At 48.3% G+C, this 72,089-nt stretch overlaps 1 pseudogene; it reads left to right on the forward strand.

Moving 5' to 3' along the window:
* The first annotated feature begins 48,086 nt into the window (after positions 1 to 48,086).
* Positions 48,087 to 54,789, forward strand: LOC148004184 (large ribosomal subunit protein eL8 pseudogene; annotated as a pseudogene).
* Positions 54,790 to 72,089: the final 17,300 nt, after the last annotated feature.

The following is a 72,089-nucleotide window of genomic DNA, read 5'->3' on the forward strand; positions in this document are numbered from 1 at the left end:
ACCCCCACCCCATCCCGGAAGATCTTCACAGACCACCCTCGTTGATGATCTAGACTGTGTCAGACTTGTGATGTGCCTATGCCATTTTAACTCTCAGCTGCGACGTGAAGTATGCTTTACAAGTTCTGGTGTTTCAGAGAAGGCGTTTGAATCATGGACCATGGACCTGTTCAGAGTTCAAGTTCATGCCTTACCTTTCTCATCTGACACCTACACCAACCCCGAAATCCTGACATCTTCCACCCCATTCCATAGATGCTGGAAACAGGGCTCAGCAAGACCCAAGGAGCTTTGCTTGGCAAGAGGGGCCTGGCTGGGAGCCAGTGCCGGTCTTCACATTCTAACTGGAACTAGCCTGTCTTTTGTCAGCCTGTCTTCAGGTTTACACAGCTTATAGGCTTCCTGAAGGGTTTGCTCACACAACCCAAATGGAAGGCCCGGATGTAGCATGATCTGCCTGTTGTTGACTCTATCCATGAGAAATCAGTTTCTCTCTCTGGGCAATCTTCAGAGTAACACCAAGCACTAGAATTCTGCTCTTCATAGTCTGTGTGTGTCTGTGTGTGGAGAATCCAAATACCTCAAGAATAGAAAACAAGTCCCCAACCTCAGCATCAACTTTTATCTGTTACTTCTAGAGGTGACGACTGTTAACTGTCAACCAAGTTATTTTCTCTAGATACTTAGATATGAAATGAGCATATATGGGGCTGGGGAGATGGCTTGGTCTGTAACTTGTTTGCCTTGCAAGCACAAGAACTTGAGGTCAGCCCCCAAGAAGTCATATAAAAAAGACCAGGTGTGGTGGCTCACACTTGTAAGCTCAGCACTGGGGAGAAAGATCTCTGGGGCTCACTGGCCAATCAGCGCAGCCCTCTTGGTATGTTTCAGACTGGAAAGAGACACATCTCCAAAGGACAAGCTGGACAATGACCAAGGAATGACGCCCAAGGTTGCAATCTAGTCTAGGTTATTCATACATGCGCATGTGGATTCCAACAAATGTCTACCCTTCAGTGAACACAAAATACACCCACAGAAGAACATGAAGGTCACACAGGAGTTACAATCAGCTGGAATGGAAAACCCCTAAAAGATTCTGCAGCCCCGCAGTGATGGACCTTGTGGAAAGAACATTGACTTTGCATTTTATTTAAAAGTCTAAGTTTAAAAATTTGCATCTCTCTCTCTCTCTCTCTCTCTCTCTCTCTCTCTCTCTCTCTCTGTGTGTGTGTGTGTGTGTGTGTGTGTGTGTGTGTGTGTGATGAGAGAGCTATATGCATGTGCCACAGTATATGTATGGGATTAGAGGACAATTTTCAGTAATCAGATTTTTCCTTCTGCCATCTAAGCTCTGAGGGATGGAAATCAGTTTGTCAGCTTGGTGGCAAGAATCTTTACCCACAAAGTCATCTCATCAGCCTGAACACCTGAGTTTTAATTATTGCTCTGCGATCAAGATCCTCCCCATCCCAGCCTCTTTCTCCGTGGAGCAGAGAAGACACAATGGAGGGATGGGTATTCACTACTGGACTCTGGTCCCCGGAAGGCAGTTCTTAAGATCTCATCCATTTTGGGGTCCTAAGGGGGCAGAGGATGGTACTCAGGAGCTTTTCTGCTTTCATCCAAGAAGGTAACGGGAGATCTTTGCCCAGCCATGCACAACTAACACACACAGATGCTGATGGCTGTGGAGAAGCCTTGTGATTCATTTAGTAGAAAAAAAAATTCTGATTCAGCAAGAGCTGGGAGTGAAGGGCTGGATGCTGGAAGACTTGCTCACTCCTGATGCAATTATGAAAGTGATTTTGGCAGAGGCCAAGAGGACTCTTGGCTCAGGAGAGAAGCCACTCCCCTCCGGGTTCAGCAGAGAAACATTGTATCATTTGTGGTCCATGGTGCATGGACGCGGCAGGATAAACTGGAAAAGAACTTTTTTAAAGATGACTGCAGTCACCTCTCTTACCTGTCCGCTGGGTCCTTCTACAGTGACCCAAGGCTCTTTCATTTGAATTAAAAATATGTCACAGACCTAAGGAAAGAAGCTCTGAGGGCTGGCTCAGTGGCTCAGCGTTTAAAGGTGCTTGCTACCAAACCTGATGACCGAGTTCCACCTGGGAAGAGAGCACTGATCCCTACAAATTGGGGAAACAGGCTGAGTACATGTGCATTCACACATATACATACACAATGCACATACAGACTCAGTAAATAAAAAGGCCATCCACAGTTTTGTTTTTAAAGGAAAGAACTTGTTGACTTACTTTCTCTTGGATGAGTTAATTTTCTGTTGCTGTGATAAAACTCTGTGACCAAGGCCACTTTGGTTTATTTGGGCTTACAGTTCTAGAGGGATATGAGTCCATCATGACAGGGAAGTGGCTGGCACGACGGCTGAAGCAGAAGTTGAGGTGCTCACATCTTAAACAGTAAGCAGAAACAGAGAGAGGGTTGGGAGTGGCATGAGGTTTTGAAATCTCAAAGCCCACCCCCCCACACACACACAGCGGCATACTTCCTTGTACAGAGCCTCATTCTCGAAACCTCTCAAACGGCACTGTCAATTCCATACCAAGTGTTCAAATGCCTGAGACTTTGGGGGACATCTTATTCAGGTTACCACATCTCAAAAGCCTAGAGTCTCATGTCTTGTACCCAAATGAATCAAGCTAATGTGCTGGATGGACTACAGGGATGGTTGACTACACTGCTGTAGACAATGGGCTGTCAGTCACCAGGTTTAGGAGTGAGGCTCTATTAGACCATCCAGGTCAAGTCAGAGCATGAGCTGACCACATATGTCTGTGCAGAAAATGATATGGACATCTCGCAGAGCTATAAGAAATAATAAAACTCAAGATGCTAAGTGTTAAGCCACTGTATAGTCATAACTATCTACTAAAATATTTATTGAATGAATAACAGGATAGCCTGTCCCCTAGAACAGCAGAAGACATTTCAGAACCATGGACAGAGGCAGAGGCCCTGTAGTCAGGGCGGTGAGACAGGGGTGTGAAGGAAAATGGTTCCCCTGTGGAACCTGGGGGGAGCTTGCTTGGTATCTGTAAGCTCAGGAAGTCCTTAGTCCAAGGCAAGCGATGAGCACCCAGAAGGACAATAGAAGAGTGGAGCTGGATGCCAGGTCCTGCTTCCCAGCCCGGTTGCTTCTCTCATGTTAGGAATTACAGCCAGTGCAGCAAACATATGGGGGGAGGCTCATGCCCTGGCAATGGAGGACAGTTGAGCCTTGCTGGATTTCTCAGGTGGGGGCAGCTGGAAGCCTGTGGGGAGAGACAAGATTCTGAATTGTTACTGGACAACATTCACCGGGAGACTGCTGTGCCTCAGTTTCCTTTTTCTTCTTCCTCTTTTTCTTTATCCTTCTTTTTCCCTCCCCTTCTCCCCCCCTTCCTATCCCCTTCACTTCCTTTCTCTTCCTTTCCCTCTGTGTGTGTGGGGAATCTCAAATCCATAATTCCACAATAACGATAATCTTTTGGTTTCAGACAGTCGACTCTGGACCTGTCTTACCTGCATATTACAACATCCTTTTATCTTCACTACTTCCTGAAAGACAAGAGAACAAACCTGTTCCCATTAGCATCAGCTTCAGTTGCTTCCCTCTTACTCTAAAGCATGAAAGCCAGAGTCAGGAGATGGCTCAGTGATTAGGAACTCTGGCAGACGCAAGCAGCTGAGTTCCGATTCCCCAGCACTCAGCTAAAATGGTCACACTTGTCTGTAGCTCCAGTGCAGTGGGGGACAGAGAAAAGAGGGTAGCCCAGGCCCGGGTTCAGTAAGAGACTCCATCTCAGAGGAATAAGGAGGTAGAGATGGAGAGATGGCTCTGTAGTTAAGAGTGCTTACCGCTCTTTCAGAGGACTCCACTCCAGCTCCCAACACCCACAGTGGGAGGCTGACAAAACCACCTCTAACTGCAGTTCCAGGAGATCCAAAGCTCTCTTCTGACCCTCTCAGGTACCTGCATTCCCCCAGCCCCCACAGATCTTTTTTTCTGAAACAAGGAGGAGAATACCAAAACAGAACACCCAACATTCTCCACTGGCCTCCCCACGCACGGGTGTGTGCCCCCATGTACACAAGCAGGAGGAGCACAGGGTACAGAGCATCAGTTTAGGAACCAGGGCCCCTGAGCTCTGTGTCCCCACTCTTCCTAACAAGGGACAAGCATTTAGAATTCCCAATTCTACCCTACCCTTATGCCCAAATGGGAGATCTAGACTTTAGTCTTTCTCCCTTGTTGAGCCCTGAGTTTCTTGGAGTCCATGAAAGTCTTTCCTCTCTACTTGAGTGCTGTTCGGAGTGTCCCTTGGGTCACCCCCTGTTTTTGTGGAACCCTCAAAGTGATCAACAGGGGTGATAATTCCCATTCAGTCTGCATTCAAGAAAGCCTAAGCCCTAAGATGTGTCTCTAGGAACCATCGGACAATTTAAAGGCTCTGTGACCAACCCCCAGGAAGGTGTCCCTCCCAGGGTGGCCTGGTCCCCAGAACCCTTGGCTGCTTCTTCTTTCTGTACATCAGCTCCCATACCTCAGACCACACCTTGTGTTCATGAGGGTAGAATAGAGGCTCATCTTCACTCCCACCAGGAAAGATCTTTCATCTCAGGGTCTCAGGAAGGTCCCTGACCAATCTGGTGGGCTCCCACGTCTGGTCTGTTCTAGGTCGTGAAGTCATGGGAAATTTTTATGCATAGCCCCATGGTAGAGCTGGTGGAAGGACAGTTCTCAAAAGATGAAGCATCCTTCCCAAGAAGATGAGGGGCCATGGGGTTGTCATTCCCTTCATGGGTGAAGATCTGGCACAGAGGACCAACCACATTGTCTGAGGTAACCTCAGACATCCTGGTAACCAGGAAGCTGAAGCTGAATTTGAAGTTGGGAAATCTGACTGTGAAGGTCATAATTCATCACATCTATGTCTGTCTTCATTTCTGTCTACATCCTATTTTCACACAGGGCCATGACTTCTTCAGGCCAGGCACAGCCCTGAGCTTTGGCACTGCAGCAAAGGGGTACATTTCTGAGACTCGGTGCATTCTTCTAAGGGTACTGTACGTATGCGACAGTCCTGGGCCGGGTGTCAGGGAAACTGTGTGTATCTGGCTTTCTGCATGACCTTGAGACAGTCACTTTCTTTCTCTGCATCTCAGCATCCTATCTGCTAAATGGCAATGATTGTCCCCGAGTCCCTGCCCTAGGCATCGAGTAAGACTAATGAGATAATGCCATGAATGAGCTTTCAAAAGCTGAAAAGCCCACACAGATGTGAGGATTATTCTTATGATCCCCGGCCCCACAGGATTACCTTAAATTATGGAGCCAGGAGGGATGGGGGCTCCCCCAAAAGGTCCAGATGTCCAGCAGCCTTGTTCAAATAACCTGCTTTGCAGGGTCACCTCTAATTTATTCATTTTTTAGGAAGTGGTTCACACTGGGCTTCCCAGATCTCCCTAGAACCACAGCTCACCTCTGTCCTAGCTGCACATGTCAGGGACCCATGGGCTCTTTCCCCCTCAGCCAACAAATGGAGGTGAGAAGCCATTTCCTAGGATGGCTGCTGGGTGTGTTTCTTGGTGCTTGGAAACAGGGCATCAGAGGCTCACTTCCAGCATGGTAAGAAGCCAGAAAGAGGGTCCTGTGGCAAAAGGGCTGTGTCACTAGAACTCCTGGTGAGCCTCATCGCCCAGCTGAGGGACTTCTCAGGGCCTTTCACACATGGGTGAATGTCACTCACCAGCAATCCCACAGCAACAACCATCTTCCCTAATGGTTTTCATCCAGTCCTCTCCCACACAATAGCTTTTTGGGGACCAATGTTCTGCAAATGAATGGGTGACTTAACACCATGTCCTAGTTTAGGGGGTGGGAAGGGCAGGTGAGCCAGGTGGCACTTGGCACCCTGGACTCTTTAAAAAAAAAACCAACAACAACAACCTGCCTATATTTGCCAAAGATTCTTTCTGCCTCCTGGGCTGTCCAGGGGTGCCAAAGGGTTTTAAGAAAGAAAAAAATTGTATTTTATCTGCAAACGTCCCGGAAAGATCAGGTGCGTGAGTGTGTCGGGCAGGGTGGCTATGGGGCATCCATCACTGATAGTCAGCTGATCAGGAAGAGCTCAGTGTGGAAGGGAGTGGTTCATCAGCCCACACCTCCTTCTGGAATGCCTGGTGTGGGTCTGAGAACACAGCCAAGCACAAGCAAGAGGTGCAAGCCAGGAGCTATCCAAGGTATGCGCCCGTAGGCACAGTGAGTCATGTGGGTGGGTGGCTTGTGGCTAGCAGTCAAGGAGTGAGATCACAGGCTGCAGGGGTGGAGGAGTCACCCCTGCCAGGTGCTGGGTTACCGTGTTGGCACACACTCACCCATTCTGTTCTCAAGTCGGCTCTGTGAGGTGCATGCCGTCATCATCATCCCAGCACTGAAGAGGAGGACACGGGATGAGGAATAGTGAGGCTCTAGGGCTCATGAGGCTGTAGGGCTCCTGGGCAGTACAGGAGGGGTGGGTTCTTGCCACCAGGCTGACTGGGGAACTTACACTGGAAATCCACGAGACATTCTCCTGAGGAGATGAGAGAGTTCAGGTTAACACTGTTTTCATCCGTCAGGGTGTTGATGGACGCGTCCTTAAAAGCAGGGCTGTACAGACAGAATAGAAGTGAGGTAGGATCAAGTGGGTAACGGACCAGTCAAGATACATGCCTGACACTAAGCCTGGATCTGCAATTAAACCTCCTGGCAACAGGGACGATCCACTGGAGGTTTCTTTCCCCGAGAGCCAAATTCCACTGACACTTTCTTCTTCCCTGAGGTGCCCAGGAGTCCAGGCTGGACTATCTGGCCCCTTGGCATCCAGGACTCATGTTATTCCTTGAGTCCACAGAGTTAGACTGCCTCTCAGGATGAAGGATGGAACTGATTCTCCTGCTACATCTCTCTCCACTGATTCTCCTCATCTGCTGGTAGAGCAAGAAGGAGGAGGAGGAGGAAGAGGAGGAGGAGGAAGAAGAGGAAGAAGAGGAGGAGGAGGAAGAAGAGGAAGATGAGGAGGAGGAGGAAGAGGAAGAGGAGGAGGAGGAGGAGGGGAGAGGGAGGAGAAAAAGAAGAAGAAATAAAATAAAATAGACAGTAGATGGTGACTCAGTTGCTAAAGTGCTTGGAACACAAAAATGAAGATCTGTGTTCAAATCTCTAACACTGCATAAAAATGTTGTTGTGTGGCTGAAATTCCAGTGTTGGGGAGGCAGAGGTAAAAGGATCCTTAGGGCTAGTGTGCTTGTCTGCTTTCTCCTTCTCTCTTTGTCTCTGTCTCTGTCTCTGTCTCTGTCTCTCTCTCTCTCTCTCTCTCTCTCTCTCTCTCTCTGTCTATCTGTCTCTCTTTCTCTGTCACTCTGTCTCTGTCTCTCACACGCACAATAACAATAACAACAACAGCCATCACAACGGAAATAACTTACAACGATTTGTTGTGATCAAAATTCCTCCCCCTTGGAATGTCAGAAAGCACCAGGAACCCCACTTCAAACCCTTCTCCATTAAGAGATCCTCTTTTTGGATTCAATAAGCAGGATTTCAGGCTCCCCCCCATCCCTCCCGCTTCCCCTCCCTCTTGTGGGGGCATGAGCCACTTCCAAAAAAAGCCCGTGCTAAGCCTCGCTGTTGATAGAACTTTAATCTTGCCGAGCACATGTTGAGAAGAATAAAACCAATTTTGTTTAGGAAACCAGAGGCGGCGGCACTCAGCTGGAAGTGAGCTCTGTGTGCATTCTAGCTCTCCTTTGGACCAGTGGTGTTCAGGCTGCTGGGTGGTGTTTAGAGGCCCAGGAGACTTAGGTCCAAGGCAGCAGGAAGGAAGGGGTCCTCGCCAGGGATCCCTGCCCTAAATCCTTTGATTCTCTCTGTTCTGGGTAGAAAGCAGCTCCCATCCAGGCTGCTTACAGATCAAGGCTAATCTGAGTGTAATTCCCTGCCCAGCTCGCTGCATCCTTAGCAACACATAAATACAGATTAAGGGGTTATATAAATGCAATTTTCTAATTAATCAGTGCAAATCCAGCTACTGCCTGGGACACAGATTTCATTTTTTAATGTGAGAGGTTTTCTTCTTTGAGTTTGGTTTACAAAAAAAAAAAAAAAAAAAAAAAAAAACCACAGTTTCTCTTCCGGTCCTTTCTAATGCCCAGTAGCCAGGGGGTGTTGGTAGAGAGGTTTGATAATTACTGGGAAGCCCATGTGTTGTGACCCCAAATCCTGAAGTTCATGATCAATGAATGAGCCTGGGTTTGGGGCCAGTCAGGTCAAATTTCATCTTGGCTGTGTGGCCAAGGACGTATAACCCAGCCTCTCTGAGCCCCTGAGTGTCTGCAGTCTTGGGAAGATGATGAGAAAATACCTCAAGTTGTTGCTCTAAGAATTAGACATCATGTTTGAAAGTGTAATAGCACGGTACAAATGGCTCCTCTTACTGTTTACAACTGAGGGGGAGATTGTCCTAGACACAGTGCAGGACATAGCTTCTGTGTGCTCTGCCTCTCCTGGTCTCTTTCAGGATTTGGTGACTCAGTCTTTCCCTTGTACTCAGAGTACAGATATGAGGTGTACTCTCCCAGGGCTCTCCAGAGCTCCTTCCCATCTCACGGATCTGGGTAAGGATAGCTGGAGGGTTGACTGGGTGCCCAAGGGTTAGTGAGAAAGAGCCCACCACAGGGTTAGTTACATGAGGGTGACGGGTGGGCAGCCAGGCTGTCTACTGTCTCACTCTCATGATGGATTTTCAAGGAGGTGGAGGGAGGTTTTGGGGTGTGAGGGCATGAAGACTTCAAAGAGACTGACTAACTCGTCTGCAATTTCCAAGCTCGATTTAGATGAACTGCTCCTCTCCTCTTCCTCCTCATCTCAGCCTTCTTTTCCTCCTCCTCCACCTCCAGCCCCCTATCCGAAGGCCAGTCTGTCCTCAACTAGTCTAACCTCCTGCTGTGCTGGGATTGCAAGTGTGTACCAACACACCCACAGATCTCTGTTTCCTTAAAGCTCTTCCTGACGATGAGTATGTATACACACGTGAATCTATTCAAATCCATGTGCATGCAAACCCCCACACGTCGGATGTGTGTCCTGGCCCACCAATGACCACCTGGCTGCAGAGGTGGAAAGGGGTGAGGAAGAGAAAATGGAAAAAGCTGACTAGAGAGAACCCTTCTCCTGATGATGACACTGGGGATCGAACCCAGAGCGAGCCACCCAAGCACTCTCCATGGAGCTACACTCCCAGCTGAAAATCTTTCCTGAGCTGAGGGGTTTTCTATGTTTCAGGCTCATCATGTAACTTGTGTCACTGACCAAGGTTTCAGGTTGGGTCTGAGGACCCTACTTCATTCATGAGCAACCCCCTGCAGGAACCAGAATACTGCTCCCCCCCCCCCTTGAGTTATCTGTCCCTTGGCATTTCTTAGACGCAAGCCGTCACAGCTGACCTCATTTGTGACTCTTTACCCTACATATAACCTCTGATTTCATCTGTGACCTTGGACGCTCTAGGCATCTCTGACCCACAATTTCCTTATCTGAGAGATGGGAGACAGAATCTAGTTGGGAGAGTCAGGAGCCCATAAGGAGAGCGGACGGAGAGGGATGATGGGCAGGCCTGGAGGAGAAAACAAAGGCCACAGAGAAGGGATGCCTTGGAGACAAAGGATAAGCAGGTTCTATCTGGTCACCACTCAGTCACCTTAGAAACGCCTGAGGGCGGGGCGCTGCCCAGGCAGCCCAGGGAGTGCTGTCACTTTAAAAGCAAAGCAAGTGTTGTTAGCTGGGCTATTTTTTCAGGTGTGTTCTAATTGTGCTAATTAACTCTAAGGTAGATTTTAGCACTCCAGCCTCTATCGCTGCCTTCAAATGCCAAAACAAATCTTGCCATAATTACCAGCAATCCTTTTCATTACCGGCTGCCTAATTATCCTATTAATAGCACATCCTAAGAGACAGTATTTGCTTGGCAGGCAAATATTTGTTTTTAAATGAGAAAACACAAAGACAAACTGCTCTGTTTGCAGAAGGGCTCCAAAATGCAAAATGGCTTATATTCATGGAAAAAAAAATAACCCAGATAAAAGTGAATGCTTAATCCATTGGGAGCATGGGGCGTGAGGAGACACCCCCTCCCCTGCTCCGGCCAGGGCCTTCCTGCTGGCCCCAGGTGCTTCAGTGGTTCTTGGAGAGTGTTCCGTGTCACGACTTGGGTGACTTGGTAGATGGAGTTGGTCCTGGATCGCATGCGAAGTTGAAAACAGCGTTGGACCTAAAGTCACGTTAGGATTGGAAGCAACTCCATGGAGCCTTCAGGCCAGAGATTCTGCTCTTACGTTTGACTGATCTCACCCAGGGAGAGGGTTCAGTAGAGCAAGCATTTACCGTGGATGTGGGAAGATGTGAGTCCAGAGCTCCAGCACTCACGGAAAGGCAGACTTGGGAGCACTCGAGTGTCATCTCACGACTCTAGGCTGGATGGGTGTCTGAGGCAGTGCGATTCCCAGACGGTCACGCACCAGCTAGTTTGGTGTGTGAAGTGGGTGAACAAGAAGCCTCTTAAGCGAGATAGAAGGCAGTGGACTAACAGCTGACTTTATCCTCTGTCCCCCACACATGACCGTGGCTTGTACATACTTGGCGCGTTGCATGCGTGTACACACACACTCACACACAGAGATACACACACACTCACACACATACTCACACACACTCACACACACACATACACACACACTCACACACACTCACACACACATACACACATACACACACTCACACACATACTCACACACTCACACACACATACACACACACTCACACACAAACACACACACATACACACACATACACACACATCATACACACACAGTCACACACAGACACACTCTCACACACACTCACATACACACTCACACACACATAGACACACTCTCACACACACACTCACTCACACACATACACACACACTCACACACACACTCATACACACACACACTTTGTCTTTATTTTAGAAAATATGGATGATATCATGCTATTCGTTAGGTGACACCTTGAGAAAATGTGGTCATGTGACCTATTCTGACCTTGACAATGGGCCACCTTGTGTGGTTCAGTTCAGATCCGAGTTTGTGGCTGCGCTTTCCCGAACATCTAGAGAGCCGCCTATACAAAGCTGGCTGGTACCATAAGGTAACCGCCTCTACAGATGGCCTGTGCATTCCTTCCACCTTTGCTGTTTGAAAACACTGCAGAATGTGGCTTCAATGCCAGACTCCACTTCCCCAGCTGGCATGGCCCTCCAGGCTGAGTTTCTGTCCTGCCAGTTCTCACAGCCCTCCCTGGCTGTGCCAGCTTCTGCTGATTATTCTTGCTCTGGCTCCTCAGAATGTCTTGTTCCCCACCACAGTGGTTGCTCACCTAACTAGAGATCTTAGCACACTGTCAGTGTCCTTCTCCTCCCTCTCCCAACCCCCACTACCTCAGCCTCTGGGTCTCAAGAACACACTCTGAGCTAAGATGCTTGCCGCAGAAGCATGAGGACCCAAGTACAAACTCAGCCCCCAGCGGTGTGTGCCCGAAATTTTTGAGCTGGGGAAATAGAGACAGGAGGACCACCCCCTGCCCTGCCCTCCAGCCAATGAGTAATGGGAGAGGCACATCTCAAAAATTAAGGTAGAGAAACATTTGAGGACGACACCCAAATGTCATCTCTGGACTTCATATGTGTACGTACAGAGGTGCATGCCCACCCAGCCATCCATTCACTCACTCATCCCTACCTTCCCAAACAAAAGAACGTGTCTCTGAACCCCTCCCGGAGCCCAGAGACTCCCCTCAGCTTGCCAACCACATCTTGGTCACAGCTTCCCTGGCTTCCAAAGCCCTGTGTTGATGAGGATGTCCGTTTGGGATCCTGGTCTGCCTTCCTATTGCCTACCTAGCACGTTCTCCTTCTTACCTGGTTGGCACAGAAGAGGAAGTCAGTTAATAGCCCAGTTGGGAACTGGGTCCACCCTGACTTAGGTTTGTCTTATTAAAAAGATTTGGGATGTCTCTGCAAGGCCCTCCTAAGTCTTGGTTTCCTCATCTGTCAAGTGCATCAGCTCAGGAGCATCGCTGGGGGATGATGCAACACCTCCTGGGAACCTGTCCACACCTGGCTCTTTGTAGGCATTAATTAAGCAGTAGCTGTTAGGGCTATTCTTGGAGCTGATTTTAATGTGGTTTTACAACTTGTAATTTGGCTGTTGGCTTCTTTTCCATGTTAGGAAAGAAAAAGCTTCTTTGTATTCTTCATTCTTTTTGAGATTTCAAAATCAAGATTATGGGCTGGGTGGAGGTGGCCTGAGCCTTTAATCCCAACTCCAGGAAGGCAGAAGCAGGCAGAACTCTGTGAGTTGGACGTCAGCCTAGTCTAATGAATGAGCCCCAGGAGAGCCACATATGAGACCCTGTCTTAAAACAAACAAAATCAAGACAAAGTTCAAATGTAGTGAGTTTTTATGAGCAAACAATATGTCAGAGATCTGGGGCTGGTGAAATGGCTCACTGGGTAAAGGCACTTGCCACCAAGCCTGACGACCTGTGTTTGCTTTCCAAGAAGACCTACTCGTTGAAAGGATAGAAGCAACTCCCCCACAAGTCGTCCTCTGACTTTCACACGTGGATTGTGGCACCTGTGTCTTCATCCTACATACCACACACACACACACACACACATACACACACACACACCACACACACACACACCACTCACACACCCCACACACACACATATACACACACACCACACACACACCACACACACATACACACATATACACACACACCACACACACACACCACACACACCACACACACACACACACACACACACACACACCAAACAAATGTGAAAAGATTAACACCAACAAGCCATATTCTGACAGACACTGCACATTAAATGAGGCCTGCGTCCCTGAGGGGTCCACTCTGGTAAGCGAGGTGGTTCACATCCTTGGTAGGTTGCGGAAGCTGTGCTCTGTATGGTACCTTGAACTTTTCAGGTCTATGCCCACTGCTTAACTTGTGAATCAAATGAGATCCAGCCATTCAGTTGTATGTGTGTGTGTGTGTGTGTGTGTGTGTGTGTACATGAACATGTGCACAAACATGTATATGCTTTTGCATGTAGAGGCCACATGCTGACGTCAGGCATCTTTTTACATCTCTATCTTGTTGATCATTTTTATCATTCTCTTTACTATTTTGAGAAGATGTCTTTTACTGAGGTCCCCAGAGAGCCCCCCTTTCCACCTCCCAAGCAATGGTACCTGGCTTTATTAAGAACCTCCTAGAACCAGAACTCAGATCTGTATGCTTGCATGGTGAGCACTTTAAATTGAGCCATCTCCCCACCTCCTCTTCTCAGTTATTTAAAAGTACATATAACCTCTGCTGATGAGGGGCTTCTCCCTCCTGCATTCACCTGACAACTGTGGTCCAGCACGTAAGTCCTCTGTGGTGTTTGTCTCTGTGTCCTGGGTGATGTGCTTTCTGTGATCAAATCCTGGGGACTGGGCTTTTGTGTGCTGCTCACCTTTCAGATGGAGCCAAATTGGTCATTGGGGAACTCTTGCCTGTCTTCTTTTCCTCATTGACAGTCTGATTGTTTGGTTTGGTTTGGTTTGGTTTGAGACAGGGTCTCTACATAGGGGAGTCTTTTAAAAACAGGATGGGTCCACCACACTCTGCCAGGCACACTACCTGTCTTGGGTTTGTGTTTCTAAAGGAAGGAATGGGAATAGCTGGGGAACCCAGACTTCAGAGTGGATAGACTTGTGCCCTCAGCCACACTCGACTCCTGGAGTGAGTCATACACCTTTTGGCTTTGACATGACCCAACTTGCTATTTTTTCTGAAGCTTTATTTTTGGTATGTATGAGTGTTTTGCCTGCATGTATGTCTGTGCACCACACACACAGGACAGAAAAGGGTGTCAGGTCTCCTGGAACTAGAGCCACAGATGGTTGTAAACTACCATGTGGGTGGTAGGAACTGCGCCCGGATCCTGGGATACACCTTCCCGGCCATCCCTGCAGCTCTGAAGCAGCTGTTTGGATACAGAGATGGAAAGGCAACAGCCTCAGTTGACCCTGTAGCCAAGACTAACTCTCTAAGTATGCAATACTTGGCTACAAGACCTCTCCTTCTACTAGTGACAACTGTCACTGTGGACACTTTGTGGTGAGAACCTCTGGTTTTGCTGGCCTGAGGTGGAGCTCCCTTGCAACTCCTCAGCCCTGTGTTTGCAGCCTCATTTCTGCTGATGTTTGCTGCAGAGCCTGTAAACCAGTCACGTTTCCTCCACTCCAAACGCACAAACGAGCCAACAGCTGTTGAGAAATCATCTATCCCGGGACCCTACAACTCTGCCCTGTCCCCACCTCCTCCTTCCTTACATAAAGCAGTGACTCATGGTGTCAGTTTGTGCATTGGAAGGTGACAGTTCCACGTAATATAAACTTGGAGTCTGTGACTTCCCACTCATTTCTGATCCGTGGGTCTCGTGAGGAAGTTCTCATTGAAATCTCCACACCAAAGGCTTTGGGGCATTTTGCAAAGGGTCCCACTGTCCTCAGAGCATCAGAACATCATGCATCATGGGCCTTATGCTTTCTGTATCATTCATTCATTCATTCATTCATTCATTTGTTCGTTCGTTCATTCATGGCTGATTTTAATGCAGTTACAGAATGCACCTAAGACTTAGCATGTGTAGTTTAGTGGCATTAAGAACTTTTCCATTATTGTGCCTGTTGCCATCATCCCATTTCAGAACACCCATACCACACAGAACTCTATTCACTGGATTCCTATGCCTTTGACTAGCGCACACATCTCAAATTGATAGACAGGTTAAAAGCTGTCCCTGGCCTGACTTGTCAGTGAGCAACCATGAGCTGTGTTTGTGGCCTTCACAGCTTTAGTTCCCCCATACTCTGTTCCATGCCACGGCTGTACCCAAGCTTAGAATATGGTAGAGATGTAGCACAAGGCAGAAAAGTAGCTTTGGCACATATCAGGTACTCCCTGAGCTCGAGGTTAGCCGGGGAAAGGAGGACAGGGAAGAGACAGCATTCCTCAGGAAGCAATTCTCCCTCACCAGATGGATAGATCTGGTACTGGCTGAATCTAAATGGAGTGAGTTGCTTCTTTCTTGAGGCAATCTCCTTGGATGACACGATCCTTCTCCCCCAGCCTGTCATCCATCCAGAGCAATGACTTCCAAAATATCTTTAATGGCACCAACCTTACAGTATTCCTAAATGGTTTCTAGAAGTGTGGTACATTAACAACAGCAATTGCTAAGCTCTTCTGGGCCCCTACCGCTGCCATAACAAAACAGTCACACATTTAATGGTTTAGAATAATGCAGAGGTTGTTGGGCATGGTGGCGCACATTTTCGGTACACAGCGGGCAGAGGCAAAGGAGTTCAATGCCATTCTGGCCACAGAGAGAGTTCCAGGTCAGCCAGGGCTAAACAGCAAGAACCTGTTTTAAAGACCGCACCAACCAACCGAACAACAACAAAAAGATGACCCAGTTTTGACCTGGAGAGCCAAAGTGCTTTGCCATGCTCCAGCCCCAAGTGCCCAGGGTGGGACTGCTTGGTGTTCATCCAACCCTAGGGATGTGAAGTCCCACTGTCCTGAGGCCTCATTTTTGACCTGCTCTTTCATTGACAACTTCTCTGCTGGCCTGAGGGTACAATAAGGAGGCCACGGGGCCTACCAGTGTAGGCTCAGCAGGATACCTAGGCGAGGGTTTGGATGACTCCTGAGAGCAAAGTTGCCATATCCTGGGAGCCTGGGCTGTGGCCTTAGTCCACAGATGTATTGAATCCTCTGGTCAGGAGCAACAACAGTCATTTTAATGAACCCAGAAGGCAGTCCCCAGGCCCTAAAGATTGATCCGATCAATGGGCAGTAATTGCTATGCTCAGCCTAGCCAGGAGCAGTCAGGTAATTTAAAATCAGATAGAGAGAGGAGCTTGGGGAGGGAGGGAGGAGAGGAGAGGGGAGGGGAGGGGAGGGGAGGGGAGGATAGATAGATGGATGGATGGATGGATAGATAGATAGATTGATAGATTGATAGATAGAGACAGACAGACAGACAGACAGACAGACAGTCAGTCAGACCAAGAGGCTCCTTAAGGATTTTCCTCACCTAGGATGAGCCCCACTGTGGCCATCTCTTGCTATTGTGAAGACACCAGAAGTGTTACTGACCGTTTCCTCTGGAATATCCCCAGGCATCTGAATCATAGCAATCCCTAGGGCACAGGACTGTGCAAGCACTGAGAAGAGATTGTGGCATCCTCTGCCTATCCCCACTGTGGAAGAGTTCAGACTCCACCTGTAGGGACAGGCATTGCCATCAGCATTGGAGGTAGCATCCTAAGAGAGGAGCTAAGAACCCCTGTGGGTCTCTTCTCAAATCTGGCCCTGTTTACCATGACTGGAACCCCTTCCCATTTTTAGCCTCAGTTTCTCCACATGTACCAGGAGACAATCCGGCCATGGATGAAAGTCCTCTGAACTGTGATCTGAGTTCTGCAACCAGGTGTGGCTGGGATTCTGGGGGTCATCAGTGCCAGCTGAAAACCAGGCAGCGCTGGGGCTAATGGGACAGGAATTTGTTGCTAGAGACCTTGCTTCCTTGCTTGTCCCAGAAGCTCTCTTTCCTCTCTTGCTGCAAGAGGACTCTGAAGTCAGATACTTAAGCTCCAACTCCAGCTCTGAACTCCTATCTGAAGATGTCAGGAGACTGATGTGTGTGCGCGTGTGCGTGTGTGTCTGTGTGCGTGTGCGTGTGTGCATGTGTGAGTTCGTGTGTTCACGTGTGCGTGCATGCACAAATGTATATACATGGAAATATGTGTACATGTGTATGTAGAAGACAGAGGTCAACCCCAGGTGTCAATCTTCCAGAGCTGTTCACCATGTGGTTTTAATCTTCTCCTCACTCCCCTCCCCCTCCCCTCCCCCTCTTCTCCTCCCCTCCCCTCTCCTCTTCTTTCCTTTCCTCCCAACTCTCTCCCTCTTTCTTTGTGTGAGTGGAGGAGGACGGAGTGTGGAGGTCAGGGGACAACTTGCAGGAGTCAGTTCTCTCTTTCCACCACTCGGGTCCCGGGGAGCTGAACTCAGGCACCTTTACTGCTCACTGAGTGTCTCACTGGCAACTGGAATTTGCTGATTTGGCTTGGGCTAGCTGGTCACTGAGTCCCAGGGAGCTGTCTATGGCCTCCCCAGCACCAAGATCACCTCTCTTTTTAGATGAGGTTAGGGACTGAACTCATGCCCTCTTGGGTTTGGGGCAAACACATTATCCATTGAGACACCTCCCCCTGCCCCAGGAGTCTGATTTTTTAACCATTAACAGAACCCCCCTCACCTGCAAATGAGGGTGATAGTGTCTAGTTCCTGATGTCATATGGGGATCTGATGAAGAGAGCCAAGGTGGGTGTAGCGGCCAGCATGGGGCAGGTCCTGCAGACTCCCTTGTGGCTAATAGGTGGCTGTTTGGACTTCGTGGAGTCTGCCTGAAGGCTCAGCCTGTTAAGGCACTTGCTGGTGACCAGAGTTCAACCCCCAGAGCCTACATGGTTAGAAAGAAAGGGCTGACTCCTGAAAGTTGTCTCCTGACCTCCACACTCATGCTGTGCCGCAAGGACTGGAATAAAACCAGAGTGGATTGTAAGCATTTCACTTACAAACTCCGCACCTGAGAGTAGAGATGGGATACTCTGGGAAAGATGGCTAGCTTGAATTCACGAGTTCTGGACTCAACTGTGAGCCCCTGCTTCAATATAAAAGGTGGGAGTGATCGAGACAGACATGAGTGGCAACCTCAGGCACGAGTGTGCACACATGTACATGCGTATACAAGTACACATGGATGCATACACACATGCACACAGACATGCACACACATATGCACACACATGCACACATGGTACAATCAAATGTGTACATGCACACACACCCTACCCACATGCATCTTCACACATGCCAACACACAGACCCATGCATACATGCGCACCACACACACACACACACACATATGTGTGTGGCAAGATGACTAGATAAGCAAATCTATCCCATGCTTTGTATGTTTGCCTGATAAACAGTAGTTCCCCAGGGAGAGCTTTGCTTTGTCATTGACATTTTATAAGGAGGGAGTAGAGTAGATGTTGCTTATGGAGCCCCAAGAGAGGAATTCTCACAACTGGGATATTTTCCTGTGTCTTTCATTCACAGGGCGAATATTTCCTTCCAGACTATTGTCTCTGACTCTGCCCTGTCTGTCCTTCCTCATCTTCACGTGCCCATACTTACTAGCTTCCATGGAGCCCCAGGTCTTCAAAAGACATTTTCTCCCCAGCTATGTTTTCACTTAAGACTTTTATTTTTTCTTTTCTTATGTTTAATTCCTTATTGCATTTTAAGTATTTCATGAGGCATGGGGTGAGAGAAAGCTCCAGCTTCTCTGTCTTTTTCCAGCAGTGACTCTTTTTTATCTAATGCCTCTTTAAGAAAAATCTGTTATTTTTCTCAGGGACAAGAATTGTCAGTTTCCTATAATCAAACACTATGTGTCTGAGGACTGTTAATTGGAAGCTGTCAGGGCAGATCTAACTCAAGTTTTTCTTCAACTTTCATTTGTGTCCATTACTCTATATACATCAATCATGTATTTCAAACTTCAGAAGGTGCAGAAGGAAACTGAGTGTCACCGTGCACAACTGCGTCCCAGCATCCGGGAAGCTGAGGCCAGAGGATCGTGAGCTCCGGCGTCAGTATGGTCTAGACAGTGAGAACTCAGTCTCAAAACCATAAAAACAAAAGCAAAAACACAGAGAAGGTTGGCTCAGTAGAGACTGGTGCTGGACACCAAAATCAACTCTCCTTTTTCATGGTGAGTGCACTTCCCAGCATCCCTTGCAGCATCTGTGTACTGTGATTGAGATCAAAGCCATAGAACATGAGACTATTCTTCCAGACCTGGCCTAGGAGCTCTCCCCTGCAACCTGCCCCAGTTCTGCCCCCTTCCATGAATGGTGATTGCACACTCTGAAGTCTTCTGTTAAGTCTTCCTGTCATGCTGACAATGGACTGGACCTCTGAAACTGTAAGCCAGCTCCAATTAAATGTTTGCCTTTATAAGAGTTGCCTTGGTCACGGTGTCTCTGCACAGCAATAGAACATTGACTAAGACAGTGGGCCAGAAGATAGGGGGCTCTAATTTTTACAGTTCATCATCTTTCCTCCTTAGGGAAACTGATACTGTTAGAATCCTGCACCCATGTACAGAGATAGTCTAGACATGTATGACTCTCTGTGTGTGTGTGTGTGTGTGTGTGTGTGTGTGTGTGTGTGTGTGTGTGCGCCTGTAGTTTTTCATCTGGTCACGGCATGATGATACCAGTCTGCCCTGGTTTTTCAGCTGACTGTGTTCTGGAGGCCTTTCTGGGTTGACACGCAGAGCTACACCACAATGCCAAGGCTCACACCATCACTGAGCCCACCGCTCTGTCGGATGGGGCTCACTGTGATTTGATCAGCCCTCTGCAAAGGGTCACCGGGGTTGTCGCCAGTCTTTCTACACTGAACGGCAGTGTCCAGCCAGGCTCAGCCCACTTGAATTCCAGCTGAACAAGTCTGTAAAGTAAATTCCTAGAAGCGATATTTCTGAGTGTAAGAGTGTAAGTATTTGCCATTTTGATGGCATTGTTGGACTGCCTGCCACAGAAAGCCAAGTTATACTCCCGGGTGACTTATAGGGGAGGGGCTTCTGTTTCCCTGCATTCCCACCACTTCTGTGTGCTATCGGAACTCGAGATCCTGCCAAGTTAGTAGATGAACACTGGTATCTCATTGGAGTTTGAATTTACAATTTTCATATCATGAATAAGGATGAACGACTTTTAGCGAATTTCCCTTTGCACTCTTTGCCAAGTTTTCTTTCGTGTTATCTTTTTCTAAAAGGTCTTTTTTTTTACAGTAAGTTATTAGTACTCTGTCTATTATACAAAATATATGCTTTTAAAAAAAACAGATTGTCATTTATTTTTTTCTCTAATTATGATGAATTTGGGACTTGAATAGCTTTCTACGATTAAAACTGATAAAATTCTTTTGCGGCTTTTGAATTTTGTCACATTTAGAAAGTAGCACATGCTGTAAGGACATGTGGACATTCCCCGGTGACCATTCCTACTACTTCGAAGGTGGTTTTAACATTTAGACCTTGAGTTTCCCCTCATTTCACTCATTAAATATCTCTCAAGGTAGACCCAGTCCTAGGCACTGAGGATAGAACAGCAAGGGAGGAGTCCATCAGGTCCTGTTAGCTTCCTCCCAGAGGCAGAGAGTGGATACTGAGAAACACAGAAGGGTGGCTTCAGTGGACACTGACCTTAAATAGAGATCATGGGTGCGGCGAAGGCCCGGGTCTGTGTAATCTTCTGAGGCGTCTGCTTGGCTACCCCATTTTGACAACACACCATTCATCTTGGCACCTTGTCTGCCATATTTGCTCCACCCTGTTTTCATGTGCTTATGAACTATTCAAGCCCTTGATGACCCTCACTGCCTAATAATGGCAACCTTCTCTGCCCTTTATGCTTCTTCTTTTTGTTTGCAATTTTCCCGTTATTATTTTGTCTTTCCTTATGCACTTTAGATTCGGGTTATCTATTCTCCCCGCAAATTGCTAATAAGCATTGCTCTAAATGTAGGTACCAATTCAAGATACTGTAGTGGTTCATACTGTTAACTTGGCAGGATCTAAAGCCACCTAAAGAGACACCCAGCATCCACCTCTCTACTTCCGGACAGTAGAGGCACTAGGACCCCTGCTTCCTGCTCCCGTTACCATGACAACCCGTCTGTGATGGACTGTGCCCTCCTTCCAACAGTTGCTTCTGTCATGACTTTTCTCACAGCAATGAGAGAAGTAACTAACACAGATGTCTCATCTTCCTATCCAAGAACATGGTATACCTTTATTTTTTTAAGCCTTCCGTGTGTCTTTTGGTTAACATTTTAAGTTTTTCAACTTAATTCTCACACACTCATAGCATTTAGACACTTTTCCCCCTATTAACTAACAACACTGAAAAGCTGAGATCACTCTTTTGAAAATTTGGATTTTTTTTTCCCCTTCCTGTGAAAAATTGAAAGTTCTGGCAGCACCGAGTCCATATTGTGCCAAGAAGCAAGTGATCGCCTGCTTGGCAGAGGTTTGCCCTCGTGGAAAACTTGGCCCCAGATCACTGCAGCATCTGGGCGTGCACCTGAGTCACCGCTCTCACTCCCGGGCCCTTACACAAGGTGTGGGGGTGGGGATTCCAGCAGCTTCTATCCTTTCACACGTAAGGGTAGCGCTGCGGTGTCTCCGGTGTGCCTTTCCCAACCCACCTGATCCACCTGCCTCCAACCCGAAGCTGCTTCCTCCGCGTGTTCCCTCCATTCCGCCCATGCCTCGTCTCTACACCGGCCAACATCTCAGCCTTTGTCTGAAGGCCTGGTTTGTGTACCTCTCAGTATTGGCTACGGAGCCTGACCTGGGAACTCCACACAGGCTCAGCAACACTTCTGGGCTCAGTGGAGGGTCCTGCCATTTGGAGGAACCTGATGAGCCCTCCCTGGGCAGCAGGGTAGAGGAGGAGCCTGTTCTGCAGCAAGGTTGCTCTGGAGACAGTTACCACAGACTTGAGGTCAGCATTCTAAAACCCTTCCACCTGGAGATCTGGGTTTACAAGGTAGAATTAATTGATGAATTAATTGTTTGTACAGATACTAATTTACCTGTAGCAGGGGCCACTCAAGGGCCAAGTGTTGGGTCCATGCAGTGACTAAGACAACCTGGCCAGGTCCCCAGGTAAGCTGTGGTTTGGCATGGCTGGCAGCTGTGGAACAAGACTGTAGTGGCCTACAAAGAGGGACCTCTGGGCATAGAACAGGGACCTAAGCATGGACTCCGCCATTATAAATGTTGTCACCAATATCCATCACAGATGGCTGGAAGCCCGAATACACCACCTCAAGTCATGCTGTTCTTTGGGAAAAAATGGTCCTGGATTCAAACATCCGTTTACATTAAGGCTTGAAAAGCAGCTGCCAGAGGATAGCAGCACTCACAGTGGTTAACAAAGGAAGGTGCTGGAAGCCAACTGGTCATGGCCTTGGGCTTGTTCTACCACAAATCTTTATAACCTCAGGTGAATCCTTTCCCATTTCTGGCCCTCAGCTTCCTTGTATGCCTAAAGAGGCTCTTTGGACCTGATGATCCTTTAGTTTTGGCTCCATGATTTTGGTTTCTATACTGGTCGACATCTCACCCACATGAGCACACTCACACACATCCTGGCCCACGCCATGCCCATGCCCATGCCCATGCCCTCTCCACATCTCTGCTCTCAGTGGCTTAGTCGACCACTTTCTGGGTGTGTAGCACAAAGTGGTACGGCCGTGTTCTCTGCCTCTGCAGAGTGCTTAGGAGACCACAGAAACTGGACCCAGCAGGGAAATGCATTGGTCAGCCTTGCATTACAGTAACAAATAGCCCAAGACAAATGAATTAAAGAAGAACAGTACCTACACACCACACCACACACACACACACACACACACACACACACACACACACACACACACAGAGTCAGCTTTGGGGACGTGGTCCTTTGGGGGACAACATCTATATCAAAAGCAGAAAGTTGCTATGTGGCAATTTCCTGGGTCTGGACGTGGAATGAGCACTCCCTGACCCCAGCTAAACTGGGCCCAGAGAGGACGCATTGTACACAGCTGGCCCATTCATAATGGGTCCCCTGAAGTCTGTCAGAGTCAAACGCTTGGGCTGGTGTCCTTTGGAACCAACCATGACACATAGCCTCTGGCTCCAGCAGCTGGAAACTTCTCTAGTGTATTAGTCGGCTCAGAAGCTTGGAGAATGTGTCCCAAATCTCCTAGCAGAGCTGGGGACAGCAGAAGCTGGTTAGCTTATGTTCTGTGATAAACAGTCCCAAAGGACTAGCTCTCTCTGTCAGGGAAGGCTAGAGGGAAACAGCAGGCTTCCTTTTACTGCCTCCAGTTGGGGGGCGGGCAACAGGGTACTCTATCAAATCTTTTCTATCTCTAAATAAAACCTCAGAGCCTGTCTTTCCTTACATCATCCCAATCGCTGTCATATTTATTTCTTCTGTTTAGCATCAGACTCCAGTACAGTCCTGCATAGCAAAGCTCTCGTCCGTTAGAGGCACTTGCCACCAAGCCTGACAGCCTGAGTTCAATCCCCGAGACCTACACACTAGAGACATCGAAAAGCCTTTGGCAAGCTGTCATCTGACTCCCACATGTGTGCCTTTAAAAACGTCTCCCTTTCTGTAGCCTCTGGTCACTCTCTGCCCCCCTTTCTCCTTGCTTCCAGGACCACACGCAGAGGCTGCAGCTTCTGCAGTCAGACTCATGGGAAGCATCTCCATTTTTGTTCTGCAGGGACACTCAGCTGCAAAAGACTTTGCTTGTGTCTCTCCTGCTCAGAAACCTCTTGGCTTCTCCAACACAGTTCTCTATTGATCTTTCTCTGATTGCCTTTCGGCCCCTCCTCACAGACTGATCCCTGGCCCCCACCCTTGCCCCTTATCAGGTGCTTTTAACTCTGATTCACAGGAAGCCTCGCGTGAAGAAGGGGCTGCATTCACCTCAGCCTCTCAGCCATTACCTGGGAATGCAGTATGTCCTGGGGACAGGGTGATGGGTGAGGGACCAGCAGTCATATGAATGGAAGCACTTAGCACAGTGCTCAAGGTTTTGCACAGGGAAAGTGGGATCTAAAGCCAGTATTGAAGGTGACAACTCATTCACACTGGAAGCATGTGGGGAAGGAGGTGCTGTGACCTGGGAGAGGGGAACACAATTTAGTCCCAGGCTTGTGCTGTGACTGAATCCCGACAGATTCGTTGCGCTTTGAAGAATCTGAAGGTTTTTCATTTGTTTGTCTTATGTTTGCTTATTTATTTATTTTTATAATCATGTCCAGTTACAGAAAGGGAAAAAATGACCACAAAGAAGGTCACTGAAGGAAAGAGGATCAGATCAAATGTAACACAGTGGGAGCAGAGAAAAGATCACCAAGGAGGCAGAGACAGGGGCACCCAGGGGCAAGATGGTCAGCTAGACTAGCTGATGAGGTCAACTGAAAGACTTTAACTTGATAAATAAAGAGGAGAGCCGTTGAGGAAGATGCCTAACACCAGTGTTGGGCCTCCACATGCAGGTGTGTGCAATACACTGGCATATAGTACATATGAAATATGTACTGGTACACACACATACACACACAGAGAGAGAAAGAGAGAGAGAGAGAGAGAGAGAGAGAGAGAGAGAGATATTCACCCAGTCTATAAGGCTGTCCCAGCTTGCTTTTTGTTGCCGTGGTAAACATCATGACTAAAAGTAACTTGGGATAGAAAGGGTTTGTGTCAGTTTACACGTTGCAGTCCATCATCAAGAAAAGCCAGCAAAGGAACTCATGGCAGACACTGCAGAGCAATGATGCTTACCGGTTTGCTTTGGTTCACTTACTTTCCTTATACAGCCTAAGGGTGGCACCGCCCACAGTGGGCCAGGCTGACCTACATCAATTGGCAACTGATGAAATGCCCCACAAACCCACAGGCCAGTTTGATGGAATTGACGTTACCTCTTCCCAGGTGTGTAACGCCAACAATCAAGGTTGGCCACTACACTCAGTAAATGATGCAGTAAGAGTCACTTCTTAGTTCCATTATCCCTGTCCCCAGTACCTAAGCGCCACATTCTTACCCAACAGGTCTTTATAGAAACATCAGTAAGAACGTTCTTATCTTTGGAGTTGAAGCTATTATGGTCATAAACAAAAATCCTATAAACTCCCCAGTAGGGCACAAGCTGAAGCACGAACAAAATGAGTTGGCAGGGGATTGGGAATACGTGTTATTGTTCCGACGATCACACAAACAAACAAGACTGGTGATTCGGGATCTGAAACGTATCCCAAGAATGGTTATGGCTGCAGATGGCTGACTGGGGACTTCCAAGTGAGGTGTGTAATTGAGCTGCTGTGTTGTGTACTTGGATGACTGCTGTAACCCACTCCCCACCCAGTGCATGCTACTGGTGAGGAGATCCGCCAGGGCTGGAGCCTGGAGGAGACCCCCTGAGGTATAGCAGTGAGGGCTCAAGGATCCTGTGGTGAAAGGAAGACTCAGAGGAGCAGTTCCCTTCAGGATGCATGTGTGCACCTTAACGAGAGAGGCACTTAGAGGGCTCAGACTTGGTGGCAAGAGCTTTGACCTGCTGAGCCATCTCCCTTGCCCTTCTCTGGTTCTTCAGGACTTTCTCCTGTGTCACTTGGCAGATTCTCCAAAGTGTCTCTGTGTACATTCCAGAGGGAACTTCCAATACCAACTTCATGTCAGTACATGCATTGACTGCACAGGGGCAGGAGAGCTCAAACTCTTTCCCTAGGTCCCTCAGCACCCAAGAGAAAAGATCCCCTTTTCTAACCACAGCAGGATGTCAGAGGTTAGAGGGGATGAGGCACATCCCCTGCGCTGGCTGATTGTTGGGCCTGTGAGAGCTTGTCTGCTGGGCAGGCTCCAGGGTGCCATGGGGGAGGCCATGCTGCGGAGCTCCTGGATCCTCTGCCAGCCTCCTGGCCTCTTCTGGCCCCTTCACTTGAAAATGCTATTCTCTACTCTTGTTCCCTGCCTCTGCTTCTGTCTACCTCTGGCTGTGAGACTCTAGGGACCCAGGGACCCTGGGTTCTACCTCTGCCTGACATGGGTCTTCCTGTGTCTGCAGCTGGTCAAGATGTGTGTGGCTTCAGCTCTCTGCAGTGACTCCCTCACACACACTTCAGTGCGAACTTCTAAGGTCAATACTAGGGCAGACGTGAGACCTGGAAGAGGTGGGGGTGGGGCAGCAATCCCAGGTAGTAAGCCCCGCCTTCTGCAGTCCAGCAGGTGTCTGTTGCAAAGCCCAGCATTAAGAGGGTCACATGACTGAAGTCCGTCTTTGTCAGATCAGTCTCCAGGGCAAGGGACAGTTCTTGACCTCAGAGTCTTCGGGTAGAAGTAGGCCCTGTATGATAGGTGTGGTGTAAACCTAGGTTGCTTTGCCCATCACCCCTGTACCTGTATGTCTCAGCTGGGCAGGGACTCTGGGAATTAGCTCCAGGGACTGTGCCCTCAGCACTGTGTGCAAAAGTATGTACGGCCTGGGTTACCTCAGGTTCACTGTACACATGGTTTCTGCTTGGTCTCCTCCTTGTGGTTAGTGTTCCTGGTTTTAGTTAATTTATTTTGTAATTATTTGTGTGTGTGTGCACATGTGTACGTGTGTACATGTATGTGTGTGCGCGTGTGTGCGTGTATGTGTGCGTGTGTGTGCACATGTGTATGTGTTGTGTGTGTGTGCGTGTGTGTGCATGTGTGTGCACATGTGTATGTGTGTTTGTGTGTGCAGTGCAGGCTTAGGTGCCCATGCACACAGACTAGAGGAGGGTGTTAGATCCCTGGAACTGGAGTTACAGGTTTTTGTGAGTCAAATGTTTTGAGTACTGGACACAGAGCCCTAGTCTTCTGTAAGGGCACTACCACACTCTTAACCATGGAGCAAGCTCTCTAACCCCTGTTCCCAGTTTTCTGTTGTTTGGTTTTTTTTAGTAGGAAACCCACAGTTTATTCGCCCAAATTAGTTGGTCAATGTACCTGATAAACACTAAGCTTTGAACAAACTGAGGTGACAGAGACAAGGTACCACCCTGCCTTCCTCAGCTCACTGTCCAGTAGGAAAGGGAATCGGACCAACTCCTCATCTCTGAGGAGGGTTGAGGCCGGAGTGGAGCGATGTCTGCTCTGGGAACACTGGGGAGGGCAGCATCTCAGCCTTGGGTCATGGGAGGTCACAGAAGTCTCCTCAGCCATTGGAACCACTTGGCACTGCAGGCCTCGTGCCAGCTTGCTAATCTGGAGACAGCAGAGATGCCTAAAACCTGGGGGAGCCAAACCCATCAGCTCCATAGCAAAAGACAACTGCGAATCCAATTGTACCAATGGTCCATTAAATGCCTCCAAACATACTATTATGTGAAGCAGTCGACTGTATCTCCGCTCAACCCGTACACGCTTACATATAAAATATACTTAATGTGGCGTGTGGGTAAACTGAATGGGCTTGCCGCGATCAGGGCTGAGGTCACCAGGAGAATCGGGCTGGAGGCCTAGGAGTGTCTCAGCGCCCGCCTTGCTGGGGAAGCACAGAGGGGGAGGATGCAGAGAAAGGTGTAGCAGGTGCAGAGTCAGAGGGGAGCCACGCCCCTCCCCCATCGCAGGTCCTGGCAGGAAGGGAGTTGATGCGCTGGGGAGATAGGGAAGTGTGGGATTTGGGTGCAAAGTGGCAGGAGACGCAGCTGCATTCAAGGCATAGGATGCTTTATACAGGCCCAAAGACTCCCGTGCCAGGCCTTCACACAGCTACAGAACTCAAGGGAGAATCTCAACATCCTCCCCAATCCGGTGCCTCCTGGGCAGCCCCTCCTGGCCACTGCCGGATGCCATCGAAGGAAACTGCACATTCCACAATTCACCGAGGTTTGTTTTCCCCTCCAACTCCAGATGGCTTATCTGGGGACAGCCGAGGCCCCTGGGTGCGGGCCGTTGCGGTTTTTTGATGAGCTGCGTACATATGGATACCCGAACATCTGGAGCGGCCATGTGCTGCTTGGGGCAGGCCAGCCCTGGTGAGCCAATCCGAGGGCCCCGGGGTGCCGGGAGGCAGCAAGGCCCAGCCAGTGAGCTCGGATAAATTATTCATGAACGAGTTATTTGTGGTGCAAGGGGTCCATCAGCTACTTTGATTAAAAGTCCAACGAGTAATGAATATGCAAACGCCAGCGACTGCTCCAAGCAACAGATTTGTCAAATTGTCTGTACTTCACCGAGATAAAGGAAAACCTCCCGGGGTCCCGAAATTGAAAAACCGCACCGTCAAGTCTCAGCATTATCTTAATTATCAAATCTCCTTGGCCTTGCAAATACCCCGTGTGAAGCTGGAGCAGGGTGCTGACAAAAACTGGGAGAGAGTTATATATATTTGTCTCTAAAACAGGGGTTGGGGTGGGGGTGGGGGGCTAGCTAAGTGAGAAACAGCTTAGCGTGGAGCAGAAGAGATTTTAATTCACATGGTGACTCCGCAGCCATTTAATTATTTTAATTAGGCTTAATTAGTGGTAAATTTACAATGATATGCTTGATACCTGGCATTAAATCTTTCATGCATAAATGTTTTGTTAAAATGAGAAAAAAGGCAAGTGGCATCTCGCCAACAATTACTGCCGAATGTTCTAATGAAGGATTAGGCTCTGTGGTGATTCATGAAGACAGCCGGGCACCAGACTTGTTTGTGAGGCGCCCTCACCCCATAACTCATGCGTGCCTGCTGCACCCTGAGGCAGCCTTGCTGTTTCTCAGAGCACCTGTTTTGGGTGAAGACTGAGGAGATGGGGAAGCTTTTGGCTCAGAGCCTTGAGGGTCTCAGTGGAGTGGCTGGACTCCAAGCTCTTCCTGTGTGTGTGTGTGTGTGTGTGTGTGTGTGTGTGTGTGTGTGTGTACATCCCCAGGGAGTCAGCTGTCACACAGCAGGGCGACTGTGAGCTGTGAGTGCCTGAGACTCTCTGTGTTCCTTTCTTGCTGGTCTGGGCCTGCAGAGTAGACATGCAGGCAAGGATGGTGGGAGAGGCTACAAGGTGCCACAGGCCTTGCTCAGCAAAGCTGGGGCTCAGCTTTCTCAGACCCCCAAGATGTTTAAAAGCTCAGGCCTACTGTGCTCTGAGCAGCACCGAGTCATCCATCCATGACCCCTAGCTCATCTTCCAAGATTCAGCAATTCCCTGTTTCTCTGAATTCCTGCCATTACCAAAGGCAGAGATCTGTTCCATGTCCACAGCTTTCAGCCCTTAGCTTCAGCTCCCCTATTCTCCTCATAGGAAACACAATGCCATATGGACCAAGATAGTGGGTCCAGAGGTGGCCAGAGAGCCAGGTGGACAGAGGAGAGGGACAAAAGGACTTAAGTGTGTATTCAGCTGAGCCACTTCCAGAACACGTACCCTGGTTACACATTCTAATACAACCCTTGTCATTAGTCAGAAGTGTCATTTCAGGGCCACCTCCTCCCAAGGAAGGAGGAAGAAGCCAAGGCCCACAGGCCAGTGGCTCTCTGTGTAAGCTCTGCCCCCTGCCCCTGCTCTCAGGCCAGCCTTTGAACTCCAGCCTCCTTCGTGCTTGCCCCCATCTCATTAGCTCAGACTCCTCTGAGTTCATGGTTAATGCCTTTGCCCCTGACTTAGCAGCTTCCCTGGAGAGCCCTGGTCTTGCCCTTGAGTCCACTTTGTATTTATAGTCTACAGGGTCACACACCTCGGTTTTGGCCTCTTCATGGCTTCTCGGAATTTTCTGCCCCAGCTTCTTTCTCTTAACACGAGAGGATATAACTATTAATAAGGAACCCCATTAAAATTATTGTTTAAAAGTCTTTACTCTTTTAAACAAGTATTTGTATAGACACATAGGTATTTCTCTCTCCAATGAAGTTGTCACTGCCTGCATCCACAAATGACATCAAACACTTGTTTGGTCTTGTTTCCTGCTTCACATATCTATCATAGTGCCTGGCACACAGCACCAGCAAGGATTCTTTACTGAATTAATGAATGATTAAACTCTACGCAGTGTGTATAATCATTTATTCATGGGAAAACATTCAGGGATAATAAAAACTTCCCCATGCTATAACTAAATACTTGATGCTGAGTAATAGATAAAGAAAAGAGGTTTCCTTAGCTCACAGGTCTGGAGGTCTGAGAGCATGGCTCTGGTTCTGGAGAGAGCCCCCATGGGTGTACCACATCATGGCAAATATCATCACAGAGAGAGTGCCCCCGACAGGGAGAGATTATATGGCAAGACAAGGAGCTAGAGTGTAAGGAAGGGCTCATCCTGCGTGTTCTCGCTCTTTCTCTAGCTCTTGCAGACTCTGCAGTCTGTGAGAATTAAACTAATCCATGTAGAGGGCAATGCTTCCAGTGATGTAATCACCTTCCACTAGGCTCCGCCTCTAAAACCACCACACTGCAAACGAAGGTATCTATGTTGAAACTTTCGGGGACTCACACTCAGACTAGGATTTCATCTCTGAGAATCTCTCACTGCTATAGCTCTCAGAGTCTGGACACACACACACACACACACACACACACACACACACAGAGAGAGAGAGAGAGAGAGAGAGAGAGAGAGAGGGAGAGAGAGAGACAGAGAGACAGAGAGACAGAGAGAGAGACAGAGAGAGAGGCTTATATATACCTGTAAATAATTCTAATTATCCCAACAGAGCAACTACTGGTGCCTATGATAGCATCCTATATTAATCTGGTGCCTTTGGTAAGATTCAGAACTGAAGTCATCAGGTCCTGGATTTTTTTCATAAGGCTTTTTTATTGATTTTTTTACAAAACATTTTATTGATTCAATCTCATTTCTCATTAAATTAGTCTCTTCATCTTTCTCTGCTGCTTCATAGTTGGACTCAGTAGCTTTATACTTTCAGGCATTTATCCATCTCTTTGAAGTCAACTTGTTTGGTGTGTTTTTATTCACAGTCTCTCTCTCTCTCTCTCTCTCTCTCTCTCTCTCTCTCTCTCTCTCTCTCTCTCTCCACTCCCTTCCCACTACACCCCATCACCAACCTCTCTTTTTTTCTTTTCTTTTTCTTTCTTTTCTTTTTTTTCGGAGCTGGGGACCGAACCCAGGGCCTTGCGCTTGCTAGGGAAGCGCTCTACCACTGAGCTAAATTCCCAACCCCCCAACCTCTCTTTTTTAAAGAAAGGGAGTCTACTCCTTTTCCTTCGTAGTCTGGCTTACAGCCTGTCCATTTTGTCTGGGAAGATGGCTCAGTCAGTAAAGTGTTTGCTACTCAAGTAAGAGGACCTGAGTTCAAATCTCAGCACTTGTGTAAATACCTAGGGCTGGTGGTAGGCATGGCCTGGACGAATCTGCAAGCCCTGGGTTTGCTAAGAAACTTTGTCTCAGAAAACAAGTGGAAAGAGACTGGGAAGAGACGTGACATTGACCTCTGACCCCATGTACAAGCACAGCCCCGGACATTCACCCTCGGTTTTCATTATGTGATCCTTTCTGTCGTTTCCCTGGGTTTTATTTCATCAGTCTTCACTCCAGGGCTTGGAGCTCCCTTTGCTAACTCTGGGCTCTTCTTCTTCCTGCTCACTGAGGAGCAAGGTCGGGTTGTTTGAAATCTTTTTCTTAGTGCAGGGACTCCTCTAGTCTTCCCGCTTTTGCTGCATGAATACATTTTGCTACCCTGTGTTCCCATTTCCCTTTGTGTCAACAATCCCCCCTCCCCCGCTCGGATTTCCTTTTGACTCCTTGGCTGTCACAGGGTGTTGCTTAATTTCCACGTATCTCCACGTTTTCTGGTTTCTTCCTGTTGCTGATTTCCCATTTCATGCTATTTCTGAGTGTGTAGTTTCATTGCAGCAAGAAAATATATTCGATGTGATTTCAACCTTCTTAAGTCGGCCAAGGCTTGGTTTCTGGCTGAACATGTTTATCCTGGAGAACGCTTCACGCCTGTGCCCTTGAGAAGTGAGCCCTGCCTCTGACAGATGGAATGACCTGAGTTTAGTGCACATGGTGTCTTATCTTTGCTCAAGTCCGCTGTGTCCACGTTGATTTTCTGTCTGAATGATGTGCCCTGTTTTTGAAAGGGGGATTTGTGTATGCTTCCTCAAAATTTACCTGTCAGGTAATGTAGCTCAGTTGATGGGATGCTTGCCCAACAAGCGCAAAGCCCTGGGTTCAATCCCTAACACTGCATGCACCAGCTGAAGTGGTGCATATCCGTAATCTAGCCTTTGGGAAGTGGAGGTAAGCAGACCAGAAGGCCATTCTCAGCTACATGGTGAGTTCAAGGCCAGTCTGAATTCCGTGAGACCCTTTCTCAGAACAAGAAAATAAAAGTGTGCTTCCTGAGTCTAAGATCCAGTGCATTACGGGATGACGCCTATAGGAAGTGATTAAGTCATGTTAGAACTGGGACAAATGGGGTTGGGGATTTAGCTCAGTGGTAGAGCGCTTGCCTAGCAACCGCAAGGCCCTGGGTTCGGTCCCCAGCTCCGAAAAAAAAAAAGAACTGGGACAAATGACTAGAGAAGGTCTGCAGGGAGCTAGATATATCTGCTTTTTCTTTTACACTTTAGTTTGAAATTAGTTTAATTTAGTTTGTGGATCTCTGGGCCTTCCCCAGAACGCTACCTTGACACCTGAGGCTGGTACTGTATGAACAAGGACCTTGGGGGCATTGTGGGGAGCTAAGGAAGTCTTGAGTAGATGCATAAAACACAGATGAGATCCTGACTGAATGTGTACTGATGACATGGGGCACAGCCATATCAAGGACCCAACGGCTCATACCCATGGGATTGGCAAGGACTTCCCTGGGTGAGGCTCAGAGGATGGCAAAGCCTTCCCCTTGTCCAAGTGTTAATGCTGACAGTGTGTAAGTCTTAACGAATGATTGCCCAGCGTGTGCGGGAACTGTCAACTTCAGCTTCCTCCTTCCTGATGCCTGCAGTCTGAGACTGCTGGCCTGCTGGGACTAGCTAACCCCTCCTCCAGGGCTGTGCTTAAGGTTCTGACTGTTTCGAGTAGATGTGCCCCATCAGATAGAGCACAGCCCACCTGACCTCAGCTTTTCTGTACATGCATCTGCCCTTTCTCCATTCCCTTGCCTTCCCAGACAGGTCCAGGTCAAGATCAAAGCCAAGCTGCACAGGGGCCTTGGTAGGGCTGTGTTCCAGAGCTGGGAGATGAAGGGTATGAGTCTGGAATATCCCCTCCAAAGCAATGGACTACACAGAATGTCTTGTATTTGTCATTACCAAGGAAGACGCACAATGCGTGCTAGGCTTCTCGTGGGTCCTGGTGTCAGCATATTATATACTCAGGAACATGGCTTTTTTCTATCTACCATAAACCATGGAAGACTGGTTTCTTTGAATGAAGTCCAGGGTGGGAAAAGAGTAACCAGGATATGGGTAGGTGGTCCTGCCATTTGAACCACATCTCCTGTCACTTCCGAGGGCAATAAAAATGTTAAGACGAGATGCTATATAGTGTTTATGGGAAACACCGATAAGAGATTGCAAAGTGGATATATAGAATTTTAGAGTGACAAAACTCCCTCCACAATTTGGGGCCCTCGGAGAGACCGATCTCAAGTGACCATTTGTGAGCTGCCTCTTAGTGGCTGAGCTTTAACTGGACATGGTGGCACACACCTGCAATCCAAGCCCCAGTCCATCAGAAGAGGGGAATGAGGTCCAGCAGGTTCGAGGACAACCAAACTGTGTGAGCAGGGGCCTTAGACCCCATTTCTCTCCCTACTGTGTAAGGGACCCCACACCCATTCTTGCCTCTACAACCAGAATCAGCTGAGGGAAATGAAGATAGTTCATTTTGGTTCACAGATGGGTCAGATTAGGATACAGACACAGCTGACAATAGCTTGTCATTGTGCAACAGTTTAGCTGAAGTCTAGCTGTGAGGGAGAACCCCCCAGCGGACAGAGCTGTAGGCTGTGCAGCTGGTCATCATTTTATGTAGAGAGAGAACTGACCCATGACAGAAATATATACGGATACACATAAGGGCTGCGGCCATAATCCCAGAAAGTGGAACTAACGGTTCTGAGATACTCGAGAGGCAGGACCCCTCCTGTCTCCACACTGATTGATCCATGGGAAGGGGATCAACCACACTTCTACCAGAAACACTATGAGAATTCCATTAGTTGTAAGACTGCCACACGGTCACCCTGGGACCCTTGAGACAAGAGCCTAGCATATGAAGGAAGTTGGGAGTCACCATTCGGCAGGGGGTGGACAACAACCAGTAAGATGTGGCAATTCTTATAACTAGAAGCAGGGAAGAGGGTAGCTGCAGCCAGCTGATGAACACATGTGTCTGAGTTTTAACAAGTACCTGAGGAGTTGCAGCATCCACGGACAGCTCAAGAAGGGCAGGATGACACAGACTCAAGTCCCTCAGGATGAGGATCTGGGGATGCTCTACTGTGTTGCTTACAAGGACCTGTATAAACTCGCGTTGAAAACGAGAGCAGAAGATGCAGCTGAGGCCTGGCACGCCAGCTCAGCGTTGGCTCTGGCTTCAGTGTTGGGGAGTCGCATTTTGCTGACTTTCCCAGCATGAACTCAGGAAAGGGGGCCATCCAGAACCCCAAAGGACCACAGCTATAGTGCAGTATACTGAGGTGATGGGTATGGAGGGTCACCCATGCTTTCCTTGCAGCAGTGGGGTTCCGATCGCTGCCGCTGGCTGGTGGACTGGGAACTCGAGTCTCACTCAGCTTAATCCTTACCTAAGGAGGATCTTCTCGCCAAAGTCTCTGTCTGAGTCGGCTGCTCAGAAACAATTATACTGGGCAGCATAAGCAATGTGTACTGAGCAAGTGGACAAAGTGCTCTGAAATAACCCCACACCCTGCTCGGACCCTCTTTGTGACCTGTTCTCTCCCACGAGTCCTTTCTCCTCCCCTAGATGATTTTGGTTGTACTTACATGACATCTGCACTTATGTAATTTTGTGTATCTAGGTAAACTCCAGGACTCAAAAACGAGAGGAAACTTGTGATACCTATCTTTCCGAATCTGGCTTTGTTCCTTTATCTCCAGTTGTACCTCAGAAATAAAAATGGTCACCAAATGGCATTGTGGTATGCAGAGGAAGGGAAAGGGGATGTTTATGTGAGCACAGGTAAGAGTGTGAGCATGGAAAGGAGAGAGGGAGGGAGGGAAAGAGGGAGGGAATGAGGGAAGGAGGGAAGGAAAGGAGGGAGGGAGGCAGAGAAAATCTGAGTTGGAATCCCCAGAACCCAAGGACATGTCAGGTGGGCAGAGTCCTGTAATCCCTGCACTCAGAAAGCCAAGACAGGAGACGCTCATATGCACATACATACATACATACATACATACATACATACACACACATACAAATAAAAGAAAAAGGATTTTAGATCAAGATACAAAAGCTTAACTGCTTTACTTAGAAATTTGACATTAGTATAAGAAGAAAGAGCTGAAATCCAGGAATGGATGGCTCTAGGTTTTGAAAAATCAGGGTGGAGGAGGGCAGAGGGGCAGCAAAGCTGGTACTTAAAAAAAAATCTTGCACAATAATTTGACAGCTGAAATTATAACACCCGATGAGCTCATTAAATATGCAAATTAAAATTTAAAATTTAATTACAATGAGATTTGAAACCCCTCCCCCCCCCAAAAAAATCCTTGGGCTGAAGTCTTAACTATTCCATTTAGTTCCAAAGTCACTTTAGGGAGGTGCCTCAGTTTCCCCATCCATCAGCTGCTCTGTCATGCTGTTCAGATGATTTTGAAGAAGGCTGGCTTTTGCCTGCAAGCTCTGGACCCACTAAGAGATCACAGCTGGTGCGGTTTGCCCCTCACTGGGCTTGGCCTGGGAAAGAGACTGTGGGTTATGCACTCTCCACAGTTCTGCTCAAAATGGCACATCCCTCTGGGTTGTGAAGGCTTTGCACGTCTCTTTCTGAGACAGATTGTCTCATCAGAAATACCAACATATCTGGATGATCTGCTAAACCAGCTACCAGCTAAATTTGCTGCCTCCCAAAATAGTTCTGGGATATCTCTAGGACAGGCCCAGCCCCAAACGCATTCATGAAGGCAGCCAAGACTGAATCCAGTACTCCCACACCCTCCGGGCCTGCCGCTTGCTGCTCCAGCCCCTACCCCAGACACCCAGTACCCTTGTTCTCAGCCCTACTGGCTCTCCCTTGAGAAGGGACTTAAAGCCTCACCACGCCACAGGGATATATTATTGGCCATCAGTAGCTTCAAACAAACTGCCCGCTTCCCAGGAAGATGCACATTTGAACGTGCAATCAAGTATTACGTTAAAGAAGATAAATTCTAGTGGTGAATTAATGTAGCAACTAGACATTAAGGAAGGATATTTTGGGATGTGGTGATATCCAAGCTCTTCTAAAATTATATCACACATGAATACAGTTGGAACGTCTACTTCCACAGAGGCAGCCATCTGACAGGCCTTACTCAGAGGCCCCAGATAGCACCTGTGGCCAGCAGCACTAGTCCTCTGCAGAGTCCTTGCATGGACTCTCCACCATCCTCCCTCCTATAAGAGGGCCTGTCCCAGGATCCCTTGTGTGTGGATACTCACTCTCTTGGGCCTCAGAAGAGCCTCCTCTTCCTTCCACAGCTAACTTCTCGGTACCAATTGATGAGTGTCTCTTGTTAGGAAAAATCTCCCTCTAGCCAGTTTGAATCTTGTCTCCCTCATCCACTGGTCTTCTTTCCCCCCCTCTAAAAATACATAAGCAGAAACTCTCTCCTAGGGGTAGCCCTGTGTGACCAACTTGGTTGGGTGGTCAAACGGGTCTGGGGACTGCTGAACTGGCTGAAGTGACACAGATGTCTTTGCTGCAGGTCATTTCGAGCCTATGACAAGGGGATGCACCAGCTCTCACTCTTAGAACGAGGTTGAGGACTTCCTGAGAACCTCTGAGAACGCTCTTTAGCTAGAGATCTTGTGGTGTTGGCGTTGCTGGAACCCCATTTGCACAACTAACTCTGGAGCGGGCAGGCCTGGTGGTCAGAGGCCATCATGGACTCACTGAAGTCAAGTGGCCATGCTCCCTTCAGCTCTACATGCAGGAACATTACATGGACACCTTGAAACTGGCTCCACTTCGAGGGTTCACACCATTAGCCGGTGTTTCTCTCTCCATGACCAAGCAAATTAGGAAAAGCAACATGGAAGGAAGGTTTACTGGTCTTCCGGCTTCACAGGTTTGGTTTATGGTAGGGTGGGGTGGAACACGGCAGCTCACATGGTGATGGCCAAGAAGCAGAGAGGAGAATGCTTTTGTTGAGCTTCGCCTCTGTTCCTTTTTATTCTGTTCAGAACTCCAGCCTATGAAGTTTCTACTCCCATTTAGGGTGGGTCTTCCTCCCTTCATTAGCCCTTTCTGGAAATGCCCTTGAGGACACTCAGGTGTGCTTTACACCAATCTCTAGGAACTTCTCAACCAAGCCAAGTTCACAATCAAGCCTCTCCATCTCACTGGTCAGTCAGGGTTTTGTGCTCCCAGAGAGTTGCTGCTAAACAGTAGCCTGGGTCCACTGTACCAGAGGACAGACCTGCCTCATCCCTCCTGACTGTGGTGGATCCAATGGGACCAGAGGACAGACCTGCCTCATCCCTCCTGGCTGTGGTGGATCCAATGGGACCAGAGGACAGACCTGCCTCATCCCTCCTCACTGTGATGGATCCAATGGGACCAGAGGATGGACCTGCCTCATCCCTCCTCACTGTGATGGATCCAATGGGACCAGAGGACAGACCTGCCTCATCCCTCCTCACTGTGATGGATCCACTGTACCAGAGGATAGACCTGCCTCATCCCTCCTCACTGTGATGGATCCAATGGGACCAGAGGACAACCTGCCTCATCCCTCCTCACTGTGATGGATCCACTGTACCAGAGGACAACCTGCCTCATCCCTCCTCACTGTGATGGATCCACTGTACCAGAGAACAGACCTGCCTCATCCCTCCTCACTGTGGTGGATCCAATGGGACCAGAGGACAGACCTGCCTCATCCCTCCTCACTGTGATGGATCCAATGGGACCAGAGGACAACCTGCCTCATCCCTCCTCACTGTGGTGGATCCAATGGGACCAGAAGACAGACCTGCCTCATCCCTCCTCACTGTGATGAATCCAATGGGACCAGAGAACAGACCTGCCTCATCCCTCCTCACTGTGGTGGATCCACTGTACCAGAGAACAGACCTGCCTCATCCCTCCTGACTGTGGTGGATCCAATGGGACCAGAGGACAGACCTGCCTCATCCCTCCTCACTGTGATGGATCCACTGTACCAGAGGATAGACCTGCCTCATCCCTCCTCACTGTGATGGATCCAATGGGACCAGAGGACAACCTGCCTCATCCCTCCTCACTGTGATGGATCCACTGTACCAGAGGACAACCTGCCTCATCCCTCCTCACTGTGATGGATCCACTGTACCAGAGAACAGACCTGCCTCATCCCTCCTCACTGTGGTGGATCCAATGGGACCAGAGGACAGACCTGCCTCATCCCTCCTCACTGTGATGGATCCAATGGGACCAGAGGACAACCTGCCTCATCCCTCCTCACTGTGGTGGATCCAATGGGACCAGAAGACAGACCTGCCTCATCCCTCCTCACTGTGATGAATCCAATGGGACCAGAGAACAGACCTGCCTCATCCCTCCTCACTGTGGTGGATCCACTGTACCAGAGAACAGACCTGCCTCATCCCTCCTGACTGTGGTGGATCCAATGGGACCAGAGGACAGACCTTCCTCATCCCTCCTCACTGTGATGGATCCAATGGGACCAGAGAACAGACCTGCCTCATCCCTCCTCACTGTGGTGGATCCAATGGGACCAGAAGACAGACCTGCCTCATCCCTCCTCACTGTGGTGGATCCAATGGGACCAGAGAACAGACCTGCCTCATCCCTCCTCACTGTGATGGATCCAATGGGACCAGAGGACAGACCTGCCTCATCCCTCCTCACTGTGATGGATCCAATGGGACCAGAGGACAACCTGCCTCATCCCTCCTCACTGTGATGGATCCAATGGGACCAGAGGACAGACCTGCCTCATCCCTCCTCACTGTGGTGGAACCAATGGGACCAGAGGACAACCTGCCTCATCCCTCCTCACTGTGGTTTGAATGAATGGATACAGGCCTTTGCTGCTTTGAGACAGGCTACGGGGACTCCATCTCCAAAGTTTTTCAACACCATAGGTTATGATCTCCAAGTTATTTACTACCCTGGTGGCTGCTGTAGCTCAAATGCCCTCCATGAGGTAGGTCAGTGTTCCTTTCAAATACAAGTCTCTGTTTCTCAGAGGGAACACCAGCCTCCAGAGGTGACCTGGACAGAGGGAACTGGTAGGCCACAGAACACTCATGGAGGGACCAAAAGCATGTAGAAGGGACCAATTCTTGGACAAGACTAGTCTTCCCAAGGTCTTCAAGGTGATCTTGTTTCTGGTGTGGTCTCTTCTGCCTGTCACACATCTGCCATCGCCGAGTGAGGTGAGATAGATCTTTGATGTAATAGGAATCCTACTATCCTGTGGCCTTGAGAGAAATCTGTTTCCTTACCTAACACATGGTAAATAACAATACTGAGCTCTGCAGTTATCAACAGTAAATGAAAAAGTGTGTCTGAAAAGCTACTGTCTGGCCCAAAAGTACTCTGCAGTGGGTAGCCCTCATAAGCACTGTGGTTAGAATCGTGACCACATTCCTTTCGCTTGTCATTGTTGATGCCACTGATGCCCTGCCCACAGCCTCCTTGTTGCCAGTTCTCCTGATCCCCAGCTGCTGTGAAAGAGATATGCTAATGGCTCACAGATGCTGTTCTATTGCCTTTCTGTTGCCATGTTAAAACACGCCCACCAAAGGCAAGCTGGGAAGGAAAGGGTTTATTTGGCTTCCTCATCCAGATCACAGTCCATCACTAAGAGAAGTCAAGGCTGAAATCTGGCAGCAGGAAACACTGAGAAATACTGCTCATTGGTTTGTCTTGTTCTCTGCCTTAGTCACTCGCTCATGCTTAGCTAACTCTTTTTTTTTTTTTAATATTCAGCCCATGATTGCCTGTCAAAGGGATGGTGACACCCACAGTGGGCTGGGCCCTCCTACATTAGTTAATAATCAAGACACTTCCTTTCAGACATCGCATAGACAAACTTGATCTAGGCATTCTTCAACTGAGACTGACTTCTCTTCTCTCTCAGAGGACTCTAGACTATGTGCAGTTGATAACTAAGAATAACAAGGTCAGGTATCCTCAGGAGTAGTCCCACAGTAGAGGGGAGGTTGCTTTCCAAGAGATGCCTGAAAGGTGTTTCACGCGTCCCTCCATCCTTCAGGATCAGCCATAGCCAGGAACTAGTGAGATACAAAAGTCTTGCTTTGTGATGGGATGTCTCTGTGGTGCCCTTTGGGTTTAGAACTCAGTTGGGATGATGCTGGGCACACTGAAGTCATTTTGGTTTAGCCTCATCTCCTGCAGCCTCTCCCTTTCTTACCATTTCCACTCTGAGCACCTCCCCCTCCCCCCAATCAAGTGCTTTTAGGAACTCTAACCCTGAATTATCACCAGAGTCTGAAGTAGAGACTTATGGGGCAGAGGAGGCCAGCACTCTGCTTACTCCTGCCCTGGGTCTTATCCTCATTCTGTCTAGGTGGAGGACTGCAGAAAGGGCCTACAGTAGAGGACAAAGGGACAAGCAAACATCATTTAGCAAGAGGAGAAGCAGGAAGAGAAGAAGTTAGACAGAAGGACTGAGAAGAAAATAGCCCAAAGACTGAGGATAAGATGGTCAGCCTCATCAGAGAATACCTAAATCTTGATTAAGGACCTGGTCCCTCAGCACAAAGACTGCCCCTGTGGCAACTGTGGGAACTGGTAAGATGGTAAGTCCTACCTGACAGGGCAAGGAACCAATGTTCACCTTTCACACACTGTGTAGCAGCTGTGACTTAATCCTGTTGTTTCAGCTCACTAAGCATCTACTTCCTCCTACGCTGACGAGATAACCCCATGGTTGGGATGGACTTGATGCTGATGTGTCCCTCGAAGGTTGGCAAGTCAGAGAAAGATGTGTGACCCAAATCAGGCCTGGGATAGTTTCCTTGTTTCAGGAATTGTCTGCTCTCTTCCTTCCCATCTGTGTCTTCTGTCTGTGTAAGCCTGGAAACTGCTTCAGACCACTGATGTCACTACATAGAGAAAACTACCCAAGGGATGAGGCCAAGACAGATGAAGTCTGAGACCTCTGAGGCTGGCAGTGTGTGCATGTGTGCGTGTGTGCGTGTGCATGTGTGATGCATGTGTATGTGTTTTAATATTTAATGCATACACATATAATAAAAATACGTATACATGGAGTTGGGAGAGGGCTGAGTTGGTAAACCGCCTTTCATGCACACATGAGTTCAGTCCTAAGAATCCACTTTAAAAAGCCAGCCATAGTTGGTATACTTGTAGCCCCAGCATTGGCAATGTAGAGTGCAGCAGATCCCTGGTGCTTGCTGCTCATCAGCCTATTTGGTGAGTCCCAAGCCTGTGAAAGACCTGTTTCAAAGGCTAGGTAGATGGCATTCTGAGGCATGACACCCAAGGTGGCATGCATGCCAGATATGCACCCTCTCATCTATACACATGTGCTGAGTCTTTACATGGTTTGGGGCCTTGAAACCTGGCTAGGGCTGTAGAGGGAATGAAGAAAGGACAGACAGACAGACAGACAGACACAGAGAAGTTGGAATTGGGTGGTTTGAGCCCTTGGATGGAGAACCTGCAGCACCCGGGAAGCTCAGCGTGTTCTATAGAGTTGAGCAGGAAGGCAAGGTTATTGCACATAGTTGAACAACAAGGGTTATGGCATTCAGATAGACAAGGAAGCAGAGTTATTATATAGAGCTAATCAAAGGGATGGGTTTGGTTCATCTCTATAGGAGCAGTCTTAATAGAAGAGTAGTCTTCAGGCAGTAAACACCGGGCAGGGGAAGCTATGGCAGACATTTTCCGCACACACTATCAGCATCCAGAGGCCAGAGGAAGGCTTGGCCATCCCTCTGAGCTTTGCCACTTCTCTGGGGCTGAGGACTGTGGTCCCTAAGAGGAATATGTTCATATCAACAACACACATTCACTCCGGACTTTGCTTGCTCCCTGCATACATTAAGTGCATCCTGTGAGGTCCTAGTCAAGACAGAACAGAACGCAGAGCATTCAACATGTAATTGGGGGTTACAGCTACTCTGGGGTAATGGTGGATACCCTGAACTTAGAGTTGTATTTCCACCCAGGGATAAGAGGCTTTGAACCTGTGCAGGGATTGAAGTGAGAGACCTGCAAGCCGATGGGATCCTCAAGCACCAAAGACACTAAGGTCAGACTAGAAAGCCTTGGTACCACCTCATCCCGAGTTCTGGTGCTAAGGAGTCTCTGCCGACACTTTATAATTCAAGTGTCTGTGACAGCTGGGATGTGTCTGGAGACTCACGACTGCCGTATTCTGAGAAGCCTTAACCACGTATAAACTAACCTAAAAAGATACTAAGATGGGTAATAATGGAATAAAAGCAAGCATAGACAGTTTGCTAACATCCGGAGTACTTCCCATAGATAAAGCATAGGCATCAAAAGCAGCCACAGGATCTTGTATAACTCAATACACAATCTACCTGCTACTAAGACACCCGAAAGGAACCATATTAGATGCCAACCCCTGTGCTTGAAAGAGCCAGAGGCAGAAGAAACATAGTTTATAGAGATAAGCTGAAGTGAATAAATGCATAGAAGGAAGACAGACGCCAAGACGAAGATCACAGGGGCTGGAGAGGGGCTCAGGGCTAAGAGTGCTTGCTGCTGCCAGAGGACCCGAGTTCAGTTCCCGGCTTCCACGTCTGTCAGCCCTCTTCTGACCTCGGTGGGCTCCTTTATACGTGTGTGCCTTAGGCTTAGACTCTCACGAGCCTCTAATAACTTCTGAAAGAGAAAGAACGTAATATGAGAAAGTAGCCTTCACGAAACAAAACAAAACGCAATGGAATTTACTAGAAAGAAAAAAAACTAGACTGAATGAGCGACGCATGAAGTAGATGAACTAAAGAATAGGTTAGAAAGAATTGGAGAGAGAATTGGTAGAGGTGGAAGCATGTCTGAGGGAAATAGTGTGCAGAGAGTTGGGGACACAGTGACAGGAAAGAATAGTTGGGGGATACAGAAGACGGGGTAAGAAGTTCCACCCCTGACATCTAATGAGGGCTTCAGAGGGAAAGGTACAAAGAGCATGAAAGCCAAGTGTGCTTCAGAATTACTGACTAGCACAATCCTCAGGCTCAGAGCACAGACAGTCCCAGTCGGGATACATGTGAAACGAAATTAAATCCGTGAACATCGCACACTGCACTAGTACTACAGAACAGCTCCAAAAACTTAGACTACAATTTATTTACGTTGCTCTTGTGTGTATGTGTATGGGCATATGTGGGCCATCGTATGAGTGGAGGTCAAAGGGCAACTGAAAGGAGTCAGTTCTCTCCTTCTACCCTGTGGGTCCTGGGGTTCAAACTCAGGTTATCAGGTTTTGCAGCAAGTATCTTCATTCACTGACCCATATGACCAGCCTTAAGAGTATAAATGTATATATGTGTATATATGTATATATGTGAGTGTATTTATATATATTATATGTATATATATATGTGTGTGTGTTTGCATATATGTGTGTGTGTGTTTGCATATATACATGTGTGTATATGTATATATGTGAGTGTATGTATATGAATTCTGTAACCCCATATCTATTTGTTTATAGGAAATTTAGACTGGTATCATTAATCCCAATGTCACTGAGGTAACTCCACTGTTTAAAAGCTTGTAGTGAGAGATCTACCCAGTGCTACACTGTGAGGGCAAATGGAAGACACCCAGAGGTCAGGTGTGACAATGGTGAGGAGCAGCTTGGTGTGAGAGGCCTGTGCTGCCACCTGAGGCCATGATGATGTTTGCGCCATGCTGCGCCTAGGGCCATGTTGATGTCCAAGAGTCATATTAGCTGGCCTAGCCCTTCACTGGCCAGCAGAGGAGACCTGGTCCTGGTGGTGTAGGCATGAAAGAGCTGGCAGGTTGACCAACTCAACTACCACCCAGGTCCAGATCCAGAGTTTGAGCTGGCCCACCTCAACATCTGCCCCACCTATGAACTGCTGGAGCATGTGAAGGGCCAGCCTTGTAGAACCAAAGCTGAGGGATCTCCATGACTCTGGGCAACAACAGGACATCTGAGAGGCGTCCTGGTGAGGATCCAGTATTGATGGTGTAGCAGAAGTCAGAGGCCTCAAACCAGACCAATGACTCATGCAATGAACATTTGCAAGTAAAACTGAGCAAAAGGGTGCACTGTTTGACACACCGTGACACTCTGCAGCTTCCAAGATGGCTCTTTTTATTTTTTATTTTAATTTTTAATTTTCTTTTGGGGATGGTTACAAGGATAGAGATGGAAGGACTGTGAAATGAGTGGGACTGGGATGCTTAATGCAAAATTCACAAAGAATCAAGGGCAGAATTTATCTTATATCTGTATCTATACCTATACTTTCATAACTACAACTATCTCTACATCTGTCTGTCTGTCTCTAGATATACCCCTATGGACTTTTGTCAATAAACATTCTGAACAACGTATTTACCAACCCTCATTTGGAGCTGTTGGAAGTGAAGAAGTGGGGTCTCGCCATGTACACTCATGTTAAAACATCTTCTCAGTGAGCAGAGAATAATTATGTGACAGAGATGACAGACCTCAAAAGAATGCTGATCAGCAGCTGTGGAAAGAAACTACAGAGATCACGGGAGAAAAAGCAATAATGTTTCAAGTAGCCAAGGAAACTCTGAAGCCAGAATTTCAGCTAAGGGTTAGGGCTGGGTAGTGGAGGTGGACATCTTTAATCCTAGCTCTCAGGAGGCAGAGGCAGGTGGATCTCTGTGAGTTAGAGGCTAGCCTGGTCTACAGAGTGAGTTCCAGGACAGAAAAGGCAACACAGAGAAACCCTACCTAGAGGCAGGGCTGGGGTGGAGGAGGAAGAGTTTAAAAAGGGGACCATAACCTCAGCAATCTGGAAGCTGAGGCAGAAGGATTGTTGAGAGTTCAAAAGCAGAACAATCTGGGTTGCATGGCAAAATCCTATTTGAAAAAATACTTTTAGGAGAAAGGAAACATAAGTCATTATAAACAAAACCCAGGAGCATCTCCTACCTGTGGATCTTACCTCGGAGATCTATGGAAAGGTCGTACTAAAGAACTTGGAAGCCAGGACTGTGCTTTACGAGAAGGACTAACCATGAGATCCAATCGAGCATCTCCTACATAAAATGCCAGTGATGCTCTGAGGAGTCTGCAGGGCGTGAAGCAGTGTGGATCTGAGGGGTTGGGCACGAGGACTGCGCAGGACCAGAAGGGGCCATTACAGCCTTACACTGTTTGATGACAGGGATTTTTATTAACTTCAGACTTTATTAAATCAAGTACACATGACAGATGGAGAAAGGCAGGTCAGAGAGATGGTCTAGCTGGCAAAGGTGATTGCTACCAAGTCTGACCACCTGAGTTTTGTTCCTGGGTCTTAAGGGTTTAAAGGAGGGTACTACGCCTCAAGAACTGTCTTGTGACTTCCACATGTCACTGCATGTAAACATACACACACACACATGCATGTGCACACACACACACACTATGCCATGCATGCACACACACATGCACAAATGTATGTGTGCATACCCATGTACATGGGTGCATATATATGTATACAATAAGTAAATACTTTTTTTTTACAATCAAGGAAAACCAATTACAGGATGCATATAAACCAGTTAATGTAGGAACCAAAGTCAGTCAAAGGAAAAAAAAACATTAAAAAAAAAAGGACAATGAAATAGAAGGGAAAACAAGATTTAAAAAGAAGCAGCAGCAGATGCATACTATACCAAAAAAGGCAGAAATGAGTCTTTATGGATTAGTAACTATGTCTCAATGGACTTGAATCTGCTTAAAATACAGAGATTGTCAGAGTGGGGTTTTAAATTTCTGTCTCTATAACCTTTGTAAAATGTACGTGAAGGAGAAAGACACTGAACATTTGAAAGTCAAGGAACAGAAGACGTCACGATGTGGGAGGGCACTGCTGAAGGAGGACAGAGTTTGCTGTTTGTCTCTACTGACTTTGCAATCCTGAGTCTCTGCATCCTGTATCCCTGAAGAGACTGGTTATGTAGGTCTGCCCACCTCCCACTCCCCCCTTCAATCTATAAGCTTGTTCAAGGTTTTCCTTTGCCATCCAGGGCAGAGGTACACATGTGTGATGCAGGATCCAGCTCTCTCCAGGAAGAGAGGGATGGGCCACATTTTAGAATACTTTTTCTGTTGGTGAGAAAGAACGCCAGACATTTGGGGATAGTGGACCTGGGTAGTGGACAAGACATGGGAAGGGTCTTAGAAACCTCTACTTCAAGTCTGATCTAGCTTTAAAGGTGCCCGTTTGTGGGCTGAGGAGATGCTCAACAGGTGAGAGTACTTCCTGCTCTTGCTGAGGGTCAGAGCTCGGTTCCCAACACCTAGGTTGGGCAGCTCATGACCACAGGTAATTCCAACTCCAAGGGATCTGTGATGGTTGGAATATGCTTGGCCCAAGGAATGGCACTGACCTTGTTGGAGTAGGTGTGTCACTGAGGGCGTGGGCTTTAAGACCCTACTCTTAGCTGCCTGGAAGTCAGTCTTCCACTAGCAGCTTTCAGATGAAGATAGAACTCTCAGCTCCTCCTGCACCATGCCTGACTGGATGCTGCCATGTTCCTGCCTTGATTATACTGGACTGAACCTCTGAACCTGTAAACCAGCACTAATTAAATGTTGTCCTTTATAAGACTCACCTTGGTCATGGTGTCTGTTCACAGCAGTAAAACCCTAAAAAGACAGTATCCAATGCCTTCTTTGGGCCTCTGTAGCTCCCTGCACACACACGTATATACACAAAGACATTCAAATGAAAATGGATTTAAGAGAGAGAGAGAGAGAGAGAGAGAGAGAGAGAGAGAGAGAGAGAGAGATTTGCCAAGAGACTTATTTCTCTGCCCAGAGGGATACTTCTGAAAAGACTTCAAAGGGCTCAACTGACCCAACCCAACCAAACACTAAAAGCATTTAAAACAAGTCAGGAGTAATAAGTCAAAGAGGCAGGGTGTCTGGAATTCTAAGGAAGCAACAAGAGTCCAGTTAAGAGGCATAAAGAGGTGACCTGTGCTCACGATGAGTTAACTTATCTATTGCTAGGCAGAATTCTACCTCCATTCCTTCTCATTTTGAAATTTCAAAATTATTATTAGTCCTTTTTTCTTTTTCCGGTGTGGGAGTGTGTGTGTGTGTGTGTGTGTGTGTGTGTGTGTGTGTGTGTGTGTGGTCTGTGTGTGTGTGATCCCCAACCTGTTTGTGGTTCTGAGTTTCCTCATGTCCAACCACATCCCTGGATGTCATCCTGTGTGTGCGTGACTGCTCGTTCCTCCCTCCCTCTCTCCCTCTCCTCCTCCTCCTAGGCTGCCTCCCTTTTCCTCTCCCCTGAAACTCTGTGAGACGCATGAACATTTCTCAGTTATGTGATGTTCTCAGCAGGAGGATGGAGCCAAATAATGGTGTTTCTAGTTATTACTCTGATGAATCACGGGGGAACAGCCTTCACCAAGGTAGAACGGCTTGCATAAAATATGTTCATTCAATTAAAAAAAAAAGAAATTGAAAAATAAGATACTGCCAACACGGGGCTCTGAGTTATGTAGGGTTTATGCAGTGATTCAATTTGCAATTCAAGCAAGAAACACACCAGAGAGGCACCTGTGAACAAGCTCCCTGGTGCTGGGGGAAGAGCTCCCACTGCCAAATAAAAGACCTGTGCCCCGATGAAGTTTATGGACCATGAAAGGGGGAAGTACGGGTAGTCCATGGCCTCCCCTAGGCTAGTCTAAACGCGAGATGGTGCTAAGTATGCTCTGGCTCTTGGGAACCAGATTTGGCTGACCTGTGACCTTGTTGCTGAAGGAGATGATGCTTTGGACCACATGAGTCTCTGTCCCGTTGTCTCAGGAGATGGACTCAGTGCCAGCACCTGACTCAGACACCAGAGAGAGGCCTATGAAGTGGCGTAGCACAAAGATAATGAACTATGCCAACCAGACTCTGATTCTTTCTGAATATGGTTTCCGGAAGTTGGGCGAGAACAAACAGGAAATAGCGGAGGTAGTGAAAGAGGTTGTGGAGGCCCTGCAGTGCAGCCTGATGGGAGATGGCACAGGTGGGGCACAGCAGTTGTTTTAGAAGCTGGGAAGGACAGGCTCTCTCCTCACAGAGAAGCTTATCTTAGAGGCTGCAGGTTTGCTGGGCAGGCTCTCCCTTTCCCTGCCCTTCATTACTTTCCTTCCCCAGCCCTCACCCTATTGTATCTCGGGACCATCAGTTCTTACTACAGGGTAAGATTTAGGCTGCAAGCCAAAGATACATGGCTGACATAAGCAGAAGAGGAGGAAAGGAAACAAGCATCCTCAGAGACTAGAAGGAGAACTTTGCTCTCTGATCATCTGCCTTCAGCACACAAAATGCACTTTACAGGGAACATGGCTGCTCTCAACTCTTGTTCACCCACTCCTACTTCAAGATCCTCCAGGTGAAGAGAATCACCTTAGGGAATACCATGTTCGGCTAAGCCTGGGTAAGATGTACCCCCAGGCCCATCATTGTTTCCAGGGGACCGTGTACATAGGCACCCGGGGCCAGAGAGGCAGATACTTCTGAAAGGCAGGGCCTGGGAGGAAAACTAGCAGAAATAGTAAGTTACTGGAGCCCAATGCCAAGCCACACTGTGCACACAAGGCAGAAGCCAGCCACAGCCCCCAGGTTCCTCACTCACTGTGGTCGCCCCAGGACTGGAGCAAGCCCTTAGAGACACTATTTACTAATCACCTCTGAGGGGGCAGCTGCTGGAATACATTAGGGTAACTCGATTGTAAGATTTTAATGACACAGCATTGAGACCTTGGCGGCCTGAGACCTGCAGTCGATCAATACGCGTTCCTTTCACTCAGGCCCAAGTGACTGAAAATCATTTTGCTCCCCAAGCTTTCAAAGGTCAGGAGTTGAATGCTTCAAGAAAAATCTTTCTCTATTACAGGGAAACCTCCTGCATTTAGTGGCCTGTCAATCAGCAGCTCACCCCCAGGAGGCCTGAAAAAGGAAGTGCAGGGAAAGAATACTGCCTGGCTTGTTCCTCCTGTTTTTCTTTTGACCAGGCTGCTTGTGCGGGTGCATATGTGCATGTGTGTGTACATGTGATAAGTGTATGTGTGCATATGTGCATGTGTATGCATGCCTCTCTGTGTATGTATGTTGTGCATGTGTATATTGTGTACCTGTATGTTGTATGCTCATGTGTGCATGTGTGAGTATATATGCATATGTTGTATGTGTGCATGTATGTACATGAACACGTGTTCATGTATGAGTGTGTATGCTTTATATACATGTATTTGTATGTGTGTTTAATATGTGTGAGCATGTACCGGGTGCATGTGTGTGTTTACATGTGTGTTTGTATGTGTGTATGTTATGTGCCTGCATGTATGTGTGCTTCTACGTGTGTATGTATATGCATCTGTATGCATGCCTATTTGTGTATGCATGTTTATATATTGTATGTTGTGTGTGTGCACTTGTTTCTGTATGTTGTATGTGTGTGCGTGTATGTATGTGTGTATATGTTGTATGTATGCTATATATGTATGTGTGTATCCTATGTTCATGAATGTGTGTGCATTCATGTGAGTGCACTGTGTGTATACATTTTTTAAAGTATCAGTGTGGCTGTGGGACTGTATGCCTGTGTGTACATGTATATGTGTATGTGTCTAGATGTGTATATGCATGTTTGTGTGTGTATACATGCTTGTGTGTATATGAGTGGACATGTATATGGTGTATATGTGCTTGTGTGCACATACATGCACATTTGTGAGTGTGTGTATGTGTGTGTACATGCCTCTGTATGGGCCTCTGTGTTCATGTGTGCATGTGTGTGTGAACCTGTGCGAGGATGTGTGTACCTATGCACATGTATGTTGTGCATGCCTGTGTGTTTGCTTGGGGGTGCATATGCACATACTTTTACGTGTATGTGTGTGTGAGTGGACATGCACGTGTATGTGTCCATGCCTGTGTGTATGCGTACATGTGTTGTATATGTGTGTACATGTGTGTGTTTATGTATGTATCTGTGCCTGTGTGTGGGTGTTCCTTTGTGCATGGGGATTATGGTAGGCCATGTGGGGTGTGTGGTGTGAAGGTGTTAGTGGGGGAAAGCTGGATAAATCTGGGCTATGGCTTGGTGGGTAAAGTGCTTGATATGTAGGTATGAGGTCAGAAATTGTATGGCGTGCACCTGTAGCCCCAACATTGGAGCAGAAGTTTGGGGAATACAGAGACAGGTCCTGGGGGCTTGCTGGTCTGCCAGTGTAGTCCAGACCATGAGCCATAATGTCAGCTGGAGAGCCTGTCTCTACGTCTCCTGAAGAATGATAGAAGACACCCACGCCGACCTCTGATTTCCACCTGTGCACACAGGTAAGCACTGGTATGCATGTGTTAGTGTGAGTGCGTGCACACACGCACACACACACACACACACACACACACACACACACACACACACGCGCGCGCGCGCAAAGAAAAAATTTTCGAAATAAAAGAAACTGTCTTCCTAGTTGTCGATTGGTGCTTGGTGGCCACTCCTCCCCTTAGGCCTCTGAAATGCATTCTCGCTCTGCCTCCAAACAGGCTGCTTCAGCTTATGTCACAGATTCAGAGGGAGGTAGGGAAGATTTGGGGTCACTGTAGGGCTGAGGGGCACCTCCTCAGGCCACCTCAAAGTCCCAGGCCTGCCTCCAAGAAATCCTTCTTCCACTTGGCTCTTTAAGCCCAGGGCAGGTGTCCAAAATGCAGATGAAGCTGCAGCACCTCAGAGCCCCAGCTTGGCAGGGACTCTGAAGCTATGTGTCCCCTTTACTAACTGGCCTAGGGCTTAAAGACATGCAAATATGAGGGACACTGTCTGTCAACTGGGGCCTAATCCCTTTGTTCCTACCTGCCAGCCAAGCAGGCTTTTCTAAACCAGTTTTGGCTGCCTGGGCAGCTGCGAGGTGCTAATGGAAGTGCTGGGCAACGGGGCTGGTTGCCTGGTAACCACAGGCGGCTCAGGGTCTCAGGTAGCAGATGGGCCCCTAGCGCTGCCCAAAAGCACTAGGGCCTCCTATGTCTTCAAGACTAAGGGTCTTAGTGCTGCCCAATAATTTAAGAAGCTCATGACTTTGAGAAGGGGTCCTCTCGAATCTGAACCCCTCTGTTCTCACCTCTGAAATCATCATCCTTACATACTGTCTCACTGACCAGGAGGCCCCAGCCAGTCCCACCTCTGACTCATCTCTGACTCAGCCTCATTAGCTCAGTGTTTTCTGGCTTATTCAGAATAAAAACAATTAAAAGACTCATCCTGGGTTTGGGGAGATGGCTCAGCTGGCAAAGTGTTCGTTATACTGGCCTAAGGATCTAAGTTCAGATTCCCCACATAAAAAGCCAAATGCAGTAACCCTAGCACTGGAGATGGAGATGGGTGGATTCCTGAAGCTCACAGGCCAGCCAGTTAGCTAGTTGTGAGTACCAGGTTCAGTGAGAGACCCTGTCTCAAGAAATAAGGTGGAGAGTGAGTGAGAAAGATAGCAAACCTCTGTCTCTGTCTCTGTTTCTGTCTCTGTCTCTGTCTCTGTCTCTGTTTCTGTCTGTCTGTCTGTCTCTCTCTCTCTCACACACACACACACACACACACACAAAACACACACACATTAGCACACACACGCACAGATATTTGCACTTGCCTATGTGTATGTGTATGTGTGTGCGCATACACAGGTTCATCTGCCAAAATAGTGAGCGAAAGGCATCGGAAAGAGGCTGATGTCTTCCTTTTTACAGAGAGCTCAGTTATACAGGGGACCCTGGGGAGGCAGCTTTAGGAGCTGTCCCTCACGCTGGGGTGGGCTCTTCAGTGATGTGGTTTCCTTTGAGTCCTCCATGATCATGAGTGACCCCTCTTCCACAGTCTCATAAATAACATAAACTCACTGGTTCAACATGCTGGCTATGACTGGGACCATTTCTTACGTCTGGCATCAGTGCACTGTGTGGAACAGACACATTTGTTGGTGTCCCCCCCAAGGAAGTGTGTGATCCCTTTCCCAGTTGTTCTCCCCTTAAATGGTATCTTGTATCTCAAACGTCACCTGCACCATGTCAACCAGACATTGCCCCACAGATGTGTGTTGATCAAGTAAGTGATTGAGCACCTCAGGAGTGCACCCATTCCATGCTTGCCACAGGTCATCTGGATCCAGGAAAGGAGAGGGGCCCACCACACATCTGGCACACCTTCAGTAAAGAACCCATAAGTCTCAGGAGCAGGCCAGTTCTTTTGGGTCTTGACTCAAGCTAGCAGGAGCAGAGGCAGAGAAAGGAGAAGAGGGCTTTTGTAATTACAAGTCTGTCTTTCTGTCTCTATGTCCAAATCTTTCCTTAGTGAGCTCTCTAGGGATAGGTTAGCCAAATGATCGTATTTCTCTTTCATATAAACAGGCAAACTGAGGCAGCTTGCAGAAGCAGAGAGATCAAAGTGAGCTTGGCACCTCTAGTCTTTCAGAGGCTTCTGTGGCTCTACACTGTCACCACTGGCCTGCTCTGGTGTGTCTGATGCCTTGGAGGGTCTCAGACCTCCAGTCATATTCTAGGCCAAGTTGTAGTTCACCAAATTCTGCAGAAAATGAAATTTGCAGAATGCCACGGCTTTGACTGCTTCTAACTGAAGCAGGAGATGCCAGAGGGGATATTAACTATCTGTGGGACATATTGATCTCCTGGTCCCACACTAGTTAAGAAACAATTAGAGGTCAATACACAGCACAAAATGAAACTTGAGGTTGTCAGAGAGCCCATTTGGAAATATTCCCTGCCCTATACCTCTACTTTATATCAAGGGAAATCATTCAGGGTACAGGGCCAACATTGGAGCAGGAGGATCTTACAAGTTCCTCACGTTGCCAGTTAGCATGGCAGAGAGAGCACTGACCAGAGAGACATGGCCCTGTACTGCTCTGCCAGCTTCCTGTGGAGCCTGAGCAGGTCAGGTCTCCTTTTTGGGGTGGGACTTTTCCTCGTCTGAAAAGGTCAAGGTGGCGACCTGACTTTAGAAGATGCCACCCACCAGAATCTCAGAGGATTCATGAAATGCCGTCCTTAAAGCTGCCAAGTCTCAGAGGACAGATGAGGTCTTTGCTGCCCCTTCCAAGAGGGGCATAGGGGCTGCATTCATGTCTATGTCCTTGTGCTTCCCCATGCATTGAGTATGGAGGCCAGAGGTCCATATCAGACATTTTCTTTATCACTTGCCTCATCTCTTGAGAAGTCTCCGGCTGAACCTAGAACCCACTGCTTCAGGTAGACTGGCTGGCCATCTAGCCTGCAGGGTCCACTGGCTCCTCCTGGCTCCTCCCTGTGCCAGGACTGGGGTTACAGACACATACCATCATCCTGGCTTTTTCATGTGTGTGATGACGATTCAAATTCAGGTCTGTATGCTTGCACAAAAGTCAGGCTCCTCCCTGAGCCATCTCCTGGCTCCTTCCCCCTCATTCCCCTCTCAGTGTCCAGTGCTGCCCTTCACCCAAGGCTTGGCTATGTTCAGGCAGTTGTCAGCCAAGCCTTGGCTGAAGTGTCCACTGACAACAGAGAATGGTACTCTATCTAGAGCAGCTAGCTCTTCCTTGGTATCTTCAGAGGATGGGTTCCAGGAATCCAAATCTGCAGATCCACCGGGCCCCTGTATAAGAGGGCTTAGCATCTGTAGATCACCATGTACATACACACTCGCGTACAGGTTCCTTTTAGCACTCATGCAATTTAAGAGCTGTGTAAATAGGTGTTAGTGTTTAGAGAATAGCGATTTTTTTTTTCAAGTTTTCCTGGCTGCTATGCAGGATGTTGAAAGGAAAGCAAGCCCCTGGGGAAATAATGTCACACTATGTCATCTTGACCACTGCTGTGAAGAAGCAGAAGGCCAAAAAGGTGGTGAGTTCTTTGACAGAACGTCTAAGAACTCCCACATTGGATAGGACATTTAGCCTAAAGAGACCTCACCTGTGTCGTCACCAAACGGCCTGCCTCACCAGGCTACGGTGGCAAAAGCCTTCCTCATAAGTGGCTCAAATACCTTCTGTGATCAACCAGTTCACTCAGGCCTGGACTAGCAAATACTCAGCTGATTAAACTCACCCACAAGTGCAGGCCAGAGTTCAGGTGGGAGAAAAAACAAAGGGTGCTGACCAGCGCCGAGAAGAAAGCTACTGCAAAGGGGACATCTCCACCAACAGAAGACCTGTCCTTCCAGCAGGGATCAATGTGGTCACTACTTTGCTGGAGAACAAGAAGGCTCAGCTGGCAGTGATTGCCTGTGATGATGACCCCATCAAGCTTGTGGTTTTCCCACCTGCCTTGTGTTATCAGATGGGATTCCCCTATTGCATCATTAAGGAGAAGGCTGGGCTGGACTCCTATCCACGGGAAGATATACATGACCATTGCCTCCATGCACATTAACCTGGAAGACAAAGGCTTAAGCTGGTGGAAGCTATCAGGACTGATTACAGGGACAGACATGAAGAGACCCGCCTGCCACTGGGGAGGAAATGTCCTAGTTCCAAATTCTGTGACTCACATTGCCGAGCTGGAAAAGGCAGAGGTCAAAGACCTCACCGCTAAACTGGGTTAAACCCACATGGCTAAGCTTCCTGTACATAAATACAATTTTAAAATTGCCCTTCAAAATAGTCTATCTGTACTGAGTATGGAACAACTTCTTGTCTGAATACTTTTGACCTGTGCTTAGTTGGACCTGAGGACGGACCAACCCTGGATATGGAGGTTCAGCTGTCCTTACAGTTTAGTGGGGGAGGCTGGGACAGCAAAAGCGATGGCAAATGCTGAAAGGGCGTCGGAGACAGTGGCCCATAGAAACTCGGCAGTGCTTGGAGAAGGGATGGAGAGGGATGTGCTGAGCATCAAACACTTCAGGGCATCCTCCACTGGGAAGGGCGATGGGTTCCTGCACTCCGCGGCTCAGTGTCTTTGACCATCGTCTTCCTACCATGCAGCATGTAGCGGGCTGGCATCTAGACAAAACTGGTGTGGCTAAGCTTGCGCCGATCTCCCTGCCTTGGGGTGGACCTACAAATTAAAAGCCTAGGAGAGGCACACATAGGAAGTTTGCTAAGGAGGGGCCATGGTTCCCAGCCCTGTTTTCAGATGTGGGCTTCTACATCTCCCTCCTACTTGGAACTGAGTATACTGTGGAGTCTAGTCCTGCCAAGGCCTGTGTTGAGCTTCCACAAAGCCGCCGACCTCTACCCAGCACCCCCATTTCTTGCTTCCTTTTAGTTCTGGGATGTCATATACCTCCCCTCCCCACCCCAGGAGACCTACGTAGGGGAACACAGCTCTGTTTTTTCCTACTGACTGACTAGACTCCATCTCCCTTAGTCAGGGTTTCGATTGGGCAATGAAACACCATGGCCAAAAAGCAAGTTGGGGAAGAAAGGGTTTGACTGGCTTACATTCCCATATCTCTGTTGATTATAGAAGGAAGTCAGGACCAGAACTGAAACAGGGCAGGAACCTGGAGGCAGGATCTGGCACAGAAGTCATCCAAGTGTACCGCTCACTGGCTTGCTTCCCCTGGATTGCTTAGCCTGCTTTCCTATAGACCCAGGACCATAGCCCAGGGATGGTGTCACCCACAATGGGCTGCCCCTATCCCCCATCAATCACTAATTAAGAAACTGCCTTACAGGTTGGCTTATAGTAACCCTGGCTATTCTGGAACTGGCCCTGTAGATCAGGCTGGCCTCAAACTCAGAGATCCGCTTGCCTCTGTGGAGGCATTCTGTTAACTGAGGTTCTCTCTCAGATGACCTTGGCCTGTGTCAGGTTGACACAAAGCTGTAGGCACATCATCCTTGGCCCGCTGCTCCTGAGTAGCTGAGGCCTGGAGCTGGCAGCTTGGGCAGGTCTCAGAGAGTGCATCTGGGGACACATGTTCCCTCGTCCCAGCCCTAGGCAGGACAGATGGACACAGACAAATGCTCTCCAGTGCGATGGGAATGGAAGGCCTAGGAAAACCAGGAGACACCTTTGTCCTGTAGCCCCTGCCCGCCATGAACAGTTCCCAGGCCCGCATTCTAATCCCTAGTCTGTCTGTCTATCTCCCTGCCTGTCTGTCTGTCTTTAGATGGGGCCTCAGGTTTCCCTGCGGACTGGCCTTGAGGTCTTTATATAGCTGAGGGTGCCCTGAATTCCTGATCCTCTGCAGCTACATCTTGAGTACTGGAATTACAGCAGGAGCCCCATGCTGCTTATGCTGGCAACAGGACAGGGCTGTGTGCTGGGTGAGTTCTTTGTCTATGAACTACATCCCCAGCTCCATGACCTTTGCTTTTCCAATTTGCAGCAGGCACCCTGTGACCAGGGCCTACTCCATCTTCTGTTAATGTGGCAATAGCTTTCAGAATGTCGCCTCTGTTTCCATCAGACCTGCTCACTCAACCACAACCCCTGGGGCCGAGAGCCACTCACTCACATCATGAGTGTCAGCCTTGGGCAGTGTGTAATTCACCCACAACTGGCTCCGAAGCTCCCTAGAAGTGGTGACCATCTCTTGACTCTCAAAACACTAAAAAGAAGAGGAAAATTAATGGCGCCCTTAAAGGATGATTTTGTGGCATTTTGGATAATATCACCATTAAAAGCTGAGGAAGGGTCTGGGGGGATGGTTCAGAGGATAAAGTGCTTGCTATACAAGCCTGAGGCCTGAAACTCTGACCTGCAGAACTTACACAAAACCAAATGTAGTACCAAGAACTGTGATTCCAATACTGTTCTAGGAAGAAGGCAGAGACAGAGAGTTCCCAGTAAGGGAACAGGCTCACCTGGCAAACGGAGTAGCAAACAAGAGACCCTACCTCAAACAAGGGGAAAGAAAGACTAAGACTTGAGGTTGCCCTCCGACCTCTGTGTGCAGGCTATGGCATGTGCGTGTTTGTACCTATACACACTATACACATACTACACACACACACACATACACACATACACACACATATATACACACATATACAAACACACACATATACACACATACACACACACACACACACACACACACACGGGGGTGGGGTGGGGTGGGGAAGGGTACTTCTTAGTATTCCTGGTATCTAAAAGTAGCCTGACTTACTGCTACATTCATTCATTCATTCATTCATTCATTCATTCATGCAACCATTCATTCAGCTAGTAAACATTTCTTATGCATTTTTCCATCCAGTTATCAATGCAGTAATAACTAAAACAGGTACAAGCAAGTCATCAAGCAACCCAGCCAAGTAAAACATTTCTTGAAATTCTCTTGTCTTAATTAAAACTGCACGTGCCCGTGCTTTCTGGTCAGTAACATACCAGCAATCATTAAGTATGTATAACATTTTGCACAAACTCGGCTTGGGAGGATGCCCTGTGGCCAGGCTGCATCCTGCTTGGGTCTCATCAACTGACCTTCGTGTGCAGAAGGTGTCCATTCTCCAGCACACTTTCCCTCCATCCTTCCTGGGAAGAAGCTTCATGACTCCAGGGGCTTACCCTCCCCAGAGGACCAGAGGATGCTCCTGATGTCTGTGAAGGTGACCAGTTTGTTCTTTTTTGCCTGAGTGGGTCGGCACAGGACGTGTGCTCCAGCTCTGACTACTGGACAGAAAAATGGAGGATGCTCATGAGAGGGCCACGGAGAGTGGCGTTCCTTCCCTCTAGCCTACTAGAAAGAAACCTCCAGCTGTTTGCAGCTCTCCCGAGAAGCCATCAGACTTGGACAAGGAAAAGGGAGGAGACGACCAAAAGACTGACCAAAAGACTGAGCTGAGCCCGGAGAAAGTTGAGCAGGAGTTTATCAGTTATCAGAGTCCACGTAATATTGAAGCCATAATCTAAAGTCCAGGGGTATTGCCCCTTGTCACGAGTGCCCTAATGACTAAGAAGGCCTGTGGGTGAAAGGTCAAGGCTTTTAGCCTTCTATAATCTGCAGCTGGGCCCCTCCCTTCCTCCTCGAGTTTTGGTGGATTTTACGGACCCTCTTCATGCTGTTCCTTCAGACGGAACTCACAACACACTCCCTGTCAGCGTTTCCTCGCCTGCTGCTTGCCGCACCTGTACCTTAGGGCATCTCTGAAAGAGAAGGGAAGCTGGGGCTGGCTTGAGTGGGAGACCTTGAGGGATATGGAGGAGAGACGGGGGCAGGAGAGTAGACTTGGAGACAGACAAACCTAAGATGAGAGGATGGTCTAATGGTATTGGGAAAGGAGAGACTAAAATGGCACGGGGGTGGGGTAGGGGGTGGGGGGTGGGGAACAAGAGCAAGGGGAGCGAGCAAGAAAGGGAAGGTTGGAAAAGAGGATACAGCCCTGAGGGGAGAAGAAAGATGCAGGGGGAGGGGCGGAGGGCGGGAGAGCCAGGGAGAGCCAGGGAGAGGGGCGAGGGGCGGTGGAGCACAGAGATGGGCCAATAGTGCTGCGAGCTAGCAGAGCTAGCGGAGCTGGCTTCCGCTGGGAGCAATTTCGTCAATAGCACTTTTACCACTCAAGTGCCTCTCATCACAGCTGGTGCCAGGTGGGCTGGGAACGACAATAAAAAAAAAATAAGAGAAAAAAGACCAACAAAAACCAGTTTTGTTTTGAAAAAATCATCCAGGTTATTCGAAGATTCTTTATGCGCACATACCCTTTGAGACCCCGATGGGAGAGGTCAGGGTAGGTTGTAGGCAGTCAGCCCTGGTCTGGGGACCAGGAATAGCCACCATATATATAGGATCCTGGGTCTCTGCTGGATCAGGCCTGTCTGTCACACGGCCTAAGGAGACAAGATTACAATGGAACAGTGGATCTAAGAAGGAGGAAAGAATGTCAAAAGTCTTCAGATCACAAGAAATCATCTTTTTATTGGGTCCCCCAAAAATCATGGGAAGAGAAGTTGGGGAACTGTACTGTAGGGAGGCCTGGGGTTCCAGAAGGCACCTGTACCAGAAGGTACAGGAGAAAGAGAGCATGATCAGTCATTGCTCTGTCGCCATTTATTTGGGCTTCTGTTTTCTGGGCTTCATCCTAGGCTTTTGCCAGTTTTCTTTGAATGTTATATATAATAAATTAATAAAAGGTGCAGGATCAGGGGTGGGGATGGGCTCCCATTTTACAGATGAAAAGGCTGAGGCCCCAGAAATCTCTTAGCGGGATAGTAGCAGAGTCAGGATGTGTACTCCATTTTTAAGGCTGTCCTGGCAATCCAAGTTGCTTACATCTATTTAAGGAGAGCACGTGGTTGGATACTGGGGCTGGTGGAGTTGGGGTGATCGTGATCGCCAGCCTTCAGGATCTTCCTGCTTCTACCTCATTCTCCTCTCCTGTCATAGGAGAGTCACCACGGTGCATTTATTGACTCTAAACATCTGAGAGGGGGTTATTTCCCCCCTTGTCTTTTTCTTGCTTTTAAAAACCAAGCACCTCTCCAGCGCAGTTTGCCGAGCGAATATAAATTTTATTCCCCCGCCCCATTTTTATTGCATCAGGGAGATTCTTGTATAAATATTCCCTGGAATCCTGACGCTGCTTACTCTGAGTGCAGAGTAGAGGTCTGTGAGCAAACAGCGTGTTACTAACAGGTTGGAAAATGCAGTGTTTAGAGTTTCCTTTGAAACTCAGTAGAACAGCGCTTTGTGTTGGGATCCACATACGCTGGCTTAACATGTTTGACCTTCCTAAGCACACAGCGCCCCACCCCCAACCTGGGAGGGAAACAAAGAGACCCCCAAAATGCACGTTTCTCATACCATGTCAGAGTCATATTTAATGTGTTTATCTCAAGCAAGCTGCACTGAACAAGGGCACCTTTGCTTTCACGGTAGCAAGGGGCTAATGCCTGTGAGTGAGGGGTGGCTAACTTCAGGATCTAGACAAGGAACAAGAAACACAGAGATTGACATAATAAAGGTGGAGGGTCTGAGATCACTCAACTAGAGAGCAAAGGAGCAGAGGCAGGGGTAGGGACTGTCTAGTGGGCAGAAAGAAGAAAGTGGGGCGGGGTGGGGTGGGGATCGTCCAGAACCCAAATAGTTAGGAGCCCTGTCTCTTATCCATCCTCCCTCTCTTGGCAGAGCCTCATCCCTGAACGCTGATGGTTGGCTGTGCAAGGCGGCCACTTAGTTTTCCACGTGATCAAAATCTAGCCAATCACAAGGTACTGCTTCATTGAGCCCGCTAATTGGTTCAGTGTTGGGTTGCTGGGCCAATCCAAACCCTTTCAGGCTTTGGGTTATTTTAGGGGGGGGGGGGGGTGAAAGCTCATTCTGATGAGTGTATGAAGTCTGCGGTGTGGGTGTAATGTGGGGGTGGTATGGGTTGGTGTGGGAGTGGGCGTGGGGTGGGAGTGGGGTATTCAACCAAGAACCACACTGACTCAGAAAAGCGGGATACTGAGAGCAAGGACATGAGGCAGACTCCTCATGTCTTAAAGGAACTTTATTATTCAAGAATTCCTGAGCCAGTTTGCTGTGTGAGCCTGATAGTTTTTTGGGGTTTTTGTTTTTTTTTCTTTTTTTTTTCAGAGCTGGGGACCGAACCCAGGGCCTTGCGCTTGCTAGGCAAGCGCTCTACCACTGAGCTAAATCCCCAACCCTGAGCCTGATAGTTTTATGGGTCATTATACGTTCTTGGAAATCAAGACCAGGAATTTATAACCTAAGACATCCTAATTAATGAAAAGAGTGGGCTGTCAATCATTCACCTAGACTCTGGTGGGGAAAAAACAAAACAAAACAAATTCAGACAGGCTTTGGGAAGACTGAGGATAACATGTTCTGGAGTGGTGTTGAACACTTAATCCCAGCACTCAGGAGACAGAGGCAGGCAGATCTCCATGAAGCTGAGGCCAGCCTGGTCTACACAGTTAAGAGGGGCTGGGAGGTAGAGAGGGAGACTGCCTTGGTACTTTGTTGAAGAAAATCTTTCTGGTGGCGGGTGTGTGTGTGTGTGTGTGTGTGTGTGTGTGTGTGTGTGTGTGTGGAAGGAGCCTTCCATGAGGTCAGAGGCATCAGCCAGGGTAGAGGCCCTGCCACAGCTGTCGACTGCTGAGCAGGGGACTCAGAAGTAGTAAGTGAGGCAGGCAGCACAGCCTGAGAGGCCTGGAGCCTGAGGTAAAAAGTGAAGAGTACTGAGCCTGGAAGATTGAGCAGGACAAAGGGATCGGGATTCTGCAAAGTGGATTCTGCATGGAGCTTGGGGGAGGGGAGCACACAGTCATCAGTATTCTGGGTCTGGGAAGTGCAGGCACTAAAAATTAAATCAAATATGTCGGGAGGTGAAGAGGCACCTGGAGAGAAGTGAGTGAACCAACAGTGCTTAGAAAAGTAGAGTTAAACAAATGTGCTCTGGACTGTCCCCATCTAGAGGGTAGGGCCATGTCTCTGTCCCCATCTGGAGGCTACCCTTCAGGCCATGTCTCTGCCTGGAACAAACTCATGGGATACTGGAAGGATAGATTTAGGGATAGATGGATGCATGCATACGTGGATGGTTGGGTAGATGTTGTGGTGGTTTGAGTGATCATGGCTGTTGAGTTAGAAATCTCAGCTCCTATCTGGACAAACCACACCAGGCCAACACGGTTCCACATGGAGAGGTTTAATGGAAGGATGAGACAAGGGAGAGGGATGAGAGAAAGAAGAAGAGTAGAAGAGAAGAGGAGTAGATGCCAGCCATGAGCACGTGGAGAGAATTGGGGCGGGAATGGGGAGGGAAGGGACAAAGGGGAAAGAGAGAGAGAGAGAGAGAGAGAGAGAGAGAGAGAGAGAGAGAGAGAGAGAGAAACATATTTGGCTGTTGCCAGGTAACTGTGGGGGTGGAGCTTAGACAGAAAACTAACAATGGCCCCATAGACTCATATGTTTGAACACTTAGTCCTCACTTTGCAGAACTGTTTGGGAAGGATCAGGAGGTGTGGTCTTGTTGATGATGGTTTCAAAAGTCCATACCATTTCCAGTTATTGTTCTGCCTTTTGGCTGTTGTAACCTGTAGGTTTCTCCACTAATGCTCTAGCACCACGCTTGCCTGACTACTCTCACCTCGCCCCCCATCGCCACCACCATGATGGTCATGGACTCTAACTCTCTGGAACCAAGAGACCCAAATTAAATGCTTCCTTTTATAACTTGCCTTGGGCATGGCGTATTATCGTGGTAATAGAAAAGTAATCAAGACAGATGTGTTAGTTATTTTTCATAGCCAGTCTGGGTAGATGGGGGTGGGATGGGAAGATGGGTATGTGATTCAGGGAATGGGTGGATGAATGAATGAATAAATGAATAAATGATGGATGGGTGAACGGGTTGGTGGGAGAATAAGAAGGTGGGTAGGTGAAGTTTTGGATAGATGAGTGCAGAGAAAGGGGAGATACAATGATAAATGAAGGGACTGGTGGACAGTTAGATATATGGTGAATGCTTAGGTGAGCATATGTGCAAACGACAGGCATGTGCCAACAACTAGTAGGCATAGGCATACTATACCCCAGAAGAGAGACATGCTCTAATGTAGCCCTTCTTCTTATTGATATATGTCACTTTGGACAAATGCGCATGAAACTTCTCTATGCCTTAGTTTCTTATAAAATGGACAGGAGAGTGGGACCTGTCTGGTAGCACTTCTACAAAGAGATCGCGTGCACCAGATACTCAGAGCAATGCTTGGGGACCAATAAGCAGCCACTGAGTGGCAGGCGTAACATTGAGATTGATATTATCTTGACACGCCCCCATCCTTAGACAATAGCATTCTTCAGGGTGACATTGATGTGGAGATCTGCAAACAAGGGGTGAGCCATAACCGGGAGCTTGCTCACTTTCCCTCAGGCTCCAGGGAGCTACGCTCAGCTCTCCCTTGAGTAGGCATGGAAGATTGGTCAGCCATGTGTGCTCTTCCAGACACGGGCTTGTCAGATAGAATTTTGAGCAACTGAGATTATATACATCCCCGTGAAGAGATTACTGTCAGTTCAACTGGAACACCCCCCAGCCCAGCACTGCTGTGTCTCACAGACTGGGGCCCATAGTCGTTCTTGATGTGTGCCCTGCTCTGTCCAAACCAGATATTCATTATATGGTGGTAGAGACCACTGCTCCTCAGTCCAGCCTGTCTGTCTAGGTCCTTTGCAAACAGGCTGCTCATACTAGCTCATTTCTGCTTGCCCTATTCACCTGGACCCTTCCCTCATAGTTTACAATCCTTGGAGGAAGCAGCTGGCGAGAAGAGACCCTGGAAATGTGTGCTCCCTGCTCAGCTCTGCAGCTGAGATCACTTGGATTCTCTCTCTCCCTGGTTCACCCCTGCCCAATCGCTTCTTCGTCCACCAGGTACAGGCTCCTCAGCCCCCTCTACGCCACTATCTCTACTGTCTCAATTGCAGCAAAAATGAACTTTCTAAAATTGGCATCTGGTCTTCCTGTTCCCCCACCCCGCCCACCGCCACACACATTCTGGGGAGAGTTTGACTCCTGACTAGCACCCTCCCTTTCATGATGCTCACCACAAAAGCGTCAGCTGGAGCAGCTGGACCCACCTCTCCCAGGCCCACCCCAAGGAGCTCCATCCTTGAACCTTTATTTCTAGGTGATCTCCCAGGTTCCTGCCATGCCTCCCTCTAACCACCTCTACTTTGCCCAAGTGACTTCTAGTCTTCTTTAAGTACCAGCTAGGCTCACGCTGGCTCAGCCAGGCCTCCCCGATTTGGGCCATGCCTGCTGGGGGCGAGGCTTGATTCTCTATTTCACCTCTTGACAAAGGCAGCCAACACTCATTTGGACTTTGGGCTTCTTGGCCTTCCACATTATTGTAAAAGCCCCACAGCACCTCACCCCAACAACGGTGTAGGGTTTAGTTCTGATTTATGTCAGAGGGGCAGAAACCAAGATGGCGGTATTGTTACTGATGAACGCTGGGCTAGAGATGCAACTTTCAGATTTGTCCAAATTATCACATCCACCAGGCCTACTTGCTTTGGGGGAGTGCAGAGAGGAACTCTCAGGACCATTGTCTGCTTCTGGGAGCAGAAGGAGGGAAAGAAGTTGGACATGCTGGCCTCTGATTGGGTCAGGAGGATCAGACACTAAGGTCTGGCCCAATCAGCTGTTTCTAGTTAAGCAGGTCCCTAAGAAGAGGCAAATTCACTGAAGCCCTTGGTTGGATCTGGGGAAATGCCTTTCTTGGAAAAGAAAAGGGAAGACGAAGCAGAGACTAGCAGCTGTCGCCTTCATGGACTCTGGAAGTCTGTAAAGCTGCCTCAGTTGCCTCTGCTCTGGACACCACCCTTTAGAGAGGAATATTTCAAAATGGCATTTTTCAGCCTGCAAGTGCAGGGTGCGCCTGTTTATAAGGGCCCATCCCTAGGCTGGGGCTCCTCTGTTAGCTTGCCAAGCATGCATGAGGCTCTGCATTTAATCCCCATAACAATATAAAACAGCGTGGTGGTGTGCACACCTGTAGTCCACAGGCTCCAGAGGCAGGAGGATTGATATGTCCAAGTCATCCTTGGCTTCCCATGGAGTTAGAGGCCAGCCTTGGCTACATGAGACCCTGTCCCAAAATAAACAAACAAACCAGGCAAACCCTCGTGTTCTGTCTTCCACAATCACATTTCCCAGGACACCGGGGTAATTGTGTTTCTTTAATCAGAGTGTCATGCTCAAAGAGATGCATCCTTTATTATTAACGCGCACTCTCTCCTCTCCCACTTCCTTAGTTAGCAGATTCATTGTTTGAGCCTGATGCAGCCAGGATAATAACAGACTGCATTTTGAAGCCTCCTCTTGTTGCTGGGGCATGACCTCATAGCCAAGCGCTGAGAAAAGTCAGCATTGCCTGTCGCATCTGGAGAATCCTAGATGGGGTTCATGCCTTCCTTCCCCTCATTTCTTCCCCTCTGGTAAAACAGACCTGACAGCTGGACCTTCAACCCCCATTTTAGACAGTAAAGGTAAAAGCCACATTCCAAAGAGTATAGCAGGGGAAAACGGGAATTCCCACTTCTTTTTAAGTTTTATTCATTTTTAATGTTTCTATTAGCACATGTAAACTATACATAATGTTTGGTTTGCCATGATATTTTCATACATTTATAGAACACATTTGATGATATTCAGCCCCCAATATCATCTCTTACCCCCTTCTGACTCCTGTTCAGCCCCTTCCTCCTCTCAAATAGTTTGATTTCTACTTTCATGTCTTTTAAAATGTTTTTAATCTGTCTGTCTATCTATCTATCTATCTATCTATCTATCTATCTATCTATCTATCTATCTATGTGTGGTGGTTTGCATGAGAGTGGCCTCCCATAGGCACATATGTTTGCCCCAAGTTGCTAGAACAGTTTGGACGGGGTCAGGACATGCACTCTGTCTTCCTTTTGGCTGTTGTCTCAAGCTGGGAGCTCTCAGCTCCTGCCCCAGCACCAAGCCTGGCCCTCTGCCTTTGCTCCTGTTGTGATGGCCACGCACTTGAACTCTCTGAAACTATAAGTCCTTAAAAGTTCCTTTACAAGTTGCTTGGGTCATGATGTCCTTTCATAGAAATAGAAAACTAACTAAGACAGTCTCTCTCTCTCTCTCTCTCTCTCTCTCTCTCTCTCTCTCTCTCTCTCTCTGTGTGTGTGTGTGTGTGTGTGTGTGTGTGTGTGTGTGTGTGTTGTTCTCCCCTTCCACTGTGTGGGGCCTGGAAACCAGTCACATTGTCAGCTTTGGTGACAATCACTCTCACTTACTCACCGAGCCCCCCCCTCCCCTTTTTCTTTACTGGTGATTCAACAAGTTTCATTAGGATTGTTTACAAGAATGGTGTTACAACACTGAACGAAATACCGCTTCCTCCTCTACAACCATTGACAGTCTATAGATCCTCAGGGAGGGGTGGGGCCTGGACACCCCACCTACTCCACTAATTCCACTCCACAGAGCTGCTTTGTTGTCTCAGGCTGTTCTATAAGCCGAAGAATAACATCAATCTTTAAACTACCGCTGTTTGGGCTTCTCTTTTTTCTTTTACACAACTGGATCTAATCCTGAAGAATCCACTACCAAGAGAGTTGGAGAACTCTTGAATGAGGCTTTTGGGTGCCCATGGCCTAGACTTCCTAGGGAGCAGCTGAACTGGAAAACAATTATACTGAAGGGTGGAGACTGTTGCCTAGCAACACATCCCCAGGGAGGGCGTGATAACTGCGCAGGTGATGGGTGAGCGGGTTCAGACTCACACCTGTGAGGAGCAGCCCTGGAGAAGCAAGTGAAAGCCCTAGGATGCTCTACAGCAGAGGAATTGCTGAGAAGTGACTAAGAGGGATTACTGTATAAGCTTGGGGTCTGACTTCAAATTGCTAGCGCCATGTTAAAAACAAACATGACTGTGCATTCATGCCTTTAACCCCATTGCTGTGGGGGACAGAGACTGCTTCTAGCCCACCTCCAGGTTCAGTGAGAGATTCTGCTTCTAGAGAATAGGCAGAGATTGATAGAGGACAACACACACACACACACATACACACACACACACACACCACACACCACACACATACACACACTACTCAGACACCCCCACACACACACTACACACACACACATACACACACACAGATAAACACAACACAACACACACCCACACACCACACACATACACACACACAGATAAACACAACACAACACACACTCACACACCACACACATACACACACTACTCAGACACCCCCACACACACTACACACACACACACACACCATACACCACACACATACACACACTACTCAGACACCCCCCCCACACACACACACACAGAATTCTGCCAGACAAGTTCCTCATGCATTTCTTGAGTTAGACTGGGTTAGCAGGGGAACAGAGCCAGAAGCATGGGTCAGCACAGCAGACTGCTGAGTAGGTGTTTCAGAAATACAGTTCATGGAAAAGTTAAAAAAAAAAAAAAAAACCTGGGTGTGGTAGCTGATGCCAGTAATCCCAGCACCCGGAGACCGAGTCAGGATGCTTGCTGTACGTTTGAGGCTAGCCTGGCCTACATAGTGAGTTCTGATTCCTCTGTAGTTGCCAGGAGTCTAGAAGAACTGCTGGCACATAGTAGGTGGCCAGAAACATCCCTATTAAGTACATGAATGCATACAAAATGCTGGCCACAGACCAGTGTCAGCCGTTTCCAGCAGAGTAAAGAGCAGGCACGTTGATTGGAGAAGATGGCGTCGGTGCTTCGGGGAATGAGGAGCCCCTAGGAGAGGACAGCAAGAGAAAGCCTGGCACTTGGAGTGTGATGCCTTCTGTGGTACATTTGGAGTGGTCATCACCCTCAAGACACCTTCCGAGGTGTCTGCAAGGGACTTGTCTCCTCTGTGTCCCCAGTCAATGCTGACCCCATAAAAGCTAATGTCCTTCTCCATGCGCAACTCCCACCAAAGTGTCACCTTGATAGAGGGAGGGAGGAGTTCTGCCAAGGTGGGAAGGAAGTTGGGTAGATGACCTAAATGGGTCGTAACCATGAGGAAAAAACAGGAAAGAAAAAGTTCAATTAAAGATATTTTTAAGATTGAGAAAGAAGTTACTAAGTGGACTGTGGCTCTTTCCAACAGGAGAAAGGAACTCAGCAAGGGAAGGGCTAACCTCTGCTGGTGGGTGCCTGAGGCTCCCCAGGGCCTGGTCTCCCTCTGCTCCCTCGGGCTCCAGCATCTTCGCTCACCTCTAGTAGTGCCTCTCTTTTCTTGTAGCTCCCCAGGATCCCAAGGACATGCTGTCTCCTCCCCAAAAGACTGAACGAGAGCATCAGATGGGAGATATACCCTAGGAGAAATCTATTCAAATCTCTAAGACTGCAATTTAGTTGGGAAATGGGCTGAGATAGCAGCATGGCTCCAGGGTTCTCTGGGACTTGAAAGCAGCCTGTGCTCAAGGTCACACACACACACACACACACACACACACACACACACACACACACATGATCCTAATAGACTTTAGAATCCAGATCCACAGCAAGGTAGGAAACCATAAGTACATTCCCTGCTGCCTGGGAAGAGAGTGCATAGTGCCATCCACTTGGGCTGGCATCTACCCTAGCCAACCGAGCTGACCCAGGAAGATAGTCATGGCAAGGGTAATGGACCGATGGTTTCTCTGCCTCCCACAGAGAGGAGATGCTGTTACCTCAGAGTCTTCCACAGGCAGCAGGGGCTCTGAGCTCCTGGCTGGCCTGAGCCCACACAAACCTTGAAGCAGAAGGGGATGCGATCTATGAGCTCTCACTGAGATTTCACGTGCAAGAAAGTTGACTTGTGGTCAGAATTAGGAAAAGAACAGACCAACATCTTCCTGTGGCCTCTCCCCAGCTCCAACATGGCCATTCTGAGAGGAGACATCAGTTTACTTCCCTTGAGCCAGGAAACTGTAGCTGCCCTGTCCCTTGCCCCCACGGTACCATGCAAGGTTGGAAAGAGAGCAGCCAGACAATTCAGAAGATAAAGGGGTGTCCACCAAGTATTTGATCCAAAGAACCCACATAGTAGAAGGAAAGAAGTGATTCCTGCAAGTTTTCTGAACCTCCATTTGTCCCACAACCCCTCATGTGTGCATGGCTTGCACATACATACACAATGACATGTTTTTTTAATGCATGAAGAAATAGCATGCATACTTTTTTCTCCTCACAAATAGGCATTTTTACTGTGGAAACCAGGCTAACTGAAACTGCAACACCCTTGGGAACAGGCCTGCCAATCATGGCTGCCCTTTCATCCACAGGCTGCCTGCCCTGACTTGGCACCAACTTTCTGTGCAGAACTGAGCCTGGCCAACAAAGTCTGACTGCCAGTACCAGGCACCCTGGACACAGTCACACCTTTTGAAGCATCAAAGCCAGGGTAGGCATGCTCCAGTTATGCCCAAGGCCTTGTTTCTTCCTCACACTGGCTACTGTACAAGGAGTGAACAAGGGGGCTAGCCCATGCCATGTCCAAACCTTCTTTTCTTGATCAGCAAGAAGCCTGATCCAGGTGGGTCCTGGATTGATATTAATTAATTAGTGAAGTTTTCCTTCTTGCTGGAGCAGCTCTGACTGACAGTGGCAGGCAGATAGGGGTGAGGTTATAGGGTAGGGGTGAGGTTGTAGGGTAGGGATGAGGGTGTAGGGTAGGGGTGAGGGTGTCCACAGGAGCCCTAAATCCAAGCCCCATGGCATCACTAAGACACGGCCCTAGGCTGGCTGCATCCTCACTATGGAGGACCTGGGATAAGACTGTTTTTAGAAGTCCTGATCCAGGTGATGAAGGCATAAGACCTTGTCACAAGCACTGCCTTCCTCCACCCCTCACTGCTGTGCTGAGCTGGCCATTGTGACAGTCTCCCAACCCTGCACCACCGGGAGACCCAGAAACCCAGTCAGAACCCTGCCTAGGGAGAAGGCAAGTCCAAGACACCAGGTCCTGTTCTGCAGGCTGTCTCCTGCCAAGGGACATGGGGGCACTTCTGGGAAATAAAATGTGGACAACAAGGATGTCTTTGTATTTTAGACCTGTTGCTGCTCTCTGGCTGGGTGACCTGGGGCAAATTAATTACCCTCTCTGAGCCTTCGTTCTCCCTCAGCCCTAAAAATAATTACAGCAGCCTCAAGGGCTAATTGTTGAGCGGCATGAGATGAGCACAAAGCCCTTAGCCTCCTCTCTCCAGGGCAAGCATCTTGTTTACCCTTGCTGTAGGCACAAGGACTGCACAGAGTAGTCTCTGTGTTCCCTTCTTTCTAAAGAAAAGGCCAAACACACTGGGCCATTGTCACTCTTGCCAATACATTGTCTCATTCAGTTCCCACAGCAGCCTGGCAGAGTCCAGCACTCACTGTCCATGGCTCTCAAGTGCAGGAATTCAGTCACCCATGGTTTGAAAATACTTGGGAAAAAAAAAACGTATTGGGTCCGTACTGAAAACGTACTGGCTCTCTCCCTTACCACACTTTAGCCGAGTATCCCAACTATTTACATACCATTTGTGTTGTCTTGGATAGCTCACAGAATCTGGAGATGCCTTAAAGAGGAAGTGAACAAGTATGCAAATTATATGCAAATATAGCACCACCTCATAGGCGGGGTTTCAGCACCTGTGGCTTTGCCATGGTGGAGAATATGGATAGAAGTTTATATACAGTTAATGAAATTGTTACATTGTGTCATCAGGCCAAGGGCTCATTGACAGTAGTCCTTTGCGTGGGCCTATGTGTAGGACACATAAGCTATTGTGTCTAACAACCTTAGCTAAGGGTTGGACCATGGATAGAAGGGAAGCTAAGGAAGGGAAGAAAAGGAGCCAAAAACTGCCTGTGTCCCCTCCAAGAAGAGCTGATGGTCACCAGCAGGGGTGTCTGTACTGAATATCCCAGAAATGTTGCAGGTTACAGCCACTTGGATGGCCCGAACCCTGCTAAGACCTCCTTAAATGCCTCCTTGATGTTCATAGGCGAAGGATTGCCTGACATGGAGGTCCACATTTCCAGCTAAGTGCTCTTTGCACGACTCTCCTGAAATCTAATCCCACAGAGACTACACTGGCTGAGGCTAAGGAGACCTGACCTGAACTCAACAAACTACTCCCTCCTCCAAATCTTGGTGTCCTTTGTGAAATGGGTATACCTGTAGGATCTACTCCTCACGACTGGTGGGATGATAAAAATGAGCAAGTGTGTCACCATTGTGCCACATACAGCAAGTGTGTCACCATTGTGCCACATACAGCAAGTGTGTCACCAATGTGCCACATACAGCAAGTGTGTCACCAATGTGCCACATACAACATGAGCAAGTGTGTCACCAATGTGCCACATACAGCAAGTGTGTCACCATTGTGCCACATACAGCAAGTGTGTCACCAATGTGCCACATACAGCAAGTGTGTCACCATTGTGCCACATACAGCAAGTGTGTCACCAATGTGCCACATTCAGCAAGTATGTTACCAATGTGCCACATACAACATGAGCAAGTGTGTCACCAATGTGCCACATACAGCAAGTGTGTCACCAATGTGCCACATACAGCAAGTGTGTCACCATTGTGCCACATACAGCAAGCCTCCATGTATGTGATCAGCAAATGTCAGCCATCAACATTTGCTGTTATTGCTGAAGAGACTGAGTGACTGGGTGTCCCCTCTCTCCCTCAGAATGTGGCCGGCCACACCTGCTACAGAAAGTCAGTGGTTCAGGCTCTTGAGTCTCCCATTCTCTCACAGCAAGCTCAGGAACTTGTTTGGGATGAGTGTGGTGTGGGAAGCACTGGTTCTCATAACCGCTGCACAGCACACGGGAGGCTGTAGGACTGATGTGACCTGCCCCGTCTCTGCTCTCTTCTCCCCCAGCCACCAACATCCTAGTGCTCTTGCTTCTTCCTCTTGTTCCAGACTGGATAACGAGGCTCTGAAGAGCACACGATGAATTCGCTCACTCTCAGAGACAGATGGCTGAGAGCCACTTGACACACTCTTTCCCCAAGAGGTTTATTTTATTTCTAAGAAAGATGGAAACTTGATCTGGGGAGATGGCTTAGTCAATAAGAAGCTTGCCTTGCAAGTTCGTGACAGCCTGAATCTGTTCCCAAAACCCACATAAAAAATGCAGGGGCTGGGGAGATGGCTCAGCAGTTAGAGCACTTGTTCTTGCGTAGGACTTGAGTTCTAGTCCTAGCACTCACAAGGTGGCTCACCATCTTCCTTAACTCCAGTTTCAGGGGAGCCAACATCCTCTTCTGACCTCTGCAGGCACCAGGCACACATGGGGTGCACAGATATGCACACAGGCAAGGCATTCATTTAGATAAAAATAAATAAATAAATATAAGAAACCCAGCAAACAAACCAAATAAACAACAACGCCGTCCCAATACACTGAGCACAGTGGCAGCAG

The sequence above is a fragment of the Rattus norvegicus genome, chromosome 8 (genome assembly GCF_021556685.1).
Source record: "Rattus norvegicus strain SHRSP/BbbUtx chromosome 8, alternate assembly SHRSP_T2T, whole genome shotgun sequence".
Lineage (NCBI taxonomy): Eukaryota > Metazoa > Chordata > Mammalia > Rodentia > Muridae > Rattus > Rattus norvegicus.